This window comes from Nicotiana sylvestris, chromosome 12 (assembly GCF_000393655.2).
Source record: "Nicotiana sylvestris chromosome 12, ASM39365v2, whole genome shotgun sequence".
NCBI classification, from domain to species: Eukaryota; Viridiplantae; Streptophyta; class Magnoliopsida; order Solanales; family Solanaceae; genus Nicotiana; species Nicotiana sylvestris.
In genome coordinates, this window is record NC_091068.1 from 155,396,909 (window position 1) to 155,468,997 (window position 72,089).

The 72,089-nt window shown below is 37.0% G+C and overlaps 3 protein-coding genes across 5 annotated transcripts; 2 read left to right on the forward strand and 1 right to left on the reverse strand.

The window, feature by feature from the left end:
• The first annotated feature begins 42,846 nt into the window (after positions 1–42,846).
• Positions 42,847–49,124, forward strand: LOC104248966 (uncharacterized). 3 transcript variants are annotated; one of them, XM_009805324.2, is made up of 7 exons: positions 42,847–42,972; positions 43,694–43,846; positions 45,364–45,566; positions 45,722–45,962; positions 48,087–48,223; positions 48,318–48,546; positions 48,993–49,124. In XM_009805324.2, the coding sequence occupies exons 2-6, from the start codon at positions 43,723–43,725 to the stop codon at positions 48,543–48,545; spliced, it is 933 nt and encodes a 310-aa protein (XP_009803626.1). In that variant the 5' UTR covers positions 42,847–42,972; positions 43,694–43,722; the 3' UTR covers position 48,546; positions 48,993–49,124. The 3 variants fall into 3 exon arrangements, with proteins under 3 accessions (XP_009803626.1, XP_070021181.1, XP_070021183.1); XM_070165080.1 differs by lacking the exon at positions 48,993–49,124 and having other exon boundaries at positions 48,318–48,773; XM_070165082.1 differs by lacking the exon at positions 48,993–49,124 and having other exon boundaries at positions 42,873–42,972; positions 43,711–43,846; positions 48,318–48,773.
• Positions 49,125–51,607: 2,483 nt separating this feature from the next.
• Positions 51,608–54,996, reverse strand: LOC104248967 (aquaporin PIP2-7-like). Its single transcript, XM_009805325.2, has 4 exons — positions 54,521–54,996; positions 53,027–53,322; positions 52,455–52,595; positions 51,608–51,938 (listed from the first exon to the last, which is right to left on the reverse strand). The coding sequence occupies exons 1-4, from the start codon at positions 54,813–54,815 to the stop codon at positions 51,819–51,821; spliced, it is 852 nt and encodes a 283-aa protein (XP_009803627.1). The 5' UTR covers positions 54,816–54,996; the 3' UTR covers positions 51,608–51,818.
• Positions 54,997–62,267: 7,271 nt separating this feature from the next.
• Positions 62,268–63,571, forward strand: LOC138883987 (uncharacterized). The gene is made up of 2 exons (XM_070164718.1): positions 62,268–62,273; positions 62,375–63,571. Exons 1-2 carry the CDS (start codon positions 62,268–62,270, stop codon positions 63,569–63,571), a joined length of 1,203 nt encoding a protein of 400 aa, XP_070020819.1.
• Positions 63,572–72,089: the final 8,518 nt, after the last annotated feature.

Consider the following 72,089-nt stretch of genomic DNA (forward strand, 5'->3'; position numbering starts at 1 on the left):
GCCCAAAGTATAATAATATCAAACAATTAGCTACCAAATATACAGAAAAATAGTCATTCGGGATGGATTAAGTCACAATCCCTAACGGTGCACGACCCCACGCTCGTCATCTAGCGTGTGTGTCACCTCAACACAGCCGAACGTTGTATAATCCGGGGTTTCATACCCTCAGAACAGTATTTAAAATCATTACTCACCTCGAACTAGCCCGCAAAGCTACTCTGCAACACGCTTGCCTCTCGAACCAACTTCCGAGTGCTCCAAATCTACCAAGTTCAGATTTTTATCATTAAATTATGCTAAACGAATGAATTCAAATTGAAAATATTGATTTTTAACCACAAAATCTGAAATCAGTCAAAACCCGACCCCCGGGCCTGCATCCTGGAACTGGAAAAACTTTATACCAAAATGTTCTTCATCATCTCACGAGTCCGTACATACAAAGAACTCAAAAATCGGAGTTTGTTTGACCCCTCAAATCATCCCTAGAAGGTCTCATAATCTCAAGCCCTAACTCCACCTTTTTCTACTGATTTTCATGAATTAAACACTGATATTTTGTTCCTTAATCACAAATAATCGATTTTTAGGATCCAAAATCCTTACCTCAATGAAGAACAATGATTTCCTCTCTTCAAAATCGCCTCAAAGCTCTTTTCCCGTTCAAAAATGGTGTAAAAGGGTTTAATGGTTGCGGAGAGTTTATTTAAATACTGCTCACGTGTTTTACTGTTCACCCGAGTACTATTCACCTGAGTTACTATTCAACCGAGTTACTATTCATGCTGCTGTGAAAAATTGCAGCAGCTTTTCTTCTAGTCTAAATTGATCTGTTAATCTTTCAAGATCCACCCGAGGCCCTCAGAAATCTCAACAAATATACCAATACGTCCCATAGTATCATTCGAACTTAGTCGAGCCTTCGAAATACCAAAAACAACATCAAAACACCAAAATCACATCAAATTCAAGCCTATAAATTTGAAATTCCTAAATTTTACCAACGACGCCGAAACTATCCAAAACAACTCCGATTGACCTGAAATTTTGCAGACATATCCAAAATGACATTATGAACATGTTCCAACTATCAGAATTCCATTCCGACCCCGATAGCCTATTTTCCACTGCCGACCGGAAACCGCCAAAAATTAACTTTCGCCAATTCAAGCCTAATTCTATACCGGACATCACAAAATTATTCCGAACACACTCCTAAGTCCCAAATCACCTAACAAAGCTATTCGAGCCATAAAATCCGCATTCCGAGGTCGTTTACCAATAAGTCAACTCTCGGTTGATTTTTCTAACTCTAAAGCTACTTTTAGAGACTGAGTGTCTCAAACCTTACCAAAACCATTCCGGATTTGATCCGACCAACCCGACCATATAACACAGATAAACAAAGCCTAAAGAAGCAGAAATAGGTAAAACAGAGCGGTAACTCAAGAGACGACTGGCCGGATCGTCACATCCTCCCCAACTTAAACAAACGTTCGTCCTTGAACGAGTCAAGAAACATACCTGAAGCCTCAAACAGGTGAGGATATCTGCTCTGCATCTCCCACTCGGTCTCCCAGGTAGCCTCCTCCACGTTCCGACCTCTCCACTGTACTTTCAGTGAAGCTATATCCTTTGACCTCAACTTTCGAACCTGACGCTCCAAAATAGCTGTTGGCTCCACATCATAAGTCAAGTCACCATCAAGCTGAACCATGCTGAAATCTAGAACATGAGACGGATCCCCAATATACTTCCAGAGCATAGAAACATGAAATACCGGATGCACACTCGACAAGCTAGGTGGCAAAGCAAGCTCATAAGCCACCTCCCCAATCCTCCTAAGCACCTCGAAAGGCCCAATGAACCGAGGACTCAATTTACCCTTCTTCCCAAATCTCATAACACCCTTCATGGGTGAAACCTTCAACAGTACCTTCTCACCAACCATGTAGGACACATCCCGAACCTTCCTATGAGCATAACTCTTTTGTCTCGACTACGTTGTACGAAGCCTCTCCTGAATCACCTTCACCTTGTCTAAAGCATCCTGCACCAAGTCTGTCCCCATTAGCCTAGCCTCACCGGGCTCGAACAAACCAACTGGAGATCTACACCGTCTCCCATACAAAGCCTCATATGGAGCCATCTGAATACTCGACTGGTAGTTGTTGTTGTAAGCAAAATCTACAAGCGGTAGAAACTGATCCCATGACCCTCCGAAATTAATTACACAAGCACGCAACATGTCCTCTAATATCTGAATAGTGCGCTCAGACTGCCCGTCCGTCTGAGGGTGAAAAGCTGTGCTCAACTCACACGAGTGCCCAACTCTCGCTGCACAGACCTCCAAAACTACGAAGTGAACTGAGTGCCCCTATCTAAAATGATGGAAACTGGGACACCATGCAACCGAACAATCTATTGAATATAGATCTCTGCCAACCACTCTGAAAAATAGGTAGTACACACAGGAATGAAGTGCGCGGACTTGGTCAGCCGATCCACAATCATCCAAATAGCATCGAACTTCCTCAAAGTCTGTGGAAATCTAACTACAAAGACCATAGTGATCCTCTCCCACTTCCACTCTGGAATATCCATCCGTTGAAGCAAGTCATCTGGTCTCTGATGCTCATATTTCACCTGCTGACAATTGAGACACAGAGCTATAAATTCCACAATGTCTTTCTTCATTCTTCTCCACCAATAGTGCGGCCTCAAATCCTAATACATCTTCGCATCACCCGGATGAATGGAATATCGCGAGCTATGGGCCTCCTCCAGAATCAACTCTCGAAGCCCATCTACATTGGGCACACAAATCCGGCCATGCATCCTCAACACCCCATCATCGCCAATAGTCACACCTTTGGCATCATCGTACTGACCTCTGTCCTTAAGGACAAGCAAATGAGGATAATCATACTGGCGCTCCCTGATCCGATCATATAAGGAAGAACACGAAACCACACAAGCCAACACCCGACTGGGCTCCAAAATATCCAACCTCACGAACCAATTGGACAAGGCCTGAACATCAACTGCAAGAGGTCTCTCCCCAACTGGAATATATGCCAGACTCCCCATACTCACTGCTTTTCGGCTCAGAGCATCAGCCACCATATTGGCCTTCCTTGGATGGTTTAATATAGGGATATCATAATCCTTAAGCAACTCCAACCAGCTCCACTGCCTCAAATTGAGATTCTTCTGTTTGAAAAAGTGCTGGAGGCTGCGATGATCAGTAAATACCTCACAAGACACACCATACAAGTAATTCCTCCAAATTTTTAATGCGTGAACTATGGCAGCCAACTCCAAATCATGAACGGGGTAGTTCTTCTTATGGGGCTTCAACTGACGAGAATCATAAGCAATAACTCTACCCTCCTGCATCAATACACAACCAATGCCAACCCTCGAAGCATCACAATACACGGTATATAAACCTGAAGCTGATGGCAAAACTAATACTAGAGCTGTGGTTAAAGCTGTCTTGAGCTTCTGAAAGATCTCCTCACACTCGTCCGACCATACAAATGAAGCACCCTTCTGAGTCAACTTGGTCAAGGGTGACACGATATATGAGAATCCCTGAACAAACTGGCGATAATAACCCACCAAACCAAGAAAGCTGCGAATCTCTATGGCTGAGGACGGCCTGGGCCAACTCTGAACCGCCTCTATCTTCTTTGGATCAACCTGAATACCCTCACAAGACACCACGTGTCCCAAGAATTTCACTTAACCGAACCAAAACTCACACTTGGAGAACTTTGCATAAAGCTTCTCCTCCCTTAATCTCTGCAACACAACCCTCAAATGCTCCGCATGCTCCTCCTGACTACGCAAATATACCAGTATATCCTCAATGAAGACTATGACAAACGAGTCATGATAAGGCCGGAACACGCTGTTCATCAAATGCATGAACGTTGTTGGGGCATTAGTCAACCCAAAAGACATCACCAAGAACTCATAATGACCATATCTGGTCCTGAAAGTTGTCTTGAGAATATCCGAGTCCCTGATCTTCAACTGGTAATAGCCTGAATGGAGATCAATCTTGGAGAATAATCTCGCTCCCTGAAGTTGGTCGAATAAATCATCAATGTGAGGCAAAGGGTACTTGTTCTTAACTGTACCTTGTTCAATTGCCTATAATCAATGCACATTCTCATAGTGACATCATTCTTCTTCACAAATAGAACCGGCGCGACTCAAGGCAACACATTAGGCCGAATGAACCCCTTATCACGGAGTTCCTGAAGCTTCTCCTTTAACTCCTTCAGCTCTGCTGGTGCCATACAGTACAACAGAATAGAAATGGGTCGAGTGCCCGGCATCAGGTCAATACCAAAATCAATGTCCATGTCTGGTGGCATGCCCGGCAGATCTGCAGGGAACACAGGGGGTAATCCCTCACAACTGGAACAAAATCAATACTGGGAGTGTCAGCTTCGACATCCCTCACAAAGGCTAGATACGAAAGACATCCCTTCTCAACCATACGTTGGGCCTTCAAGAAGGAGATTACCCTACTGAGAACATAATCAGTCAAGCCTCACCACTCGATTCGTGGCACACCCGGTATAGCCAATGCAATTGTCTTGGCATGACAGTCTAGAATAGCACGACATAGAGATAACCAATCCATGCCCAAAATGACATCGAAATCCACCATACACAATAATAACAAATATACACGGGTCTCCAGACCTCAATAGTCACCACACACAACCGGTACATACGGTCTACAACAACAGTATCACCCACTGGGGTAGATACATGAACATGAGAAACCAGAGACTCACGGGGCGTGCCCAAATAACGAGCAAAGTATGATAAAACATAAGAAAAGATGGAACCGGGATCAAATAATACAGAGGCATCTCTGTGGCAGACTGAAACAATACTTGTAATGACATCATCGGAAGCAATAGCATTGGGTCTAGCTGGAAGTGCATAGAAACGGGTCTGACCGTCACCTGATCGGCCTCCCCTTCTAGGGCGACCCCTAGCTGACTGACCTCCACATCTAACTGGCTGGGCGGGTGGTGATGAAGCAACTGACGCTGAAGCCGATGACTGACCCCTCTGCTGAGATGAATTCGCGAGACGACGAGGGCACTTCCTCCACATATGACCCATCTCTCTGCACTCATAACAACTTCCAGGTGCTGGAGAAGGGGCTAAAGGGAACCCCTCGCACTGGAGTGACTAGCAGATGCACCTGGCATATAGAAGCGCAGAACTGATGGAGCACGGGACGAACTCTGAGCTGGAAGGGCACTAAGTGATGACTGGCCCTGCTGAGAACTGTGATAACCATGACCCAACGATGCCCCACGATAACCTGGGTGAGCTGGTTGAGCCTGCCTGAATGGACGACCTCTGCCGTGCTGAAACTGACCTCTCGATGGAGCACCACTATAACTACTAGATCCCCGGGGCCTCTTGGCCTCCCTCTCCTCTCGCTCCTAGCGATGAACAAACTCAATCTCACGGGCAATATCCATAACCTCCTCGAACATAGCACCAATCACCCTCTCCCTGTTCATAAGAATGCAAAGCTAATAAATAAGGCCATCAACAAACCTCATAATCCTCTCTCTATCTGTCGGGACCAACCAAATCGCATGACGAGCTAACTCAAAAAACCTCATCTCGTACTGCGTCACAGTCATCTCTCCCTGACGCAACCACTCAAACTCCCTATGCAGTTGCTCCCTACGAGACTGCAGCACATACTTCTCCAGAAAGAGAACGGAGAACTGGTGCCAGGTAAGAGGTGCTGCACCAACAGGCCTACGCCTCTCAAATGCCTCCCACCAAGTGAAGGTAGTTCCAGAAAACTGATAAGTAGTAAAAGTGACCATTCTGGTCTCCAAAATAACTGTTGTATGAAGCATCCTCTAACACTTATCTAAGAAACCTTGGGCATCCTCGCCCTCTGCACCACTAAAGGTCGGAGGCTGATGTCTACCAAACCTCTCCAACCTGCGTTGCTCGTCCTCTAGCATAGAAGGAACTACATAATCCTGAGTAGCTGCAACCGGCTAGGCTGGATGTGCCTCCGGTGTCTGCATTCCCTGAACCACCGGATCAGGTGTGCGGGCAGCGAGAGTATGAGAGCCTCCCCCTGCCTGAGAAGTGGCTGCAGCAGTAGAAATCGCGACCACCTGAGCAAGACTCGTACATACAGTCAATATCTGGGCCAAAGTCTCCTGAAGACCCGGAATCACAATGGGCACAGCTGGTGCCTGGGCGGGTGCTGCTGGAGCGTCCACAGCCAGGACCTAATCCTAAACTGGGGCGGCTGGTGGATCTGCAGGTGCTTCCCTAGCTGCTGCGTGGGCTGCACCTCTGCCCCTACCATGGCCTCGACCGCGTCCTTGGCCTCTAGTGGCTCCAGCTGGTAGTATCGGTGGTCGTCCATCCTGATCGGTAGCACGTGTCCTCACCATCTGTGAGAGAATAGAATAACAGAAGTTTAGTTCTTGGATCAATAAATTTTCACGACAAAAATTTCAAGAATATGGAATTTTTCCTAAAGGTTCTGCAACCTCTCGAGGATAAATACAGACGTCTCCGTACCGATCCGCGAGACTCTACTAAACCTGCTCATGACTCGTGAGACCTTTGTAACCTAGGCTCTAATACTAACTTGTCATGACCCTAAACCCAACCCGGTCGTGATGGCACCTCTCGTGAAGACAAGGCTAGCCGACTCACTTCCAATTCACTTTAAGCAATTAAAATAATAACTACTAAGTCTTTAATCAGAAATAAAATCCCAAAATAAGAATTTAACAGTATAATTTGCGGAAATAAAATCCAACATAACCCGACATCGAAGTGTCACCACTCATGAGCATCTAAAACAATACTACCAATCTGAAAGTGTACTCCACTACTAAATAAATGATTAAAAAAGAAATAAGATAGAGGGAGGTTGCACTAGGCTGCGAATTGCCAAGCAGCTACCTAGTAAACCTCCGAAGATCTGCTGGAACTATCAACCCTTAGTAGCAGGACCTGTAGCGCCCGAATCTGCACACAGAGGTGCAGGGAGTAAAGTGAGTACTTCCAATTCAGTGAGTAATAAGAATAAATGAAGACTGAATGATATAAAATCACGTAAAACACAATATTTAGCTATCAGAGGCATAACAAAATCATTAACACAATTTAACAATAAAATCTCATAAAACATCTTTTTAAGCAGTCAACAATAGATGAGAAAAATAGCTAGGAATGGTAAACACATAAGAACTGCTCCCCAGGCACAATAACATCAAATCAGCCCTCGGGCAATATCAAAGAACAATACCAGCCCCCGGGCCGTATCTCATGTCACAATGGGTACCCGCGCTCACTGGGGGTGTGCAGACTCTTGGAGGGGCCCCTTACGTCCCAAGCGCAATATCAAGCCATCTTGTGGCATCATAAACAGGCTCTCGGCCTCATATCAATATCAAGCCACCTCGTGGGGGTACAATCTCAGGCCATCGACCTCATTATCATAATTAGTGTATCACTGCGGCACCGTGCAGCCCGACCCTAAATTATCCTCACAATACAAGCCCTCAGGTTTACTCAGTCAGAATCTCATAAGCCCTTCGGGCAATAGTAAAAATATGCAGCCCAACTCAAAATATCTTTAAAACATCATTTAAGGTTTCTAAAGCAGATTAACATAGCTGAGTTTTGAAAACATTGAAAGATCTGGCATGACTAAGCACAAGTATGAAATCAAACAATGAGGAAAATATCATTAACGATCCCCTAAGGATTCAAACAGTTGGCACGAAGCCCAAATATGCCATTTAGCCCAAAGTATAATAATATCAAACAATAAGCTACCAAATATACATAAAAATAGTCATTCGGGATGGACTAAGTCACAATCCCCAACGGTGCACAACCCCACACTCGTCATCTAGCGTGTGCGTCACCTCAACATAGCTGAACTTTGTATAATCCAGGGTTTCATACCCTCAGAACAGCATTTAAAATCATTACTCACCTCGAACTAGCCCGAAAAGCTACTCTACAACATGCCTCTTGAACCAACTTCCGAGTGCTCCAAATTTACCAAGTTCAGATTTTTATCATCCAATTATGCTAAACGAATGAATTCCAATTGAAAATATCGATTTTTAAGCACAAAACCCGAAATCAGTCAAAACCCGACCCCAGGCCCGCATCCCGGAACTGGAAAAACTTTATACCAAAATGTTCTTCATCATCTCACGAGTCCGTACATATAAAGAACTCGAAAACCGGAGTTTGTTTGACCCCTCAAATCATCCCTAGAAGGTCTCATAATCTCAAGCCCTAACTCCACCTTTTTTTTACTGATTTTCATGAATTAAACACTCATATTTTGTTCCTTAATCACAAATAATCGAGTTTTAGGATCCAAAATCCTTACCTCAATGAAAAACAATGATTTCCTCTCTTCAAAATCGCCTCAAAGCTCTTTTCTCGTTCAAAAATGGTGTAAAAGAGTATAATGGTGGCATAAAGTTTATTTAAATACTGTTCACACGTTTTACTATTCACCTGAGTTACTGTTCATGTTGCTATGAAAAATTGCAACAACTTTTCTTCTAGTCTAAATTGATCCGTTAACCTTTCAAGATCCACCCGAGGCCCTCGAAAATCTCAACAAATATACCAACGCATCCCATAACATCATTCGAACTTAATCGAGCCTTTAAAACACCAAAAACAATATCAAAAAACCAAAATCATATCAAATTCAAGCCTATGAATTTGAAATTCCTAAATTCCACCAATGACGCCGAAACTATCCAAAACAACTCCGATTGATCTGAAATTTTACAGACATATCCAAAATGACATTACAAACTGTGCCAACTGTCGGAATTCCATTCTGAACCCGATAGACTATTTTCCACTATCGACCGGAAACCGCCAAAAACTAAATTTCGCCAATTCAAGCAGTATTCTACACCGAACATCACAAAAATATTCCGAACACACTCCTAAGTTCCAAATCATCTAACGAAGCTATCCGAGCCATAAAATCCACATTCTAAGGTCGTTTACCAATAAGTCAACTCTCGGTTGACTTTTCTAACTCTAAAGCTACTTTTAGAGACTAAGTGTCTCAAACCTTACCAAAATTATTCCGGATTCGATTCGACCAACCCGATACCACATAACATGGATAAACAAAGCATAAAGAAGCAGAAATTGGGGAAAATAGAGCGGTAACTCATGATACGACTCGTCGGGTCGTCACACAATCAAGGGACATTATCTGTTTCTATGTATTTCTCCAAACTCAAGGATATGTAGGAAGAGTTTGAAGCATTAGTGCCTTCTCCAGGCTGTGACTGTCCTAAGTCTAGAGATTTTGTTGTGTATTTGCAGAAACTGAAATTATATCAATTTTTGATGAGGTTAAATGAGTCATATTCTCAGGATAGGGGTCAGATTCTTATGAGAAGTCCTCTTCCAACAGCTAATCAAGCTTATGCTATAATTGTTAGTGATGAAAGCCAAAAATCAATGGGTGCAAATGCTGGGATTCTTGGTTCAAATTCGAGCACAAATGCAGGAATGTATGATACTGCATTATATACAAGAACTACTGGGAAATTCAAGAAAATTAATTTGTTCTGTGATTACTGCAAGCTTAAAGGCCATAACAAGGAAAACTACTACAAACTGGTAGGATATCCTCCTGATTTTAAGGCAAAGGGGAGAAAAAGATCTGGAAATAATGCTGCTTATAATGTGATTACTAATCAACTAGGATACAATGAAACAAATGAGAACAATTTTGTGAATGGGAATGAAAGAAAATCTGCAGATCAAATGGTTTCTAATAGTGCTAGTTTGAATCAGTTAGGGAACATTGGTACATGTACTCTTAGTAAAGAGCAATATGATCAAATTCTGTAACTACTTAATAAAATGCCTTCTGTCAATTCAGAAGATAATTCTTCAACAAATGTAGCAGGTATATGTAATGCCTTAATAGCTACTAGTTCTGCAAGGTGGATAATAGACAAGGTGCTACTAATCATATGGTAGCAGATATAGATTTGATAGATAGTTCTATTGTCAAGCAAACTCAGTATCCTAAGAAAGTATATATGCCAAATGGTGATTTGGCTTATGTTACACAAACTGGTACTAGCATTATCAAACAGTATATCAGTGTCAAATGTGTTTCTATACCTCGGTTTAAATACAATTTACTTTCTCTTGCTAAACTAACAAAGGAATTACAGTACTCAGCCACTTTCTTTCCTGATTTATGTATTTTTCAGGAACTCTTCAGTGGGAAAATGAAGGGGATTGGTAGAGAAGATTGTGGATTATACATCTTTGAATGTTCACACAACATAAGGAAAGAATATGTTATGTTAGCTGCCAGAAGTAGATACTCAATCAAGTTTAAATATAATAGATACAGATTTGTGGCACAAGAGATTTGGCCATATCTCTACTAAAGTTCTGAATAAAATCATTCATGTAAAAATAAAAGTCATATCTAGCAAGTTAGATAAGTGCACACTCTGTCCATGTGCAAAATAGACAAGAATTCTATTTCCTACAAGTAGTATAAAAACAACTGAATGCTTTGCTTTAGTTCATATGGATGTATGGGGTGTTTATAGGATTGCCACTCATAATGAAAATAAGTACTTCTTAAAAATTATGGATGATTTCTCCAGAATGACTTGGGTGTTTTTACTTAAGTTGAAATCAGATGTGTGTATTGTTCTACAACATTTCTTTACCTATACAAAAACTCAGTATGATAAGAATGTAAGAGTTATAAGAACTAACAATGGAGCTGAGTTTCTAAACTCTGCCTCTAGTAGTCTATTTCAAACTCTAGGAATTGTTCATCAAAGAACTTGTGCTTATACTCCCCAACAAAATAGGGTAGCAGAAAGAAAGCACAGGCACATCCTAGAGGTCACAAGAGCCATCAGGTTTCAAGCTGGCATACCAATTAAATTTTGGGGAAAATGTGTTCTAGCATCTGTATATCTTATAAATAGAGTTTCAAGTTCTGTGATTAACAATCAAACTCCTTATGAAAGGCTATATCACATGCAACCTACATATCAACATTTAAAGGTCTGTGGATGTATGTGCTATGCTAAGGTTATAAATTAAGATGATAAACTGATTACTAGAATAAAATTAGCAGTTCACATGGGCTATTCAGAAGTTCAGAAAGGGTATGTCTTATATGATCTAACAAATAAATTTTTTTTTGTTAACAGGGATGTGATCTTTAAATAAGATGTATTTCCATTCAAATATCATAAGACAAGCAGTCAACCTATATTTGTAAATCAAATGCCAGTTGAACTACAACATAGCTGGTATTTAGATTCTTAAGGCAAACATCAAACTATTCAGAACATCAAGATCAACTTAAAGTCAATGAAAGTAACATAGAAAGCTCATATTCTCCTACTAATACAAATATGGAAATGTGAGTTGCTCTAATGGTTTATATACATCAGGTAGATGATGATTCTTCACTAGAACTACAACAATAGATTACTGATAGCTTACTACCAAATGCAGTTCAACAGATAAATGATCAGTCAGAAGGTCTTCCTATTATTAATGTAGAACAACCAGAATACAGAAGATCTAGTAAAGACAAACATCCTCCAATTTGGATGAAATATTTTGTGTCTCTAAATGTTCATCAGGATATTCCATATGCTATTTCAAGGTACATTTCCTATGATCAACTTTCATCTACATATCAAGCATATATAGCAGCAACTTATGTAGAGACAGAACCCTTATCTTGTACAGAAGCTATCAGAGATCCTAGATAGATAGAGGCAATGAAGACTGAAATTGATGCTTTTCAAACAAATCATACTTGGGACATTGTATTATTACCTGAAGGGAAAGTACCTATTGGATGCAAATAGATATACAAGATCAAATACAAATCAACATGAGAAATTGAAAGGTTTAAGGCAAGGCTAGTTGCAAAGGGATATAGCCAAAAGGAAGGTATTGACTATCAAGAAACTTTCTCTCATGTAGTTAAGATGAAAACAGTTAGAACAATCCTAGCTAATGCTGCTGCAAAAAACTAGAACATACACCAAATGGATGTCTACAATGTTTTTCTTCAATGTGACTTACATGATGAAATCTACATGGAACTACCATAGGTATTTAAGAGTCAAGGGGAGAATAAACATGTATGCAGACTCATTAAATCCCTATATGGGCTGAAACAAACCCCTAGACAGTGGAATGCAAAGTTAATTGAAGCACTCTTGAAGAATCAGTTTCAACAAAGTCAATTTGATCATTCTTTGTTCATCAAAAGAACCTAAGAAGGGATTATTATTATTTTAGTCTATGTAGATGATATGTTAATAACATGGAATAGCCTAAAACTGATAGTTGAAACAAAAATGGTACTACAACAAATATTCAAAATGAAAGATCTGAAGGACTTGAAGTACTTTCTAGGCATAGAGTTTTCTAGATCCAAACAAGGTATACTAATGCATCAAAGAAAATATGCATTAGAACTTATATCAGAAGTTGGATTGTCAGCTGCTAAACCTGTTATTACTCCACTAGACACAAACATCAAACTTACAACAAAGGAGTTTGATGATCACTGTAACAAAACAAAGCATTCTGGAAGTGAACAACTAGCAGATCAGAAGGCTAGTGGGAAAACTTCTCTACTTAACTATGACTCGACCAGATATATCATTCAGTGTTCAAACACTAAGTCTATTTCTTCAACAACCAAAAAGATCTCATATGGAGGCAGCATTAAGGGTTGTCAAATATATCAAAAATCATCCAAGTCAAGGCATTCTATTAAGAAACAACAATAACAACAACATAGTGGCTTATTGTGATGCTGACTGGGTTGCATGCCCATATACTAGAAGATCTGTAATTGGCTATCTGATTAAACTTGACAATTCACTGGTCTCTTGGAAGTCTAAGAAGCAAACAACTGTATCTAGAAGCTCTGCTAAAGCTGAATACAGAAGTATTGCAGCTGTTGTTGCTTAAATAGTCTGGCTACAAGGACTACTTAAAGAAATTGGAATAGAATTCAATCTTCCATTGCCATCTACAGTGATAGCAAGGCTGCCATGCAGATTGCAGCTAATCCAGTGTATCATGAACGTACTAAGCACATTGAGATAGATTGTCATTTTATAAGGGAAAAAATCACACAAGGTTTGATAACTACTAAGTACATCAGCACCAAAGATCAACCAGCAGATTTGCTTACTAAGGGCTATGTAAAGTTCAACACAACTACCTAAGTTCCAAGCTAGGAGTTTACAACATATTGACACTACCTAGCTTGAGGGGGAGTGTTGAGAAATAAAACTGTTAGAATGCAGGTGCAGTTTAATCATTACACATTGAGTTAGTTAAAGTTAGTTAAGGATGTTAATAGTTTGTTAAGATCACTTAGTTAGTTAAGCTCACTTATTTAGATTATATAAATACCTCATTGTAATTCATTTAATTCAATTCATTGAGATGAATAATACTTAATTCATTCTAGTTGCTCTACTTCTCTCTCTTCTTTCTCGGTCATCTTCTTCCTCATTTCTGTTCATTCTCTTCTTTGTCATCTTCTTCTTGTTTTATACAAATTATCACTGAGTCAACAAAGATTTCACGATAACCCCTCAATTCATCATGTGCGTCCGCTTCTACATTGCTATGCTAGCACGCCCTGAATTAAAGCTATATTGCAGTTTTGATCCTTGTGTAATTTGACTGAGCATATTTAACCTTCAATTAATGTGAATGTGTAATTTTGATCCCACTAACTAATGGAAGTTAAAAATTTAATGGAATCAATATTTATAAATTAATTAACATAAACTGACTTGTTAATAGCCTTCCGTTAGTTTGAATGTTTAAACTAATTATTTTTTTGTGGCATGTTTTTTTAATTTAATGAACATAAACTGGCTGTTAATTGCATACAAGAAACATGAACGAAAGAAATACAGAACATTCAATTTAAAATTTCAAATATTAATATCCGTGCACTTTTTGTGGATGGAATTTTCTTAGTTTTTTCAATTAGGATATATATCATATTGTGTCTTATCAGCGTAGGGAAGGGGTCACCATGCAATAAGATGTAGTGTAGTGAAATTAATTAATGGGGCCTTCCTTCACTGGCTGCAACTAGTATTGAAAATGATTAATTATCATAACTAAATAAAAAACAAATAAAACGATCTGTCATTTCAGTTAGGCTTTTCTCTTCTCATCTCAACTACGAGAAGAAGAGGAGGAGATCAATCAAACCATGGCTGTTAAATATAAACCATAATATAAAAAAAACAAATATATAAAAGAGCGCACACACATATACATACCAAAAACGAGATAATAGAAATATGCTGCCAATGCTATAACAACAATATATCCCGTGTGATCCCACAAGCAAGAGCCGCAGAGCCAGCATGTCGCATACGGGTTCGGTCGAACTCAATAGTTTTGGTTCAAATTCTATATTATCTTTAAAAAATCATTGAATATATGAAAGTTATTAGTTTAGAATCCAATAACTTAAAAGGATTAGAACATCGAACCCATAAGGTTTAATCCTGGCTCCGCCTTTGTCCGCAAATGTAGTTTGGGAAGAAGGGGGTGGTTGCATACAAGCGTTACTCCTACCTTATATACGGTAGAGAGACTATTTCCGATAGACCATCGGCTCTTGAAAAATAAGTGAGTAAAAACGTAAGGATAAAAATGCTGAAGAAAAGAAAAATATGAACAGTAAAATAGTAGAAATAACCAACGGAAAAGAAACAGTAGTTGTAATGCTGTAGTACTACATAAAACAATTATAAAACATAGTTCTTGTCTGAGGACAAATTGTGTTACATAAGTTTTGACCAAGAACTTAGAAAAGCCGGACCATTTCTCGTCAAAGATTTCAAAATAATGAAATATGTTGAAGGTTAAAGATTACAACTCCCTAATATATACAGTTTGAGCCACTTTCACATTGAAGCTCTCTATTCCCCCAGAATATCATGGCTGATGATGCATGCCATGACGCACACGCTGTAGATCTAAAGAATAGGTTCATTTTTTTGTGTGTGTGTGTATTATATAATGCAATGTATTTTTTATTTTATTTTCTTGATGTTCACACAAATAGCTTGACCAAAACAAATGGAGACTGAATGTGAGTAGTATAAGGTTCGGTTAGAGTGATCACGATTCACTGCATATTTATAATGAATTAACCCTAATATTGATGGTTTGTATATATGTTACCACGTTGTACTCATCAGTCATGTCCTAAAGGCTTGGTATGAAAGAAAGAAATGAATTAGGCAGTGAAAATCAACAACTGCGACTCTTTCTTCTTTACTATAACTCCAAAAAATGTGGATCATATAATAAATACTCATTAAGTGGTTGCTACAGCGCTTTAACAAGATATACTTATTTATGGGGGGCCTGCCCTTCACTGGCAACTAGCTAGCTAGCATTAGAAGAGATCAATCAAACCAATGGCCGTACGTGGGATAAAAACGATGTTTTAAACTAATAAATATATGTAAATGAACACACATACACACACCATATAACCATAATTGATGCAGGATAAGTCATATATACATATATATATATATATATATATATTAGCTCAGTACACAAGGTATCCTGCGTTCACGCTGGGTCGGAGAAAGAGCAGCACCCCAAAGGGTGTCATGTAGACAACTTACTCTAATGCAAGTATTAGTGGTTGCTTTCAGGTTCAAACTCATGACCTACGGGTCACACAGCTCGAAGCCATTACACACATGTAAAACTAGCATATATTGCCACAAAATAATACTACCGCGTAAAGTGTATTATATGCCTTAAAATCCCAAAACTACCTCCGGGGATAATGTTCTTTCTTGTCCAGGACTTCTACTGAATCTGACCATGAGAAGTCATGTCTGCAATTAAAACCAGTTCATCTCGTAGCTGCCTTAGTTTTTGGCTCCTGAATTTTTGTTTCTAATATAAAATAAATAAACACCTTATTATGTTTATTTTCTTTAAAATTAGTTATAATCGAATAGTAGCAAAGCTATAAAACTTTGCTAAGGGTGTTCAGAATTTAATAAACATGTATAAAAGTAATTCTTGATTTATATACGCACTATAATAATTTTATATACACACATTATTTTTTTGTGATGAAGAGTATTCAACTGACAACCCTTCATTGTATGTGGCCACGTTAGTATAATCGAGAAATATTTTTTTTCTAACTATATATATATTATAGTAGTATAATATATATTACTTGAAAATGTAATTTACTTGTAAGGAGAAAGAAGAATCCAGTTCATACCTCCCTCAGCAAGCGTTCAGAACTCCCTCCAGTTAGGTCAATATGCCATTATTAATATAATATACTGCATAAAAACATAGTTCTATTTGGGGGAGAATTCTTAGTGTTACATCAGTTTTGACCAATAATTAGGAACAAAAGGGCCATTGTTTTGTCAAACCTCATCATCCGTTAAGGATTATGAGTCGCTGATAGATACATGAGTTTTAGCCATTTTCACATTGGATATCATAGCTAATGATGCATGAGATGATGCACTTTGTAGACTCGTAATTTAATTGAAGGGCGTCAGGTGCACAAAGTGTCTCGTTAATTACTTAGGGTTCGAAGAAGGATTGGACCAAGGCGTTATGATATAGGCAACCTACCTTGCTGCAAGTATCAATGGCTGATTTTAAGACTCGAACCACCACACGAAGACAACTTGACAATTACTCCAAGATTCACCTTGTAATTTATTATCCTAGTAAAACTACTAGTTCAATAAATGCAAGTAAATAAAAGGCGAATTAAAATTTAAATACTAGAGATGCATATTATTGTGTACTCGCTTTCTTTACACACAGGTATATTCTCTCTTCTTTTTTTTTAAGTTTTATAATAGTGTCCAAATTCAAAGGAGTGAGAGCACTTGCTGTTATATGCTGGATACGTCCCTAAATTATTTCGGATACATTCCCAAAAAGTCAATTTTAGCAACAAGAATATAGTGGAGTAATATCTTTCTTGTCTTTCTTTTTTGGTTTTAAAAAACAAAAAACCGCTTCCGTTACGTTGACCTTGGGGTTGATTTTGAAAGCAAATAAAAGCTAGTTGTCTGTGTTACTACTCATTACGGTCCATAATAAATGATATTTTAGCTTTTAATACACACCTTAAGAAAATATTAACTCCTGAAAAAACAAATGGACATTTTGACTAAATTATCCTTGATTTGTTAACTTGACACATTGAGATCTGATAAAAGGACACTTACATAAGGGCAAATTTGAAAAATAAAAGTAATTCCTTCTCAATTACGTAAAAGAATACTTATTTAGAATCAAAATAAAAAGACAAAAAGGTAATTATTATTATGGAGCGAAGCAAGTAATATTTATGACGTGAGTCGGTTTCTATGTAATATGCAAGGGTTGTTGTTGTAAAGACATTTTAGGTACTACTGAAAAACTTATTAGTAGAACACACATATATATATGATACAAAGAGAGTTTTTCCTTCACTTTATATCAAACAAAGATCCACAATCAGAATAATGAACTAAAGTTTTAGTTAAGGTAAGTAAGGTATTAGTAGACATGCAAAATTTATTGAATTTAAATTCAATAAAATATTTGGAATATATAAAAATATATTAGTCCAAGTAAATATTATGGGTTAATATAATTGGATTAATTACTTAAGTCTAATAAATATTGATTGGGCTAGCCTATTTAGTTGGACTACAAATGATGAGCCCACTTTATTAAGCCCAATATATCATCTTCCTAGAGGTCCTGTTTGGTGCCATATGACATGGCATGCCAAGTCACACAGAAGAGCCAATATTATCATGCCACGTGTTAAAATGACAAGGCATGCCAAGTCACATTAAAAGGTCAATGAAATCGCGTCATGTGTGCAAGTGACATGTTCTGGTCAATCAAATGCGGCCTTGTCACGCTTCAATTTGATTGGCCGGAAAGAGTTTGTTCTATCATAACTCTTCCCTCCCACAACTATTAATACGGGTCTTCATAACCCAGAAAACACACCATAAGTTATAACAAGAAGCAAGAGAGAGCTCGTGGATCAAACGCCGCATATTTCTCTACAAGTTTCAGGCTTCAAGCAACCAAGTTCAAGTTCAAGAAATCAAGTTCAAGTTCAAGAACGAAGAACAAATCAAGTATTCAAGCTCAAGAACGAAGAACAATTCAAGTATTCAAGATCAAGAACGAAGTCAAATCAAATACAAGGCGTTCAAGATCAAGGCTACTTGTTCGTTGATAAAATTCGTGGCAACAATCAAAGTGTTCGCGACGGATAAATCAAATTCAAATTCAAGATCAAGCTCGAAGGCCCTTGAATTTATACTAGGAAAGTAGAATCAGATGAATCATAGAGATTGTACACTCATATTATTTGAAATCAAATACTACGATTGTTGCGATATTTTTGGTCCTGATTTTATTTTCTCGACGCAAATTTATTGTCTACAAATTCTGGCATGCCCAGTGGGACAATCTCTACCTCTCATCTCAACTTTTCAATCACCAAAGTTCAATAACATTGAAATGGCTTCAAAGAAAATCAACTTTTGTTCAACTTCCACCAAGGCTGCTAACTCCAGGTTCTATGCTGATGTGGAAAGTATCCTCGATGTCACCTTTGGAAGCTTCAGACCAGTTACGAGGAGCAAAGAAAGCTCTTTAGGACAACAAGCACCCCAAGTGTTGTCCGCATCAACCCCTGTTTTCGGATCTTCATCCTCAAAAGGAGCAAGATCTTCCACAAACGCATCTGAAGGAGGAAGCGATGTTGCTGAAAAGATCAAGAAAACTCTTGCTCTGCTTAACCTTCTTGGATCCAAGCAATCTGCTGTGAAGGAAGATGATGATGCTTCAAGTGATGAATCCTCCCCACTTACACCACAGAGCGTGAGTCAATCAAGGATCAATCTGTGTGAAAATCCATGCTACTCTTCCTCGTCCATGACAATCATGCAAGACATGGTGACAAACACTTCATCTATGGATGAGCAGTTGGCAAACTTGACGAAAGCAATCGCTGGCTTGACCAAATGCATGCAAAATCAAGAGGCTAGAATTGACAAGCTAACAGACAGGGTGGGAATCTTGATGGAAGAAGAATTCACCCATGCACCTGACAAGCTCCCAAAAGTTCTAGAGAGTGACTCTCCCCCAAGACAAGTAGCATCCACTAAGGTTATCCCTGTCTCATCTGAAAGGATAATTCCAATCGATCAACTGAAGGAGTTCATTGAAGAAACCATTAAGAACAACTATGAAGTTGCTGCCAAATCCTCCCTTACATATGCAAAGCTATACACTGCAAGGGTCGATATGTTGAAGATGTCTGCTGGCTATCAACCTCCAAAGTTTCAACAGTTTGATAGTAAAGGTAACCCAAAGCAGCATGTGGCGCACTTCGTGAAGACGTGCAACAATGCTGGGACTTATGGAGATTACCTCATCAAGCAGTTTGTCTGCTCACTAAAAGGAAATGCTTTTGACTGGTACACGGACCTCGAGGCTGGATCTATCGATAACTGGGATCAACTAGAGCAAGAGTTCCTCAATCGCTTTTATAGTACGAGACGTACTGTGATTATGATAGAACTTACAAATACTCGTCAACGAAAGGGGGAACCAATTATTGACTTTATCAATCATTGGAGGAATGCAAGCCTCAACTACAAAGACGTGCTCAATGAAGCTTCAGGCATAGAGATGTGCATCCAAGGCATGCATTGGGGATTGCACTACATCTTGCAAGGTATCAAGCCTAGCACATTTGAAGAACTTGCAACTCGTGCCATGACATGGAATTGAGCATGGCCTCCGCTGGAAATGAAAGGCTGCCCATCTATGAACATCGCAAAGGGAATGACAAGCAAGAAGTCAGGAAGTGGGGCATCTGAAAGCAAAGAAGCTATGAATGTCAACATGTCACCTATGAAGTTCACGATGAAGGTGAGCAAGAAGCAGAGTATGAAATCCACTTCTTTTCAAGATAAGCCAAGTGGAAAGTTGACTCTAAAAGAAATGCAAGAGAAAGAGTACCCATTCCTGGATTTTGATGTGCCAACTATTTTTGAAGAACTCCTCGAGTTAAATCTCATTGAGCTTCCGGAGATGAAGCGACCAAATGAAGCTGGGAAACAAATGACCCAAATTACTGCAAATACCATCGACTTGTTAGCCACCCTCTGGAGAAGTGCTTTGTCTTCAAGGACAAAGTCATGGACTTGGATTGCGAAAAGAAGATCGTGTTTGAAGATGAGAAAGCAATCGCAAACCAAGTCTCTATCACCTTTGGCTCGTTTAGTCCGGATGAATTATATGGTATTAAAAAAAGTAAAGATGAAGAATTACTGGAGAATGACAAAGATGAAGTCAATCAACCTGAGGATGATGAAGGTTGGACATTGGTGACTCGTCATAGGCGCCATAAAAGGAGCCCACGAAAAGGATCAATAGAACAACCAACAAGGAAAATAATGGTGAAAAGACCGAGGAGATGGAATCCAGCTAAGCACGTAAAGAAAGCAAAAGTGGAGGTACACCACCCTCAAAAGCCACGACATCCAGTGACCTTGAAGGATTTCTTGCCGTGTTGGCTCCACATGAAGATTTCCCGTGATGGTATTGAAGCCTCTTGTTAAAATGCTGATAAAGGGGAAGAAAAGAGTGACGACCTACCGTTTGTACCATCTTCAGAAAAGCTCATCGAGTCTATTCCTCAAGAAGCTAATGCGTGCGAGGAAAAGGTTACATTCACAAACGACGATCTTCTACTAGGTGACGCTCTTCATAATCGCCCATTATACATGGTTGGCTATATGCGCGATGAAAGAATAAATCGAATTTTGGTTGATGGAGGATCCTCAATGAACATTTTTCCAATTCGCACTGTGAAATAACTTGCTATTCTCATGAGTGAACTCTCAGAAAGTCGTGTGATGATCCAAGGATTCAACCAAGAGGGACAAAAAGCCATAGGCGCGATCAGGCTGGAAATCACCATTGAAGATATGCAATCAAGTGCATGGCTATATGTGATCTATGCAAAGACTTCATACAACGTCTTGTTTGGAAGGCCTTGGATACATGAGAACAAAGTAGTTCCATCTACCTACCATCAATGTTTGAAATACTACGGGGGTAAAGTTGAGAAGAAGATAGTTGCTGATGATGAGACATTCACTAAGGCTGAGTCACGCTTCGCCGATGCAAAGTTCTACTTAAAGAACCACATTGTGAAGGAGATAAAAGTAGATGATGTCATAAAAAGCAAAAATGACGAGCCCACAACTAAATGAGCCGAAGCGACTACTGGTAGAGTCAAAGATGTTACCGAGGAGGTATACCAATGCGAATAAATCTTATAGATGGGGTATTGCGTCTTATGGCAAGAAAGTGAGTCCTGCGCTCCAATATGTCCCAAAAAGGAAGAAAGACAAGGGCGAATCATCTAATTTCCAAACTAACACGCTAAAGGAGTTAACTCTTCCAATAAAACGAATTGAGGCAGTAAAGTTGTCCTCGAAGCCGCTTGTAGGGTTTGTAGCCCAAAATCGTTTGCAAAATGTGGCACTCCCTACAAAGCGAACAGATAAAGGTTTTGACCCTAACGCTTACAAGCTATTTGCAAAAGCTGGATACAATCCCAATGAGTCATCAAAGTTGGGGAATCTCCCATCAGAAGCTGCAGTGAGGCAACCACATGAAGGTTTGGGATACAAGCAACCGTCACCAGTGCGCATCTCAATAAGAAGGGCGAGCAGCAATTATATCACTATAGAAGATGAATCAGTCGCTTGTAACAAGCCTTCTATCTTTGATCAACTTGGAAAATCATATATGAGGACCTCCGTGTTTGAAAGATTGGGTCTATTAAATAAGGGGAACAAGTTCCGGAGAAATTTTCAAAGCATAAAAACACACGCTTCAGCCAAAATCCAGGAGATCTCTAAGGATTTCCAAAGTTTGGTTCCTTCTATAATGAGGCGACAAACAAAACTTATGGTTTCATATAAAGAAGTACTGAAGGTAAAGCCATATACTGTGGTCTACACTAAGAAACGTGACGAAGATGAAGAAAGTGTGGGTTCTTCATATCATATTACTCTACAAGTCGAGAATGTCGTTCCATCTTCAATGGATGATAATGCGGAATTGGAGGATGTTTCACTATGTTATCACATATCCTTCAAGATGGGGACCCTCAAGAAGATGAAGATGTGAATGATGCTCCACCTGAACTTGAAGAAGGAGTGAAGACGGTAATTGATGCCTTAAAAGAAGTTAACCTTGGCACCGATGAGGAACCAAGACTCATATACCTAAATGCTTTACTAGAAGCTGATAAAGAGAGCACTTATATTGAGTTACTTAAGAAGTTCAGGGATATCTTCGCTTGGAGTTACAAAGAGATGCCCAGCTTGGACCCGAAAGTAGCAGTCCATCACCTTGCAGTCAAAAATGGTGCTCGCCCTATTAAACAAGCTCAAAGGCGTTTTAGGCCAGACTTGGTTCCCTTGATTGAAATCAAAGTTAACAAACTCATCGAAACTGGCTTTATTCATGAAGTTAAATACCTAACATGGGTTTCAAGTATTGTCCCTATAAGGAAGAAAAATGGCCAGATTCGAGTGTGCGTTGACTTTAGGGATCTTAACAATGCATGTCCGAAAGATGAGTTCCCGCTTCCCATTCTGGAACTGGTGATCGATGCTACTACTGGGTACGAGGCAATGCCATTTATGGACGGTTTATCAGGCAATAACCAAATTCGCATGGCGCCAAAAGATGAAGAGCTTACTTCATTCCGTACCCTCAAGGGTATTTATTGCTACAAGGTAATGCTTTTTGGCTTGAAAAATGCTTGTGCTACTTACCAAAGGGCTATGCAGAAAATTTTTGACGATCTTCTCCACAAGAATGTCGAATGCTATGTTGACGATTTGGTGGTAAAATCAAGAGAGAAGGGAGGCCACTTGAAAGACTTGAGAATGGTGTTTGAGTTGCTCCAAAGGTACCAACTTAGGATGAACCCATTGAAATGCACCTTTGCAGTTACTTCCGGAGAGTTTTGTGGTTTCATTGTTCGACATCGAGGGATTGAAATTGATCAATCCAAAGTAGATGCAATCTTGAAAATGCCTGAATCTCGGGACATTCACGAATTGAAAAGTATGTAGGGAAAGTTAGCGTACCTTGGGAGATTCATCTCAAACCTAGCTGGGAGGTGTCAACCATTCAGTCACCTTATGAAGAAAGGTGTCCCTTTCAAATGGGACCAAGCGTGTAGCAATGCCTTTGAAAGCATTAAATCCTACTTGATGAAGCCTCCAGTTTTGGCAGCCCCTATACTTGGAAAGCTGCTGATACTATACGTTTTAGCATAAGAAAGGTCTGTTGGAGCGCTGTTGGCCTAAGAAAATGGTGAAGGGAAAGAAAACTCTCTTTACTACTTGAGCAGGATGATGACACCAAATGAGCTGAATTATTCGTTAATTGAAAAGTTATGTTTGGCGCTAGTCTTCTCAATCCAAAAGTTGAAGCACTACTTTCAAGCTCATATCATTCGTTTGGTTTCTAGAGCAAATCCTATCAAGTTCGTGATGTCAAAACATGTCCTTAGTGATCGACTAGCAAGGTGGTAACCTCCAATTTCAACAATTTGAAATCGTGTACATACCTCAAAGGCTATAAAAGGACAAGCATTAGCAGACTTCTTGGTAGATCACCCTATACCTGATGATTGGGAGCTAACTAACGAACTACCTGATGAGGACGCCATGGTCATCAAAGTTCAGCCTCTATGGAAGATGTACTTTGATGGTGTTGCATATCGCGGAGGAGTTGGTGCTAGTGTAGTATTTGTCACTTCTCAAGGTGAAGTTCTGCCCTACTCTTTTACTTTGACGCAACTCTGCTCTAATGATGTTGCTGAGTATCAAGCACTAATACTTGGGCTCGAAATGGCTGTCGAAATGAAGCTGTTGCAATTGCAAGTCTTTGGTGACTCTCAGTTAATGGTCAATCAGCTTTTAGGTAGTGACGAGGTCAAGAAGTCTGAACTACGCCCATATCATGATTACGCTAAAAAGTTAATGGGGTGGCTCGGTGATGTGATTATTCAGCATGTGCCAAGGAAAGAAAATAAGAAGGCGGATGCTTTAGCTACCCTAGCTTCATCTTTAACCCTGCCTGACGCAAGTTACTGTCTGCCAAAAATGGGTAGTACCGCTGCCAAATGAGGCTGAAGGTGAAGAAAATGAACTCAAGTATCTTGTCGCTATTTCTGAAGTCGAGAAAGAAGAATGGAGACAACCCATTATCGACTACTTGTGCTATGAATACTTACAGAAAATCCGCGGAGAAGAACTGAAATCCGTCGTCGTGCACCTCACTTCCTTTATTACAAAGATACCCTATACAGACGATCATTCGAGGGAGTACTCTTGCGATGTTCTAGGGAAAATGAAGCACTCCAAGCTTTGCAAGAAGTGCATTCTGGGGTATGTGGGTCATACCAGTCTGGACCAAAGCTCCACTTCCATATAAAAAGGATGAGATATTATTGGCCAACGATGATAAAAGATTGCTTGGACTATGCTCGAAGATGCAAGGCTTGTCAATTCCATGCAAATTTTATTCATCAACCTCCTGAAGTGTTGCACCCGACTGTTGCATCTTGGCCGTTTGACGCTTGGGGATTGGATGTTGTTGGACCATTGCGTAATTCCTCTGGTGGGCACCTATACATCTTGGCTGCAACTGACTACTTCTCAAAATGGGCTGAAGTTGTTGCTCTTAAGGAAGTAAAGAAGGAAAATGTTGGAAGTTTCATCAGAGTAAACATTATTTATCGCTTTGGCATTCCTCGTTACATAATAACGGATAATGGAAAGCCATTTGATAATAGACTGATGAACAAGATTTGTGATCTTTTTGGCTTCAAGAAACGTAACTCTTTGATGTACAATGCTGCCACCAATGGTCTAGCTGAGGCATTCAACAAGACTCTATGCAACATGTTAAAGAAAGTCGTCTCCAAATCCAAACGAGATTGGAATGACCGTATGGAAGAAGCTCTATGGGAATATAGGACGACACACCACACGCCAACACAGGCGACTCCTTATTCACTCATTTATGGAGTCGAAGTCGTCTTGCCACTTAAGCGTCAAATACCTTCGTTATGACTGGGTATTCAAGAAGGGATCACTGATGAAGAAAATGCTCGACTTCGATTAGTAGAGTTGGAGGCTCTTGACGAGAAGAGGTTGGAAGCTCAACAGAGTCTTGAATGTTATCAAGCTCGATTGTTTCGCGCCTTCAATAAAAGAGTTCGCCCGAGATCCTTTCAAGCAGGAGATCAAGTCCTTGTCGTACGAAGACCCATAATTACTTCTCATAAACCTATAGGGAAGTTCACTTCAAAATAGGATGGGCTATATGTCGTACAAGAAGCTTACGCAAGTGGGGCTTACAAGTTGGTTGATGCAGATGACATGAGAATCGGCCCTATCAATGGCAAGTTTTTGAAGAAATATTATCCTTGAAGTTGCAACGCTCCTCAACGTACGAGCCTAAACTGCAAGTCATGAAGCTCCTCCATGTACGATCCTAAACTGCAAGTCATGATGCTCTTCGACGTACGAGCCTAAACTGCAAGTCATGACGCTCCTTGACACATGAGCCTAAACTGCATGTTGCTACACTCCTAGCCCGCATGAGTCTAAACTATGTACGGACCCCCATAAAAAAAGTGCGCTAAGTTGAAAACTTCGAAAGAGGCGGCCTAGGCAAAAGTTAGGACATAAAAAAAATCACCCAGTCTGAACTGCGGTATGACTCGATCCTCTTCATCGAGGTACGTAGGCAGCTTAGAGTTTCATTCTAAGTTCAGTCGCATAAGTTTAAAAGATACATATTGCCCCAATTGTTGTTCGAATGAAGTATGAAGGAATGTAAGATCAAGCTGAAATGCCAGCCTCCTGTTGAACTTTGATCCATTTGATTTAAAGGGGGCAACCCTCCATGGTAAATTAATATCTTCAATGGGCCGATTTTAGGAGGATGTCAAGTATTTGCATTGAAGTCCATGGATTCTCTATGTCTTTAGGTCTGCCAAACCTTCAAGCTTGTTGGTCTCCAAGTCTGCCCTCTGCTTAAAAAAAAGGGGAAGAGAAGAGAGGCATCAAAAGGAAACAAAAGCATAAGGAAAAAATTGCTTGGCACAACGTTTCAAATTCAGTGAGACTTGAACTTAAGATATTTGTGAGAATATTGCTCTTAAATTTCGATTGATGGCAAGTAAAACATCTTCCGATCTCGAGGCTTCCATACCAAGATATGAATTTTTTTGGTGAGACTGTGCAAATCTGGAATTGATAGCGTAGATCAATATAAAGTTGATTTCAAAATATTATCTGGGACGATTCTGAAGTTGCTTGATTGAGAATTTTGGATATATTCTAGATCTTGAAGTCTAATTTTCAATAAATCAAACGGTTCATAATTTTAACGTTCCTACACCAAGATATGAATTTTTTTGGTGAGACTGCGCAAATCTGGAATTGATAGCATGGTGCAATATAAAGTTGATTTCAAAATATTATTTGGGGTGATTCTAAAGTTGCTTGATTGAGAATTTTCGATATGTTCTAGATCTTGAAGTCTAGTTTTCTTCAAATTAAACGGTTTGCAATTTCGATATTTCTATACCGAGATATGAATTTTTTGGTGAAACTGCACAAATATGAAATTGATAGTGTGGTGTAATATAAAATTGATTTCAAAATATTATCTGGGGCGATTCTGAAGGTGTTTGATTCTAAATTTTTTGATATATTTTAGATATTGAAGTCTAATTTTTTGAAAAATCAAATGGTTTATTATTTGGACTATCCCACGACAAAATATGAATCTTTTGTTTCAAGCACTTAAAGCTGAAAATTATGTGACTAAGATAAAAGTCGGACAATGTAAAGCAAAAGAGAAGCTGAAACATTTAAGCCCTCGAAGTCTCCAAGTTGAAATCTTCAAGTTCGTCGGTCTTCAAGTTGAAGTCTTCATGTTCGCCACCCTTCAACTTGAGATATCTAAGCCCTCCAGGTCTCCAAGTTGAAGTCTTCAAGTTGAGGTCCTCAAACTCGCCGGTCTTCAAGTTGAAGTATTTGAGCCCTCAAATTTTTCAGATTGAAATATCAAAGTCCGCCGAATCTTCAAAGTTTTCCAAGTGTTCAAGTCGACGTCATCAAGTCCATGAAGTCTTCGAGTTGAAGCTTTATAACTTTCCAATCTTAAGGTGGACATATGAGTCCCTTTGCACCTTAAGTTGGCCTCTTCATTGGTTTGTCCTTAAAAGGAACTATGACTTTCCAATCTTAAGGTGGACATATAAGTCCCTTTGCACCTTAAGTTGGCCTCTTCATGGGTTTGTCCTTAAAAGGAACTATAACTTTCCAATCTTAAGGCGGACATATGAGTCCCTTTTCACCTTAAGTTGGCCTCTCCGGTAGTCGGGTCATTTTGAGAGTAATATCTCCGATTGTCGGGCCACATTGAGAGTAATCTCTCCTGTAGTCGGGCCATTTTGAGAGTAATCTCTCCGGTAGTTGGGCCATTTTGAGAGTAATCTCTCTGGTAGTCGGGTGACATTGAGAGTAATCTCTCTAGTAGTCGGGTCATTTTGAGAGTAATCTCTCCGGTAGTCGGGTCACATTGAGAGTAATCTCTCTAGTAATCAGGCCATGAGAGTATTCTCTCCGATATTCGGGCCAAAATAAGTACTCATCCCTTCACGCCTTAAAACACTCTTCTTCGTGCATGGATTATCTCGTTAAATAAGAACACATCCTTCTTGTTTGACCTACAAAAAGCCAAAAACGATAATGAAGCAAGAAAAGTATAAGGAAAAAAAATATTACCTTCGCGTTGATGCTTCCGAGTCCACAAAACTAGACTCAATGGAGCTTGCAAATACCACAAATTGATGTTTAGAGGGGAAGAACATACGTCTATATATAATACACATATGGGAAGGCATCGGACAATAAATTTGACGATGTGGGATATTGCAATTGTATTTCATGTCGGATTCGGCTACTGCTTGTGTCTTCGAAGAAGGATTGATCTAAGAGGCGGCAGCAAGTGTTCCGTTTCCTATAAGAATATGAATTCTATTCATGTTATGATTTTGTTTAGGTAAAAAGGGATGTTCAAATTGTTATGACAAAAGATATCCTTGCCCGTATATACTTCAACGTGGGAACACAGTTTTATGGGTTTAAAAGGTGTATCAATTTTTAATTTGTACTCATAATTGGGCAAAGGAACATTTTATAGTCATGAAAATATGTCTTTTTTTTAAATATTCTCCTAAAGGTTTCGTAACTCATTCCACAAGAACAATCAGATGTGCTTTGGAATTGGCCCACATATTTTAAAAGCATTCTTCAGCAAAGGAAAATATGTTATGCCAATTTGATTTGGAACAATGAATTTGAAATAATATCAAGCAGAAGTGCACGTTTTCTTTGGAAAATGTTCAAAAATTCCCAAACATATTTTAGATCCATATAAAGGATTTATATGTGTTCTATATGTATGCTATTGTCTCGAGATACTTCAAACCTAGTCTCGGACATTTGATGACCTCATACCGAGTCTTGAAGTAGGGGTATTTGTAGACATGCAAAATTTATTGAATTTAAATTCAATAAAATATCTGGACTATATATAAATATATTAGTCCAAGTAAATATTATGGGTTAATATAATTGGATTAATTACTTAAGTCTAATAAATATTGATTGGGCTAGCCCATTTAGTTGGACTACAAATGGTGAGCCCACTTAATTAAGCCCAAGATATCATCTTCCTAGAGGCCCTGTTTGGTGTCATATGACGTGGCATGCCAAGTCACACAGAAGAGCCAATAGGATCATGCCACGTGTTAAAATGACAAGGCATGCCAAGTCACATTAAAAGGCCAATGAAATCGCGTCATGTGTGCAAGTGACATGTTCTGGCCAATCAAATGCGGCCTTGTCACACTTCAATTTGATTGGCTGGAAAGAGTTTGTTCTTATCATAACTCTTTCCTTTCACAACTATAAATAGGGGTCTTCATAACCCAGAAAACACACGAAGTTATAACAAGAAGCAAGAGAGAGCTCGTGGATCAAACGCCGCAAATTTCTCTCCAAGTTTCAGGCTTCAAGCAACCAAGTTCAAGTTCAAGAAATCAAGTTCAAGTTCAAGAACGAAGAACAAATCAAGTATTCAAGCTCAAAAACGAAGAACAATTCAAGTATTCAGGATCAAGAACGATGTCAAATCAAATACGAGGCGTTCAAGATCAAGGCTACTTGTTCGTGATAAAATTCGTGGCAATAATCAAAGTGTTCGCGACAGATAAATCAAATTCAAATTCAAGATCAATCTAGAAGGCCCTTGAATTTATACTAGAAAAGTAGAATCAGATGAATCATAGAGATTGTACACTCATATTATTTGAAATCAAATACTATGATTGTTGCGATATTTTTGGTCCTGATTTTATTTTCTCGACGCAAATTTATTGTCTGCAGTGTCACTTGTCAGTGGACAGGATCGCATAAATACCATATACTTAAATTTTGCATTATTGTTTCAGGAGCTGTTTTAATAATGGTCTTTCATATATGTCACTCTGAACAAGTTTATCTCTTACTTTCCACGTAAAATATTTAACTTTCTGAATTCTAATCCACGTAGGAGTAAACTAATTCATATGGTAGGAGTAAAGTTTGTGTACGCTCTACCCTCCCCAAATTTCATTTGTAGAATTTCAATGGGTGTGTTGTTGTTGCATGTCGAGGACTGTGGGTCCTATGTATTTAAGTGTATCATTAGTTAGTAGGTAGTTAGCTATAACTACTTAGTGGAGTAAGGATGTAGTTAGTGGTTAATCTCTATAAGTAGTAGTATGTGTACTGTAAATAGCGAGTTGTACATTTCCAATATTCAGAAAATGGAGTAATGGTTCTTCTTCTCCATTTCAATCTTCTCCCTATCTTTTATGTTATTTCGCCATAATCAGAGCTCTTCAACATGGTATTTGAGCTTGGTTAATCGAGTAATGATTGCTCAACTATGATGGAATACTAACTCTCTGTCTCAATATTTTGAATTGTGCAACTGGTTGAACCAAATTTTCATCTAAATTTTACCTACTCAAAGCTAGGGTTTGAAATCTGTGTGTGATCTGCTCGATTGGATCGATATAGGTGGCGAGCAGTCTGTGCATGTGCCTATAGCTACATTTCTGTTCTTCGATTCAAAATTCTCGAAGTTTTTCTCAATTCTCAACAACGTCAGTTCATGAAGATGATACCAATACTCAGTTCACAACTATGAATGCAGCTCAATCTGTTGATCAGGTTGATCATCATCATCCTCTATACATACATCCATCTGATACGAAAGGTTCGGTTCTTATCTCTATTGAATTACAAGGATCTAAGAATTACTCGATATGGAGTAGATCATTGAAAATTGTATTGCATGGCAAAAATAAATTAGGATTTGTTCTAGGCACCTGCAAAAAGAGCAACTATGATGTCAGCCTTCATGAACTATAGGATAGATGTAATGCTATAGTGCTTGCGTGGATTATGAATATGGTGTCTCCAAATCTGCTTAGTACTGTAATATATGCATCAGACACCTACACTGTTTGGGAAGATCTTAGGGAGAGATTTGACAAAGTAAATGCCTCTAGGGAAGCTTACCTGCATAAGGAAATAGCCACACTAACACAAGGAGTATCCTCTGTATCTGTATAATTTTCTCGACTATGAGAACTTTGAGATGAATATGAAACATTTACTCTTCCTCCTACCTGTGGCGGCCCTGAGTCAAAGAAGCATGTTGAGCACTATCAACTTCAAAAACTCTATCAGTTTCTCACTAGGCTTAATGACTCATATTAAAATGCTAAGAATCAGGTGTTAATGACTAGATCTCTACCTAATCTGAATCAAGATTATGCTATATTATTAATGTTGAAAGTCAGAGGATCAATGGAAAGGGTGTGTATGGTTCTAATGATGTCAGTGAAGCTGCTGCTACGATGAGTAGTAGGCACTATAACAATAGTGGAGGTTTCAACAACAATGGAGGCCCTACAAATACTAGATATACTGAGGGCTATAAGACTAAAAGCTCCTTCAATAAGTCACCAGTTTATTGTGAGTACTACAGGTGCAAAGGACATACCAAGAAAAATTGCTTCAAACTACATGGATATCCAAGTGATTTCAAAAACAAGAAGATAAGAGGAAACTTCAATGCTCAGTCCAACAGTATAAGAAACTATGACAGTCAATCTTCAGAAGCACAAAGCAACTCCTTGGGAAGATCTACTCTCAGTTCCCCAGCTCAGTTTTTCACTTTAGAACAATACCATCAAATACTGCAGATGTTGAACAAAGGCAAGGATGCTGAATTTATAGCTAATTCAGCAACTACAGGAATATCAAGTAACATACATGTTTTTATGTCTACCTTGGTGAATCATAAATGGATAATAGATACATGAGCTTCTAATCACATGGTGCATAGTCTAAACCTATTAGACTCTTATAAAGAATTATCAGAAACAAATAAAAATAAAGTATATCTTCCTACTGGTGAGGGATACTATTACACATACTGGGAGTTCAGAACTTTATTACATACTCCAGAGTTCAAGTATAATCTACTCTCAATCTCTAAGATTACAAAAGAACTATGGTGTATGATGGCATTCTTTCCTGATTTCTATGTCTTTCAGGATCTCTTCAGTGGGAAGGTCCTGAGGATTGGTAAAGAAGAACATGGCCTCTACATTCTCTAGGCTGAAGACAGGAAATTTTCTGAGCAACATTTACCACCAATTATAAATACCATTGTTTGTAGTACAAATAAGTGTGCTAGTGAGAGTAACACACAATCATGCAATAAATTTGATCTGTGGCATAAAAGGTTAGGACATGCTCCTCTAAAGGTGATACAAAAACTACATAGCTTACATGATTTGCACCTAACTGGTGATCATTGTACTGTGTGTCCCATTGCAAAACAATCAAGACTTCCTTTTCATTTTAGCTCTTCATGTTCTGCTTTCACTTTTGTTCTTGTGCATGCAGATATTTGGGGTCCTTATAGGATTCCTACTCATGATAAAAAATGATACTTCTTGACCTTAGTTGATGATTACTCAAAGTATATTTGAATCTTTCTTCTAACCACTAAAGCTAATACTATTGTAGCATAAAAAACTTCCTATCAATGTTACAAATCAGTTCAGAACTTCAGTTAAATGTCTTAGAACAAATAATGGCACTGAATTCATGAATGACCAAGTGACTTCTTATTGTAAAGTCTTGGAATTCTTCATCAAAGTTCATGTGCGTACACACCTCAATATAATGGAGTTGTTGAGAGAAGATACAGATCAATTCTAGATATGGCTACAACACTAAGATTTCAAGCTTATATACCTTTGAGTTTCTGGGGTGAGTATGTGTCCACTATAGTTTATCTACTGAACAGATTACCTACTGTCTTTTTCAGGAAAAGACTCCCTTTAAAGCACTATTTTAGAAAGTTCCATCCATTCAACATCTCAGAGTATTTGGTAGCTTATGTTATGCCACAAAAGTGCAGAAGGTAGACAAGTTCAGTCCTAGAGCAGTCCCAGCTGTCCACATTGGGTACTCCTATTCTCAAAAAGGCTATGTTCTATATGATCTCCACACCAAAAGTTTCTTTGTGAGCAAAGATGTTGTGTTCAAGGAAGATATCTTTCCTCTTAAGAACATGAGGTCTGGTGTTTCCTATCTATTCCCTATTCTCGAATTCATAGATTCATCACCCACCTACAAGAGTGATCAACAGCCACCCTCTGACAACATTTCTGCTACTACTCAACCAACTTCTCCTACATCTATCAGTGATGATCACTCAGCATTTGTGCCTGCAGAGATTTCCACTGAACACTGAACATATCCTGCAGCACTTAAGAGGTCTTCCAGACCCTCTAAACCTCATGTGTGCCTCACTAATTATGTGGTACAACCTAAGAAGTGTACTTGTCCATGTCCAGTCTCACAATATGTGTCATATGGCCAACTCTCTCCTTCTTATCAAGCTTTTCTAGTTGCTTACTCTGCCATTGTTAAACCTTATTCCTTCAATGAAGCTAGTGCTGATCCTAAGTGGGTAGAAGCTATGCAAGCTGAGATCTCAGCTTTAGAAGAAAACAACACATGGTCTATAGCAGACCTGCCTCCAGGAAAAGTTCCTATTTGGTGTAAATGAATTTTCAAACTCAAGTATAGATCCAATGGTGAGGTGGAGAGATATAAGGCCAGATTGGTAGCCAAAGACTACAGCCAACAAGAAGGCCTAGACTACACAGAAACATTCTCACCAGTAGCCAAAATGGTTATTGTGAGAGTTGTAGTTGCTATAGCAACTGCTTCCAATTGGTATGTTTTCTAGATGGATGTGCATAATGCATTCTTGTAAGGTGACTTCGTAGAGGAGGTTTACATGCACCTTCCAGATGTCTTTTCAAGCCATGGGTATCAGAAGAAACTGTGCAAATTACACAAGTTTTTGTATGGGTTGAAGCAAGCACCCGGACAGTGAAATCTCAAACTGACAGAAGCACTCTTAGCTATGGAGTTTGTACAAAGCCATTATGATTACTCCCTCTTTACTAAGAAGATAGGGACATAACTGGTGATAGTGCTAGTATATGTGGATGACTTGTTGATCACATACATCAGTCTACACCTTATCAGACAAGTCAGAAAGGAACTACATGAAAGATTCAAGATAAAGGATTTGGGAGAATTACAGTACTTTCTTGGGATTGAATTCTTAAGATCTCATAGGGGTATCTTGATGTGTCAAAGAAAGTATGCCTTAGAACTGGTTTCTGAACTTGGCCTAGCAGGTGGAAAACCAATATGTACACCTCTTGAGTTCAATCATAAGCTCACCTCTGTTGAGTTTGATCAGGAGGTAAATAATAATGCTTCTAAAGATATAATACTTGAAGATAAAGGTAGTTATCAAAGATTGATAGGTAGATTATTGTACTTAACCATAACAAGGCTAGACATAGTTTGTAGTACAGATGCTCAGTCAATATATGCATGCACCTAAAGCTTCTCACATGGATGCTGCAAGAAAAGTAGTAAGGTACATTAAGTCCACACCAAGACTTGGACTCTTTATGCCTAATGGCAGTTGCAAACACCTTGTAGCTTACTGTGATTCTGATTGGGGAGTACGTGTGGAGTCTAGAAGATCAGTTACTGGATATGTGGTAAAATTTGGTGGTGCACTAATCTTCTGGAAAAAAAATAAGGAACAATGTCCAGGAGCTCAGCTGAGGCAGAGTTTCGAAGTATAGCAAGCCACAATTGCAAAAATTATATGGCTAGTTGGACTATTCAAAGAACTAGGAGTGGATATCAAACTACCTGTGCCATTGCACTGTGACGGCAAAGCAGCTATTCAAATTGCTGCACATCTAATCTTCCACGAGAGAACTAAACATATAGATATTGACTGTCATTTTGTAAGGGAGAAATGTGTGCAAGGACTAATTCAAACACAGCATGTTGGGACGCCAAAGCAAGTCACAGACTTATTAACAAATGCATTATGCAAACCGCAGCATGACTACTTACTGAGCAAGCTGGGAATGAAGAATGTATTTCATCCCTCAGCTTGAAGGAGAGTGTTGAGGACTGTGGGTCCCATGAATTTAAGTGTATAGTTAGTTACAACTACTTAGTGGAGTAAGGACGTAGTTAGTGGTTAATCTCTATAAGTAGTAGTACGTGTACCGTAAATAGTGAACTGTACATTTCCAATATTCAGAAAATGGAGTAATGGTTCTTCTTCTCCATTTCATTCTTCTCCCGATCTTTTCTGTTATTTCGACATAGCCAGAGCTCTTCAACATTGCATGAATAAACTAATCAAGATTTAAAGGATAACAATATTCAGCATTACTAATGCCTACAGTTTGAGTAATTAGTATAGCCACTCAACCTTCTTAAAGGTTACTACTTGAAGAAAGGGTGGGCCAGCCGGGGGGGGGGGGATCAGTCATAATGTGAGGATGAAAAGTTGCTATATGCCAGTGATCATTAATTCTTCCTTGTTTATTACTCTACTTAATCATTTCCTTTTTCCAAAAGATGAACCAAACACTATAAATATTTTGAAGTGTTGCTGTGATTCCTACGAAGGGGAGCTTGGAATCCGAGCAATAGTAAAACTGTCTTTATGTGACCTATAGGTTATATGGGTTCGAATTATAGAAGCAATCACTAATACTTGTGTTAGGTAGGCTGTTTACTTCACACTTCTAGTGATCACGGCTCTTCCCTGACCCATGTGTAAATACATAATGTTTAATGCACCGAATTGTCCTTTTTTTGTTGCTATGATTCATGCGCACAAACGTTGACATTAATTCTTGTTTCTTCCACACACAAAAAAGATAAAAAAATAAATAAATAACACGCGACTTTGTAAGATCACGTTGACAAAGTCACATACTCAACATAATCAAATCTTAGCACATAACCAAATTAATCATACGATGAACGATGATTTGATAATACTAATCAACTTATACACTTTTTTCCAAGTTAACTAATTCAAATGTTGTCCAAATGTTAAATAAATCTTTCAAATAGAAGAAAAGATTCATCAAGATAGTTAACAAAACGGATAGATACATGCATTTGGCGCAGAATGAACGAGTATCCAAAAAACATTTGTGTTTAATAAGTCTTGGACAAAGACACAAGAATCAAATGAAATTGTCATTAAACTAACAAAACATCTAGATTTCTCTCTTCTGTATAAACCGCATAAAACGATTACTGATAGTTTATTGTAGTTAATTACTGATTAGACAGGTGATTACGACTCTATTGATTTGGTGTAACTCATGGAAGTAATCTACTATTATCTATTCTCATTTGAGCCTACACTAATTAATTAAACATTGAATTGCGAATTAAAAAATTGAAAACGGTAGGGACGGCACACAAATAAACATTAATCATGCCAGACGCACCCAGTTGTAACCTGCATTATATTGGTTTTATCTGATAAGTGAGTGGAAAACTAATAGCTAATTAACTTATCTGTTTTAAAAGGAACAATATGTCGGAGTACTACGGATAATGAGACAATGTAATACTCTCAATTTGAAATATAAAATTTACATATTTATAAATTTATAAACTATATAAAAGTACAATGACAAGTAACAATCTTTTATAAGTACATCTTTTTATAAGTAAATTTCTTATAAAACGCATGACAAATCACAATTTTATAAAAAATATTTGACTTTCCAAATAATGATTGAAATATGTAAAATGAAACTAATGGAGTGCAGTATATTATATAACCATATAAGAAAGCAATAACCTATCACTGTTTATCTTCTGCTTATGAAATACAAATGTTATGGAAAAATGATATTGTATAGTCGCTGTAAAAATACTAGTCGAAAACATATATAAAAATTATATAAATTTTATATATTTTTTGGCTATCAAATTTAAATAGTTTCTGGCATGTGCTAAAAATGATAATACCTTATCCACTCAGACACTATCATCTAGGCCCATCTACTTCATAAATATTGGGCTGCTTTTATCTTTGGGGTTGTTACACACATAGCCGACTTGTATATATATAGATTATATACAATTATATACAATTATATATATATATATATATATATATATATATATATGTAAATAATACATATATTATATATTCGCTTGCTATTTTTAGTTTAAAATATTATGTACGTTGCTATTGGGGTTAATTCTTCTTTATCATTCTGTAAAAATTGGGTGGGCAAGCAACCTTTTGAATCGACATTTAAAGTTCCATTACTTGAAATATAGTTAAAAATAGTCATTTTTTAATTCAAAAATTCGAATAAAAATACCCCCAGTCAAATTACTGAAAACCACTAGGACAACGTGTTAGAGTTTGAAACTTTTACAAGTAAAACTCCAGCACATTGTGTTGGAGTTTGAAAATTCTCTTTTAGGTGAAACACCAATATAGCATGATAATGTTTTGAAATTTTACATGTGATAGAGTTCTCAGATGTAGAAGCATGAACTTATGACTCTGATCTTGAGTTGGCAGTTATAAAACCATAAACTTTATAATTTTGTCCTTAAGTTCTCAGTTAAAGAACCCGAACTACGAATTCTGAAGCTATCCTTGAGCGATCAATTATAGAACCGCAAACTTCAGGACCCCATTCAACATAATTTGTTGTGTGGTTCATTATTTTAGAGATGTAGATACTCCCATGTAGCAATTTATTTTTGCAATTTGATCCATCTTTAATTTGCAGCAAATGGTACTCAAAGGAACCATATTAACATTCTTGGAGAACAAGCTCGTTACCATAACCCCAATAGTAGCAAGTGAATCAACCTACGAGGATTTGATTGGAACGATGAGATAAGAGTTCCAGGGACATTCATCATCAAGAATTTGCAACTTAACATGTTTTTTTCTAATGTTACTCTCTCTTGAAGATGTTCTCAATCGTGGCAATGTTCTTTTTTTGGTAATCTATTGGTTTATTCTGTTAAACGATACAACTTTGGCCACATTTTTTTTTTTTGCTAATAAGGTAAAATTAAAACATTTCTTATGTACATGTAAAAAGTGTTTACAAAGAAGAGTTTTAGATTTGTCCTGTTTTATGATGCTAACAAAGTTCTTCAAACTTCAAATTTTTTTCATGGAGTTTGAAATTCATAAATGTTCTCACTTTTGAAACTCCAGAAATTTTTCGAACTTCGTTGAAGTTTCACATCTAAAAGGCTTTGAAGAAACTTTTATGTATTTTAGCTAGGGGTATATTTTAATCCAAAATTTAGTTTTGCATTAAAGAATGAAAAATTTGATCATTTAAGATGGTGGCTAAATGTTAATTAGCAGGATAAAAGTGGCTATTTGCCCCTTTCGTCGTGAGAAATTATGAAAAAGAAAGAAGAATTAATTTAAATAGCCGCTCATCCAATCGCTAAATTAAAAATAATAGATGAATATATATATATATATATATATATATATATATATATATAATTAGTGTATAATCTATATATACCGGCTAGAAATATAGATGGTGAATTCGACTGGCTATCGTTGTAAATAGAGAAATTTTCACAAACCACTATTGTTTAGTGGTTATTAGCTAGTTGTAGCTGTCATTTACTATACTTCCTATAGCTATGTTTTTGAGTTTTTTAGAGTGTATTCGATGTATTTAAGCTACTGTATTCATGAATACAATAGCATTTCTCGACGTGAAACAGGGGATTACAGCTAGACAGATTATTGTATTCGACTATATTCACGGCGTGAAACAAGGGATTACATCTAGACAGATTATTGTATTCGACTGTATTCACGATATGTATTTATGAATACAATAACGTAAATAGCGCAATTCATGGTCTATTCAGTTGTTTTTAAACAGAAAGTGAATCAATTAACATAATAAACTCCTAATATAACTCAACAATCTCAATTATAAATCTGAGTACATAAATACATCTGAATACATAAATTATATTAATTAAAAAAAACATATGAATACATTCAAGAAATATAGCGAGACAGTGAATACAATGACATACATGGAATACAGCGAGATACACTGAAAAATAATTTTTTAAAAAAAAGACAATGAATACAATGAAATACATAGAATACAACGAGATACATTGAAATACAATGAATTGGGATTTCTAAAAGCGACCGATGCCATTGGAGAAGATGGAGAGGGGAAGGTTTTGATGGAAGCTCCGAAAATGTCAATTGCTTTGGAGTTTTGAAGGGTTTAGTTTTTTTTTTGCCGTGTGTGTTTCTCCTGCTGTCCAACAGGGGTTTACTTGGGCGGCGTTAAAACAACGATGTTCTCCTCATCTTGGGCTCGGTTTCAAAGCGGCTGATCATAAGTTATGGGGTTAAATAGCGATAAACTTTTTGGTGCTTCTTCGACTTCTTCCATGGCGGATTCTGTTTCAATCTTGTGTTGTGTCACAAGTTATATATAAGAAAGGCTGGCGTTGAGAGAGAGAAAAGGTGGGGAAAAATCTCAAAGAATGAGAGAAAAATAATATACAGCGTATTTTATGGCTTAAGAGTAGGAGATGATCATAAATAGATATTTGGCTATAAAAATCAAAAGATAGCTGTGGAATATAATTTTTAAAAGGGTAAATATTTAAAATACATAAGGTATCAACCTTTGAGACAAGAGAGGTTGCTCTGATGGTAAGCAACCCCCACTTCCAACCGAGAGGTTGTGAGTTTGAGTCTCCCCAAGAGCAAGGTGGGAAGTTCTTGGAGGGAAGGATGTCGGGGGTCTATTTGGAAACAGTCTCTCTACCCTAGGGTAGGGGTAAGGTCTGCGTACACACTACCCTGCCCAGACCCCACTAAGTGGGATTATACTAGGTTGTTGTTGTTGTTGTTCTAAGGTATCAACCTTTGCTGCAAGAGGTAAAAATTGTTAAAATAGCACGGTCTAGCCAGTTTTCGGACTGGTCATTCAAAAATAGTCAGCATTTGCCAAGTCATTGAAAAATAGCCACTATTTTGCTACAACAAAGACCGGTCCAGCATAATATACTGGAGTTCGGTGTATCTGTGTATGAACTTCCAGCATATTATGTTGGACCGATATACTTTGCTGGCTTCAGTATAATATACTGGAGACTGTGAGCACCTAATTTTTTATAATATTTAATTTTTTATCACTTCTTCTATGTAAATATTTTAGGGGTTTTAACCTACAATTTTTAGCTTTGTTACACTTTTTATTATAGGGTAAAAATACAAAATTTAAAAGGTGAATAATTACTATTAATATTATTTTATTTTTATTTTTATTTTAAAATAATAAAAAAAAATCGAAAAAATATTAATTTTTTTAAATTTTCGGGAGTGATTTAAAAAATAAGAAAAAGGGAAGTATTAAATAAAAAAATAAAAAAAAAATAAAAGTAGGTGGAATTCTCTTTTTAAAAGTAAAAGAAAGTAGAAAATTAAAAAAAAATAAAAGTAAAGTTTTGTGAAAATTTTTAAAAAATAAAAAGTAAAAGAAAGTTGGAATTAAAAAACAAATATAAAGGTATCTAAAAATTAAAAAAAATTAAAGTAAAAGAAATTAGCATTTTTAAAAGAAAAGCAAAAGAAAGTGGATTGTTTTTTTAAGAAAAATTAAATAAGTGGAATTCTCTTTTAAAAAGTAAAAAAAGTGGGATTTTAAATAAGATAAAAATAATTAAAGTTGGAATTTAAAAAATAAAAGTAAAGAAAGGTGGGATTTCTTTTTATAAAAAAAATAAAAGCAATTTGTAAGTGAGATTTCTTTTAATTAAAAAATAATAAAATATATTTTTTTTAAAAATCTGAAAAATCTCGAAAATTTTGCTATAAATAGAAGAGAAAATTTGAGAAGAAAGAGAAAAAAAAAAGAGAGGGGGAGGAGAGAAATTTAGGTTGAAAATTTTCATTAAATTTTTCTTTCAATATTTTGGGCCTTGAATCTTGGGTTTGAAGAATAGTTGATAGAGATTTTGTTGTTGTTGTTGTATTGACTCTATAACTTTCAGATTTTATTCATTTGAATTCACTCTCTTGTAGGTATGTAATTCAAGCTCTTGAGTTAAAAAAATGTCGGAGCATCTTTATTGAAGCATAAGCAAATTGATTTGGTTCTTTTGATAAAATTTCTTTCGTATTTAATCTGTTCGCATGAATGATGTTTATTTGATTAAGTGAATTGATATTTGCAAATGTTAACGTTATTTTAGTATGTTCATGACTCTATCTTGTTTTTTTTTGTTTTTTTTTTTACTTTTTATTTTTATTTTTCTTGACTCATGACTTGTAACCGGCAGGTATTGTTTTGTTTACATTTAGATTTCAAGTTCATGTAACACCATGTTCATATTTTGAAATTTAAAGAAGTATGTGAAGTTGAACAATTTGTCAACATTAAGACGTAAAAAAAAAGATTGTGTTAGTGGAAGGATCTTATCTTCAGTTTATGTTATTGGCTGCATATTTTCTTAAATTAACTATGTGAAGATTCAGCTTCCTCTGCTTCAAAATGGTAATGTAGAAGTTATAGTGGTGATACTACAACTTTCTCTTTAGCATAGTGTTAAATAAATTAATTACTTTAAGTGTTCTTTGTTATAATCAAGTTTAAAATGCATTTTTGTATGTCCATGCTTGTTTTGTTCCTTCTGGTTCATCCGAATAGTTCTCAGCATGGTTTTTTTTTTTTTGTGCTCATATAGTCATTTAAGATTCATTATTTTGTTATAAAATTTTGTTATTTCTTTCTAGAATTTGAAAACGAAAGTCGATCTTTTGAAGATGATATGGAGATGAACCCAAAGTTGACACCTGTCTTTTGTTATTTTCACATAAATGCCAACTCCACCTTTCTGAATTGTAGTATGCTATAACAAAAGGCTCCAGTGATATACATGTAGCTAACCCATTTCTTTAGGCATTTTGTACTTATCAATTTATACCACTCCATCCACAACAAAACATCAAAACTCATGACCCTCATTTAATTAATTTTAAATCCTTAGAATTCGAGGCATGCCATTTAGCGAATTTTCTATGGCCCTCGCAAAGTTGAAAAAATGCGTAGTTGCTTTAGGCGAGTAATTTGAAATTACCTTCCTAAACTCGGGTGTGCATTTCATGTGACCCAAATCCGAATTCCAACAACATTAAATAAAATGTGTCGTGGACCGCGGGTGCATTTATATGACGTGGTTTAAGACATATTTTAAATGACGTTGCAATCTTCCTAAAAATGAATAAGAGCGGTTAATAAGTTAAAATTGAACCATAGGCTAAAACATGTATTAAAATCAGACAATAGGCCAATTATAACAGTTGAGCGACCGTGTTAGAACCACGGAACCCGGGAATGCCTAACACCTTATCCTGGGTTAAAAGAATTCCTTACCCGGATTTCTGTGTTCGCGGATTGTAAAACAGAGTCAATCTTTTTCTTGATTCGGGATTTGAACCAGTGACTTGGAACACCATAAATTATCCCAAGTGGCGACTCTGAATTTTTAATAATAAATGAATCTCGTTTCGATTGTCACTTTAAGTTAAAAAAACTCCCTTATACCCTTTCCGGGATGTAGGAAAAAAGGAGGTGTGACAGAGACTGGAGCACCGGTGCTCCAAACTCCACTATATTATGCTGGGCCGATATATTATACTAGAACTTCAATATATTAGACTGGAGTTCCAGTATAATATAGTGGAACTCCAGTATATTATGCTGGAGTATTTTTCCGGATTTTGAACAGTATTTTTGTTCAGATTTATCTTTACATGAAAAGTGGCTAAATTTCGATTACTTTTGAAACTGTGGTTATTTTTGAATGACCACTTGTAAATCTGGTTGTTTTTGAATTTCTCCCAAAAATTCCTTTGTAAATATCCCAAAACAGAAAGGGCCCGTCCAGATGCAATATTTGGGCCGAATCCCTTTCCAGCCCATTAATTGGAACACGCGAAATTGCGAATCAAATCCAAATAAGGGTTATATCGTTCCCCAAATCCAGGTTCATCTCAAATTTTTTTTCGGTCAAGTTCACACCCACTTCCTCAATCTCAAGCTGCGAATTTGCTCCTCCGCCATCTCTTTCTCCACCGAATTCGAGTTGCAAGGTACATATGAATTATGTTATGCTGCAGTTCTTTTTATCTATCTCCCGTTGCATAAAAAGAAGGTTTCGGTTTCCGATTTGTCATAGTTATTTGTGATTTATATATGTAATCTGCACTTTAATTTGTTTTCCATGTGATAATAGCTACAAATATATGATATTGCGAATCTGCCTTTGGATATCACTAGTCAATTTTCTGACTATATCTGTTATTAAATGAGACCGTAAAGTTGATTTTTCTCTTAATATAATCATTGATTGGTACGGTAAAATTATAAAGTATATCTTATCCAGTTATCCTTCACACCTTTAACAGAGTTCCTATAGAAGTATTGGTGGGTAGAGTTACTCGGCACTTGTGCTGATGGGAGGTAGCACGTACCGGTGGAATAGTTTTGCGCAAGCTAGCCAGGACACCACCCTTATAAAAAAAAATATTCTAATTCACTTTCTAATTTAAACCATCTGAATTCAAGCATTGGACATCAATTGATTAAAAAAAGAAAAGAAAAAGAAAAGCTGTAGTTTATTGGTGTAGTAACTAGGAGAAGTTTAATGTTACATGTAACTGGGAAAATATTTTAAGTTTTAGCTCTTTAAAACTTGAGATGGATTGAAGTTACGTCTAGACTTTACTTTGTGAATTGTGATATTTTCCAAGTTCGCCCAGTTCGAAAGTTTATTTTGGTTAGAACTGTATCTGTATTGTATTGACGATGCAGGAAATTGGTGTGATAAGGGAAACTAGGAAATGACTGAAGAAGGAAGAGTTCACCCAGATTGTCGAAATGCATCCAACCCTTATCATGAATGCAGCGATTATTGCTTCAATATAATAGCTGCAGCAAAGAAGCAAATGAGCAAAGCTGAAACAGGTTAGACTTTAGAGCTGGTTTTAGCTTACAACCCTGGATTTCTTTGGCTTTTTGGCGCTTATGAGTCAACTCACAAAAAGTTAAAACCATTTAGTTATGGCTGTCTGCACTTACCAAAGAGCCAAAAAAAAATTTAAAAAAAATTAAGAAGAATATGTTTTCTGCGTTGTTTTTTGTCTTTATTCCGTTGCTTGTTCTTTACTGCTTGCACAAGTTTCGATACCCTGTTGCTGAAGCTACTGATGGTTGTTTTTTCACCTGGAATTCTGTGTTCATGGTTTTACGGGACTAGAGATTAGGTTCACAAAAGGCTCCTTGGTATTGGTAGGTTTTTTCCCTTGTAGATAGCTGTGGTATATTGATTTAATTCAAGCATTTCTTCAGAAAGTTGTAACGAGGAAGGAGTTGTAGTAGAGCACCAATCAAAGAAAAAGTAATACTGGATAGAGAGTGACCAAGCAATCTTTGCTAGTAGAAGATAGCAAAGTGAGAGCGCAGTGTGTTAGATAGTTGAGAGACATATATAGCTGTGTTGTCTCCTGCATTACTGAGGTCAAAAGAGTTGGTAATTGGTGTTTAAGGTAGTGAGATGCTGGAAAATATGGGTTGTCATGGTTGTGGTGCTGGAAAATTGACATCCCTAGATGGAAGGGTGAAGCTTGAAGTGTTGTTTCCAAGTTTGAGTCTTGTTGAGCAAACGCTTTACATGGTTGCAGTGCAATAGCTATAGATCTTGCCTATCTGACAAGTCCTGCGGTACTGGGAAAAGTAAATACTAGTGTCAGTAGTAGTTCATGGAACGGGGAAGAGTAAATTTTTGTGAATGCTGCGTCGGAACTCCGTGTAAATTTGTGATCAGTTCTGTCGTATTAACATCATTGAGTTGAGAAATGGGGATCTATATATGCTGAAGTGAACTTTATCATGTCAACAAGAGGCGAGATACTTTGCTGATTAAGCCACAGACTTCATTTTAGGTTGTACTTATATGTGGTCAATGCTTAGCTGACATGTGAATTCTAATGGTGTGAGGTTGCTGAGGACACCAACCTAAACTAATGGGAAGATTTCTTTGTTTTCTTTGAGCTTTTAGGGATTGACATGGATTGACAATCAGGGCTCTGAGTTTTTGCGTTATAGAAAGTTAGCAAAGAGTTATGGAAGTCCTTTTCCCCCCTAATATGATAAGCTCTACCCTCCCTAAACCTCTCCTCCGCCCACAAGGAGCCCAATATGGGCTCCTTCTAAAAGTCTATACCTCTATTATCATCTTTTAAAAGTCTTTCTTTATTGGTTGCATGTAGAAAACTATACTTAAACCAAAGACAGTATTTCAAGCGTGAACTGTTGGAGATTCTAATGTGTAAACCAGTTGAGCTCACATAAGTCTTTCCTCAAGCATCTCAGTTTGCTAGCACTTTTATTTCTAATGAGAGCTAAAGCCTAATATTTGCTCCTTGGAATGGCAATTTATTACATGCATCTATCCTTGTCTGACCTTTTTAATGTGCTATCAGGTGTATTGCAAGCTAATACTGTTAATGTTCAGCCCCACTCAGTTGTGAGTTCTGACGGGGGCGAAGCTGCACCTGATGAAAGGGATGATGTCGAGAGGCACAATGATGCAGATGATCAAGATGATGGGCAGGGTAATATGGGAGAAGACTCTGCAAATCTCACCGGGAGGAAGAAAAAGTTATTCGAATTAAGATTAAAAATGGTAATTGCAAATATGCTTCCTTTCTGTTTCTTTAGAAAGCAATGCCATCATTCAGTTAGCTTGTCTATTTAGTGTTTTGTTTTCTTGTTTTCTTTTGTTTTTTTATTGTATCCTGATCAGATTATTTATATTCTAGCTTGTGGAATTTTATGCAGAATGAGGCAAGAAAAGCTAATCAAAGTGCAATGGTAGCAGAGAAGAAAAAAACGGAAGCTCCACCAGAGTCTAGGGGAATGTCCAAGCAAAAATGGATCGAGGAAAGGAAGAAGAAAATTGGGAAGTTGTTAGATGCCAATGGACTAGATATGAGTAAGGCATATATGCTAGATACACAAGAGTCGGCGGAGTCAAAGTATAAGAAGTGGGAAAAGGAGCCAGCGCCAGCTGGTTGGGATGGTATGAATGATTTTTCATCGCTGCTCTATTCTTAGCCCCCCCCCCCCCCCCCCAAAAAAAAAAAAAAGAAGAAGAAGAAATTTAAAAAAATAAATGAAGAATAAAAGAAAGAAAAACTTTACATGGTCATTGAAGCTCATACCTATGGAAGCATAAAATGTGTGTCTGAGATAAACTCACTTTATTTTGCCCAAAAGAATCATTGTCTACTTAGTTATCAAGCTTTAAAGGGTTCAATACCCTAAGCCTTAGTGGCTCAGTGAGATTCATACGTGATTCTTCTCTTTAAAATGGTTGAGGAGGAAGTAAATTCTTGGTCATTCATTGGTATCAACTCTTCAAACAAATGGCAGTATATAGGGCTTTTAGCATGCACAATTTAAGCTGTACGCCTGTGTGTTTGGTATGAGATAAGATCTAGTAACTTCCTGTTCTCAGTATGCTTCATCTACTTTATAGTTTGTATAGACTTAATAGTATGACATAGAGAAGGCAATATTGACATGAGAGAGCTAATTGATGTGTTCACTGTGTAACATAAGTATTATCCAGCTCTCCGATGAATTTCTTACGAATGGTAACAATTGGAATGTGATTTCAAAAGAGCTGAGAGTGTTTTAGAATATATTTTCACATAAGAGACAAATCATCTACAATTTGGTGAGATCATCTTTGTTTTCATGTTTCAGCACTATCTTTGGATGAAATGTGTCCTGCTTTACACTTTACTTTAGGAGGATGACAAAAATTACAGTGCATTTATTTGTAAAATTTTTTGCTTAATAAACCGGCGTGCATTTAGATCTTACACCAACAATAACAACCTACCCCTCTGTCCCAAGAGTTAGGATTGGCAGTATGATTCTTCAATATCATAAACGCTCTGTTTGGGTCCATAATCGATATGTTGTGCTTGAGAATCATCCAACACTAGGGGTTCTCTAATATACTCTAGTGGTTATATCTCTAATATACTGAGGGTGTTCTAGTAAGCACGAGGCTTCTAGTTGGTATCACCTGTATGGATTTTTAACTTCTATTGGTTTCTATCTTTTGATATATCTGCTTGAATTTCGAGATATTTTAAATCTTTTGAGATAACTTCTTTCCATGCGATTTTATGTCTACCTCTTCCTCTTTTCACACCTTCAATCATCATGTTCTCACATACCGAAACCGGTGCATATGGAAGCCTAGGTAATACCTGGCCAAACCATCTCAAGCGACATTCTCTCAATTATCCTCTATATGTGCCTTCTGACGGATGTGATCATTTCTTATCTTATCTATCTTGTTTAACTCTACATCCATCTTAACATTCGCATCTCTGCGACACTCATCTGGTGGATATATTGGGCTTTATAGGCCCAACATTTACTCCCGTACAACGTTGCTTGCCTAAAAGTCAGTCTACTAAACTTGCCTACTTGCCTTTCACTTTTGTAGGTATCTTCCTATCACATAACACTCATGTGCCACTGCTCCATTTCAACCATCCTACTTTAATGCAATGCATAACATCTTCATTTATCATTCCATTCTCCTGAAACATCATTTCCATCTAATCTCACCTCAAGTTCACTCCTATCTCGCTGTCTAAGATTTGATGTGTCTAATTGGAGAAGGTTTACATTTTTACGGTTGTGGTGTTGTGACTGGGGAAAAACTAGGAATTAGTTGGATTCCTTCAGTTGATAAAATTCTAATATTCTATCATTTTTAATTTTTCTCTATGTTGATATATCTAATTGGAACTAGAGTTATTTTAGGAGAAATTAATCATTATGTGTGACTATGATTGTCTATTCTGGCAAAATTTTTGCATGTATTTGCTAGCCTTGGATTATGTAGCTTGAATTTAGGTAGAAGATGGATTCCTGTCTATGATGCTGTAGAGCTACAAAGCTTGAGCACTGGTAAATATGTGATATATCTTCGGGCCTGTAATGAGGCACGGTAAAAATATATTTTCTTAAAGCTCAATCCCTTCTCTTGGAATATCGCTGACCTTCATTTTACCTTATATTTTTCGGACACTTTGGAATTTATGGATTGTGATGCAGTTATATATGGTGAAGCTGAGCTAATTTCCTTACCTCTCTCTGTGTTATTTTCATTTTTCAGTTTTTAATCAGAAAACACTATACAATGCATACAAGAAGCGGACAAAGAATGTTGCTGTTGATCTAGATGAGTACAGTAAAATGAAGGAAGCTGATCCCGAATTTTATCGAGAAGCTTCAAGTCTCCAGTATGGGAAGGTAGGTGCTTCAGCCATGATCTCTAGCTTTGTTTTTCATTTATTTCAGACTTCAGCAAAGGGGTTCCCTACACTATTATCTTCCAACTGTACAGGCACCAAAATTGTCAGAGGACAAGATAGAGAGGATGGTGAAGGAGCTCAAGGATAGGGATGAGAAGCGCCAGTCATTTAGTCGGAGGAGAAAGTTCCACGAAGAGAAAGACATCGACTCTATTAATGATCGTAACGAGCACTTCAATAAGAAGATTGAGCGTGCTTTTGGAAAATACACCTTGGAGATCAAGAATAACCTTGAGAGAGGAACTGCTTTGCCTGATTGAGGTATTAACATGTCATGTCAACGTGTACTTCTCTGTATTCAAGAGGCAGTCTTGTGGGATGCGTGTTGATGCTGTTGCTTTCCTGTATCATGATTTCAGTTAATGTCAATTTCTATCTCTCAACCTGATGCAAATGCTTTGTGGTGGTTGATTATGGTTCATATTGTAAATCCAGTTATTTGCAAGGAACTTTTTTAATATAAACCAGATAACTGTTAATATCTAAAATCCATCTCCTCTCCTAAATGAAAGGGTAGAATAGGGATATGATCTATTAAAGGTATGAGCTTTTTGCACCGACTGGTATAGGATTATTATTAATCCTTTAACAAATATTCAAGAAGTATTTTATCGTTGCATAGGGACACTTGTAATGAAGAATTTGCATTTCTTAGCAATTTATGCATCCAAATGAAAAGGTAGAGGAACTTATTATTGTATATGCAGTGCACTGGTCAAGTCCATTTGGGTGCAGCATCAGGGGCTTAGATTTGCTTGGAGAAAGGAGTGGCCGAGTGGCGCAGAGTGATTAATATAGTTTGGCTACAATTTACAGCAAGTTTTCTCCCGCAATTGGTGAGTTCCATACAAAGGGTTTCCGGATGTCACTTCTTGTTAGCTAGAATAGATCATTCGTGGGCAGAACAATTATTTGGTTACGTTATTTTGATTTTGCTTTAGCTGAAGCTATTGCCTTGTAGGATGCTGGTATCACCAGTTTTCCAAGGCATTTAGCGAAATCCTTTATTGATAGCGAATAAGTCTCACCTATGATGTGATGATTTAAGTAGTGAGATGCATAACTAAGGCGTCCATATAGTTGTTGTAGGCGTAGACTTGAGTAATGGGCAGTTGGAGCAAAGATTTTTGAATCACCAAAAGCCATTACTGTTAACAGCTGGAATTCGCCTGAAACTAACCATGATCTGCTGTCATTGTGCCACACCACTAGGCATATAACAGTTCTATTTCCCTTTTTTGGCATAGCGTTACAAGCCAGAAACTGCAATTAGCGACACTGGTAAAGTGTTGCTGCTATTGCTTGAATCTATAAAGGACAAGTTAACCATGGCTTTGCCTTGCGATAAATTTACTTTATCCAAGTTTGGATTTCCAGTAATTCTTCACTTATTATCAGTATTACTCGAGGTGGACCTTATTATTGGAAGTCTAAACCAACTTCTCGTGTTTCCGTCAATTCTACTTGAAAAGTCAAAATAATGCAAACAATTACTTTGAGATCTTTCGTTACGTGAAAATAATTAAATTAAACCCATTTTGAATATAATGCAATTTCTGCGTATTATGTAAATTGAACTGGATGCCATAACAAGAAAAAGAAAATCACGTCACGTAGTAAATTTGCGTCTATATGTTCGCTGCAACTTCCATGGAGCTTTTGTTCCGTGGAGTTTGATAGAAATGGGGCCTCTTTTTTTTTTAGTTGAGCTTTTTGTTTGGGTTGGGTTAGTATTTGAAGCGGGTTAGTACGAAAAATCGGTAAATACCAGTGGGTTTTTGTAATGGATTAACTGCTTTAATTTTGGCCAATAACTAATAGCCAAGTGGAATTTAAATAATAATTATTTTTAATTCAGCATTAAATTAACGTCAAAGGGCATAAGTAAATTAAAAGGTGAATAAAAAAATATTTTTAAATCTTTTCCAATAATTTAAGAAGCATTTTAAACCCTTTTATGTTAGAATACGTCTGGGATAGGTAAGAGGACCTAGAGTTGTTTTGCTTTTGCACCTTCCATGTGAGGCTACAGGAAAGCAATTCTCGGGCCTAGCTCCCTTCAAGTGTATTCCAGTATGGCTTTTTTGTCTGTGTTATCTCGAAATTCCCATCTCTCTTATCTTTAATTAAAGTAGTACGAGTATTTCGTTACCGTTGCTTGTTTTTCCTTCACCTAGTCCTATTGTTTGTATTCAAGTCAAAAAGAGGCCAGGCACTTGTCATTCCAGCCTGCACTCTTTTGTCAGACCTTTCCAGACTCAGAAAAGAGAGCGACTAGAGAGAGAGAAAAGGGGAGCCCACAGCATAGAAGAGCATCTTTGTTTCTTTGAAGAGACACGTGGCATCGTGGCTGTGGAAAATGGTTTCAAAGATCAATAAAGGACGAGAGAGAATTTAAAAGCGCAACTTTAAATGATGAAATGATTCTATTAAGTGGTTAGATGCTTGATACATAGAGATGCCCAAATTGAATTTCCACAAAAGCTTAGCTTAAATGCAATTTTGAGCGAAAGATTCTCCATTACTACACTAGAAATGACAAGAGAATTACTCCACAAAAATTAGTGATATAAATCATACTTTATCAAAGGAATCTGATCCTAAATGATATGCTTAACAATTATGCTTCTTTAAACTTCGATTAGTATAGTACAAAGTTCTCCCTTTCATTTTCCATATCCCACCAATCTTTCTTTGATTAGACTTCCTCCATCTACTGGGAGAAAAACTTACTCGATAAATCAAAATATACGTTAAATAAATCCTTCTTTTTAGTTGTATGAGCGTATCTAAAAGAATACATCATATATTCAATAGTGTGGTGTGTGTTAGGGAGATCAGAGGAGTTTGATCATAAAGAAAAGGCTAACCTCCGTTACGGATCATTTCACTTGATTGACTGGTTCGCTTTCCAGGTTACTTTCGCTCTTTCGGGATCGATTACGGGAAGTAAATAGAGAAGATAAGTGATCGTTTTCCTTGTTCAAGCCGGTATTGTTTAAGTAGTAAGTCAGTGAGAAGCGGTGAATTGGCTAGGAGGAATAAAGTTTATTTCCCCTTTCACGCAATAATTCAGATTAATGAAGCTGACGTGGATAGCTAACAGTTAACGAGATCATGGTTTTGAGTGCTGAAAAACGTGAATCCTTAGGGCTTGTTTAAATTAGAATATCCTTTGGGCTTATTCCGGAATTAGCTAATATCTATAACCAAACATATTATAAAAATACAATTTTAAATTATTATCTTTATCTCTTGTACCAACAACACCTTAAAAATGACACAAGTTATCAGAGAAAGAGAAAGTTGGGAAGAGAGGAAATGAAAAGAGGAAAACACCACCAACACTGCTCATACCAAATAAATACACATCCAATGCTAACATTAAAGATTAAACTGTACCAAACGAACAAAAAGAGAATGGTTCATACATTCCTCATACACAAAATCAAACAATTAGACTTGAAAAATTTGAACTCGTGAACTCAATTTTCTTCTTCTCTGGTTTGTGAGGGTGGTGGAATAACTTTTGCTTAGTTGGTTGGGTTGCTGCGGAAAGATCCCAAAGCTTTAACAGCTCCAGCTCTCAATACAAACTGATGGTAAATTGCTGCTATCAAAGCTCCCACAAATGGTCCAACCCAGAAAATCCACTGCAACATATCCCAAAAGTAATATATAAGGATTAAAAAACTTAACACTAATTGCTGGATATCAAAAGTATATCCTAAATAAGGAGTCTAAGTAGGCGTTCGGACATAAAAATTATGATTTTTGAAGGGAAAAAAAATAGTATTTGAAGTTATAGGTTGAAAAAATATTGCAATTTTGTGAGGGAAAATGGATTTTTTTTTAAACTTGATACTCGTCTTAAAAAATATTTTCAAAAATTAATTAAAATTTATAACTCATACAATATTTTGAAAATGGGTTTCAAAAAAAAAAAAAAATTATGACCAAACGGGTCCCAAGTTATGTGTTGATGGTACAAAAAATATTTACATAACCAGACCTCTTAAAAGGTAGTAATTGCAAATAACTCTATCTAATTGAGTTAATTGATAACATGAAATAAATGGTTATTATTACTATATGTTAAATTACACTGATAGTATGGAAAAAAAATCACTGTCATAACTTAAATACTTCCTAAATTAGTGAAAACTTACTTGGTCATCCCAGATTTTTTCCTTGTTGTAAATGACAGCAGCTCCAAAGCTCCTAGCAGGGTTAATACCAGTTCCAGTAATTGGAATAGTTGCCAAATGAACCATGAATACAGCAAATCCAATTGGCAGAGGAGCCAAAACCTTCATTTCCAAATAACAAAATACTCCATATTAGTACTAAAAACTCAAATCTATTTCCAACCTACTAGAACCAAAATCAGAACTCATTTACAACATCAACAACAACAAACTCGATGTAATTCCATAAGTGTAGTCTGAGGAAGGTTACCCAACCTTACCCTATCTTATGAGAATAGAAAGACTATTTACTTTCAATCTGAGAGAAAATTTTGAAAAATAATTATTTGGAATTTTTTAAATTTTTGAAAAATTTCGAAATTCGTCTTAAGTAAAAATTAGAAAATTCATGGTCAAACACCGATTTCGAAAAAAAGTGAAAGTTTTTTGAATTTTTTTATGGCCAAACGGGCACTAAATACACACAAACAAAGTATTTTCAAGATTTTGTACTTAAAATTCAAGATTTGTCTAGTAGTGAGAGGTGTACTTACAGGGACGTGAGAGTCACGTGCGCTTCTCTTAGGGTCAGTAGCAGAGAAAACAGTGTAAACAAGAACAAAAGTTCCAATAATCTCAGCACCTAAAGCTGTACCCTTGTTGTAACCAGGTTGTACAAAGTTAGCACCTCCACCTTCTAAGTTGTAGTAATGCTTCATAAAAGCCTTGACGAAACCAACACCACAAATAGCACCAAGTGATTGTGCAATTATGTATGCAACAGCTCTTATTAATGACACTTTCCTTGCCAAGAACAACCCTAATGTCACCGCTGGGTTAATATGACCACCTACAACAGAAAAGCAAAAACACATCCATTAGTTGTTTCTCTCCTCTTTACTAAATGCATAAGCCGAGCTAGGATTTCAATATTATGTGTTCTAATTTTAGACAGCAATTTTAAGAGCCACTAACCAGATTATAAATTTAACAATTATACATATTTAATGAATTTTTTAATGTAAATATATAATTTGTATATAAATTACTGGGTTCGGTGCGTATAAGCTTCTAGCTCCCCCCTTGCTTAAATGGGTGTATGTTGCCTTCAAGCTTCAAGATTTTTTTTGGCACTTAATGCATTTTTTTTAGAATTATCGTTAATTTCGTGCCTAAATACTGAATTCAGATGAATCGTTAAGATCAGGGGCGAAGCTGCATGTCTTAAAGGGGGTCAATTGACCAACCTTCGTCGAAAAATTATACTACGTTAAAAAAATTTTTTTAGAAGTATATAATATATATTGAATACCTTTTATTGGTATATTTTTTCAAGTTTGAACACCCGAAAATTATTAGCTTTGTCACTGATTAAGATATGTAACATCTCCCTTTGAATAGGAGGATCTAGTCATTTCTAGCACGTTCAAAGTTGGCCCGCACCAGAGGTAGATGTAGAGTTGTAATACCGGATTCAATTGAACTCAGTATTTCCAAATGTGAAACATAATTTTATGTGTAAAAATTTACTAAAATTGTAATAAATAATAGGTTTGAACCCATAATTTTAAAATTATAATGGGTTCATGGCAAAAATTCTTTAGGAATCAACCGATAGAGCTTAAATCCTGCATCCACCGCCCATACCATGTATGCATATACAGTAAAAATCTTTAACCATTTAAAGTCCATTCTGTTCACAATAAGGGTCCAATTTGCTTTTTTATTTTGGTTCAAAATAAATGTCCAGTTATGTAATCAAGAAAGAATTCAATTTGTTTTTACAAAATATAACCTATGTACATATCCCCTAAAAGCTTTTATTACTCCTCACATTAAATGTTTAATTAGGAGTAGTTTAGTCATAGTAGGTATTTTTGTATAGAATTTAATATTTTCTTAATGGGCGTACTAAAAGCAAATTGGACACTTATTGTGAACCGAAGAAAGTACATAATAAATCGCACCTGCTAAATATCAGTGACTCTAAATCCTGTATTCGCCTATGAACAACAATTCATAGGAAAAAGTTAGGTTATTGTGCTTACCAGAAATACCAGCAGTGCAGTAAACAAGAACGAAAATCATGCCACCAAAAGCCCATGCAATACCAAGAATACCGACACCATCACAATGGTCTGCAGCGTTCAACTTCTTGTGGCCAATGACAGTGGCAACAGTGACGTAAAGGAAGAGAAGAGTAGCAATAAACTCAGCAATAACAGCTCTATAAAAGGACCATTTGGTAAGTTCAGCCATGTCAAGAAGAGGAGCTGGTGGAGGGTCAACATAGTCTTTTCCATGTTGATGAGTTTGTCCTTCTTCAATTACGTCCTTTGACATGTTTTCTTTGATGAAAGTAAAAGTACTATTGTTTAGAAGTTTGCAGTGAAAGAGAGAAGAGTTTTGAGTTTTTGGTTTGCTGCTTTTTTTTGTGCTTTTGTCTGAGAAGAAGGTGATGGGTTTGTGTTAGGTTTTATGGATAAGGGAAGGGCATTTTAGGAAATACAAGTGAAGGAACAACGAAATATTCCTGTCAAGAAGATATCATTAATGTATATCATGCATGGTGATATTAGTTTAAATTATGGTGGTTTCTAATTATTGTTGTGTAGTTGAGTTTAGTGACGGACGCAGAATTTTCAAATCGTGGATGCTCAACTATTTTTAATCTGGAAATTGCTATTGAGACTAAGTGTTCACTTAATGTATTTATCTGGATACATTAACTTGATATAAAGGAAACTCAACCAGTGGCGGATCTACTCTATAGTGAGTGCTTGTGCATCCATTACTTTTAAAGCCAAATACTATTACTTGTATTGTATAAAAAAAACTACTCCATCCGTTTCATATTATATGATGTAGTTTGACTCGGCACGGAGTTTAAGAAAAAAGAATAAGACTTTTGAAACTTGTAGTCTTAAAAACCTAAGGGATAAAAAGTTTGTGGGGCCATGACATTTGTGTGGCTATAAAAGCTTTTCATTAAGGGTAAATGAGTAAAATGAAAGAGTTTAAAGTTGAATTATTTCCAAATTTAAAAATGTGTTATTTATTTTGGAACAGATTAAAAAGGAAAATACCTCATTTAATATAAAACGGAGAGAGTAGTAATTAGTCTAGGTGCGCTAGTTTGTGTTTACCTTAACTATTTCACATAATAGTTGTTATGCTTCCATTAGTGCAAATATCCAGTAAATCTACCACCAATCTTAGCCAGATGGAATAATATCACCTTGTATTATTTTACTTTGGATTTATATCTTAGTCTTTCGTAATTTTTACCTACTTTATTGACTATCCAATCTATCCTTAAGGGTCTAGTTATTTATTGTTATTGTTGTTCAATTCATTCTCAAGACTTTTGAATTTTACTGAGTATGTTATGTTCAATTGATTATTTTTTACTTGTTATCTTTACGTCGATTAAATACTCATAAGATCAATTTTAGATTATTCTAAAAAATTGCAATAGTTATATGGGTAGGAGATAGCCGATATCCAATAAAATTAGTCGGAAGTGTACACATGCTGTTTCGGACATCACCGGAGTGGAAATTGGGGTTTGGTGTGGTGGGTGGGGTGGGGTGGGGGAGATTGGGTGGGACAAGAGAGACAGCGAGGCCATGTGAGGGCTAATTATCTGTTGGTCTGTATTTAGTTGTTTTTGTGGGGACTTTTGTTTTCTTGCCCATTTCAGCCTGGCAGCCGAAAAGCCAGCCCTATGGCTAACACATCCTCTTTCTAACGGTAACATATTTTTTTCCAATTAAAACAGAAAAAAGAAAGAATAAATTTTTTTGTTGAAACTTGGAACTTTTTTTATTGGAAATTGTGTTGAAAAATAATTTTAAAAGTTAAAATTGTGTTTGGACTTGCATTTTACTTGGAAAAAAAGTTAAAATTTTGGAAGAAAAAAAATTCATTTAAAAACTGATTTGTCTTAGGAACTTGAAACCTTTTCTTCATAATTATTTTTTAAAAACTGATTAAATTCCATAAACAAATAGTTTTTTAATTTTTTTTTTGAAAAAACTAAAAAAATTATGTCCAAACTTGAGCTAAAATAGAAAATTCAAATACTACATGATAGTGTGTGATCTTTTTTCATCCTTATGATCAACTTTTTCTTTTTTCTTTTTCAAAGTAATTTAAATTTTGCGCATCCCTTTACTTATTTTGTCTTTTTTTTCTTTTTCAGTTGAGAAACGTTATTTTGTTTATCGGTCGAGTACTTTTTATTTTTATTAGTTGTACAAACCATTGTATGGACATAGCAAATTTTCTGTCCTTATCTAGAATTCAATGCTGTAGCATATGGAATATTATTTGACTGTAGTAACCCAAAAAGGAAAATATTTATTAATTTATTCCTTTGTATTGGCTATCTTTTGATCAATCATCATTATTATAATTGAAAAAACTCACCATATTGGAAGAGCTGTATATGTAGTTTTTATATTTATATATAATATATAATAATATTAATTTGTTGAATGCACAATTAACTAAGCAATGACAAATTCAGTCAGTCAACTTTTGGTAAAAAAAAAAGAAACTTTATCGTAAATTGAAAACAAATAATTTCTTGTGTGGCTCGATAACTGTATTTTGTTTATAATTTTGGGTTCAGTTTGGTTATATGTTCTGTTAGTTAGGGTTAAGCCAAGTACCGTTAGACATTCTTTGGATGCTGCAAATTCTGAACTTTTCTTTTTCTTTTTCTTTTTGTCCTTTCCTTATAAAAAATAAGTTAGGTATTGGTCCTTCTTTTTTAAAGGTAATTAAAAAAGGTCCATCATCAATAGACTTATAAAAAAGAAGCATGTGAAACACAGCTGGCTTTTAGTTTTCGCCAACCCCACAAATCTCTATTTCCTTATCTTTTGTCACACCAAACTTTTTTTTATGGAAGATTATATTGTATAGCTGTTCTCAAAATATATATATATGTATATTATGTATGTTATATATGAAAATTATATAAATTTTTATATATTTTTTTGGTTATCGAATATAAATAGTTTTTGATACGGGTTAAATGCGATAATAACCCAACTTTTTTGCCAAACGTTGCAGGCGGGGAAGGCGCATTATGACAACATTTTGTGTCTCTTAAATTTGATTTTCAAAGATAATTTGTTGCTTATTAATGATTTTTTGGAAGCTTAATATACTTAATGCTAAAATTAATTAACAATAATTTGGAGCCACAGATTCATGATAGAATGCGTAGATGAAGTATCACACCTATGATTTGAATCTATGACCTAAAAATCCCTCTACTAATACACTATAATCTTTTCTCATGTTGAGGTGATTCAACCAAAAAAAAATTATTTTGTTGCTATTTACAGTATGCAATATTCCAATGTTAGAGTAGTCAGTTGAACTCCCTTGAAAAATAGATTGATTAACTACATATATTGGGTTCGAGTCGTGATAAATCTTGTTACGAAGCCTTTTTTTGTTACTAAATCTTAAGCGGCACGAATCCGAATTAGCTAAATATCAGCCACCAAATAAAAATAAAAACAAAAAAACCAAGATTTTGCTTATGTTTTGCCCTTATCATAAAATTGAATGTTGTGGAGCCATACAAAATGCTGCTAGACGTATCCAGGGAGTTGGTTTAAAGACTGTACAAAACCAGTGAGAGACAGACACGTGTACAATGACGTTGAAGAAAGCTGCTGCTACTACTATACTTGCTAAACGCTACGAGAGGGTTCTTTCTTTTAAACTGTTGGAGAAGAAAACAGAGTGGAAATTTGGGAAGTTTTTTTTTTTTTTGTTTTCTGGAATTAGATATTCAATGCAAGCAGTTTGTGGCCGTGAGGGAATTGACGACTGACACTGCCCCAAGCTAGCCTTAAATGTTCTCCTGTTGTAAACCACCATTTGCCATAAAAAGAAAACGACACGACGTTATTTGGTTCATTTGATGTTCCTATCAGCTTGTTTTCGTATCTTGATTATTAATATTAGCAGGACATTTTGACGTGTAAAGTACTTTGCGTTTATGTAGGGTTCACAGAAAGATCGCATCCCAAGCAGTGTAATATAGATAATCTTTTTTAATACAAATATAAGTGATTTCTTTCATGACTCGAACAATGACATATATAGGTTACGCAAAGATAATTTTACCATTGCTCCAACCCATGATTATTAGGACTTGTTTGGACATAAATTCTTCCAAAATATATTTGAATTTTTCTTGGCAAATATATGTTTGACCATAAATTTTTCTATATTTTGGCAAATCCCCAAAACTTTGGGCCCAAAATATCACTATTATATTTTTTAAAAATTACCCCAAACTTTTGTATTTTATAAAAGAGCCCACCATTTATTATTTGTAACAATGCTGCTTCATCTTCTCGGTCATCTGATAGTGTAAAAATAATAATTTTGTACCAAATTTATTTATGTTCAGGACGATGATTTGCAATAATATAATGAATGTTATTGATAAAGGTACTGTTGTGTATTTGTGAAAGTTTTTTTTGCAATTAAAATAATATTATTAATCACCGGTAATTTGTACAAACAAAGGCAACCTACCAGGTTACACTTCTCATGACTATCCTATGACACCAACAACCTTATCTACTAAAAACATCAAAATTCCTACAAAAAAATAAATAAACTCAAACAACTTCCTGTTACCCCTAACTCTAATGCATATAGAGGTTTTCAGATCATGCATCATTGTTTCCATGTTTGTAGCTCTATTTTGAAAAACTCGAGTATTCGTTTCGTTCCAAATGTCATACACTACAACAGCAAAGCAGGCTTTAAGTAAAGTTCCTTGAGAGGTCCTCCTTCTTGCTTTCCGTTGAACCCATCGCCACTCTGATTCCAATGGCATAATGTTTCTTTGCCATTTCAGCCATCTCAATATATTTTGCCAGAAAGTTCTTTAAAAACTGCACTCACAGAATAAGTGTAGAAAAGTTTCAGGATAGGACTTGCACATAACACAATCACCATCAAGCCTCATGCCCCAATTAAGTAGGACCCTTAGTTCTCAATTTTCCCTATAAAGCCAACCATAATATAAAGACTTGTTTAAGACATGCAGCATTGTGACAAACAAGATTCTTCCAAGGGACATTATCAACCTCTCCTCTGAGTGCACTATAAGCAACTTTAATGTGAAATTTCCTTTTCTGATAAGTTGAGGACATGCTTTTAGTGTTTTTCAGGTTTTTCTCATGTTCAATATTTTTCACCATTCAAGAAGCTTGTTTTGGTACCTCCATAGTAAATAGGTTCTGCTTCTTTATATAATATGTATGTATCCAGGTAATCCATAACATGTCTTTGTTCTGACTCAGAGCTTATAGAAGTTTACACACAACAGTTTGATTTCATATTTCCTAATTAAGAACATTAAGCCCCCTACTCCTCTTGGTAAACAGACCTTCTCCCATGCGACTAGGGTCTTCTTGGATATGGTAGCCTGACTTGTCCAAAAATAGTTTCTACAAGTTGCTTCAATTAATTTGATAACCTTTTGTGAAAGCAGAAATAACAATATGCTTGGATGCCAAATAATACAGCTCTAATCAACTGCAATCTCCCATCATATGACAACCCTTTGTCCATCCATTAAGTAATTTTGGCTGTTATCTTATCTACCAAGGGTTTACACTGGCGATTGTCAGTCTCTTTGTTGACAAAGGGACTCCAAGATGCTTAAAGGCAGCTCCCCAAGTTCATATCCCAACAAATTCAGTATGCTTTCTTTGGTACATATTACCCTCCCCAGACCCCACTTGTGGGATTATACTGGGTCATTGTTGTTTTTGTTGTTTTCTTTGGTACCCACATCTACTCCACCAAAGTAAACCTGGCTCTTGCTTAGATTAGCTTTCAGTCCCCAAGCCTCCGAAAATAAGGCAAACCTATCTTTTAGAAGCTGCACAAATTTAGTATCGTCTCGAGCAAACATTAGCAAATCATCTGTGAAGCAAAGATGTAATCCCTAGTTTTTGGCATCTAGGGTGAAAATTAAACTCAGGTTCATCTTTTAAAGTTCCCAAACACCTATTCAAATATTCTGATGGGTTTATAGTACCTTAACTTTATGTTTTGATTATCTAACAAACTTGCTGTCAAAGAACCAGATAAGGAACCTGATACACTTGGTACACAACTCAATCAATGGACTCAAGGTAATGTGAGTTGCTATGACTTCAGGAGATAAAGAATCAACACAGGGACATGATCCCCTTGGGTTCCCCTGATAGCAGTACGAAGTCAACTATCTACAGCTGGAAAGTAACTGCCTGCACTGTACACTCAAACAGTGCAGCACAGTACATCAGTCATTTCTCATTGAGCAACCAAGTGATTACATCATTCAAATGATGTCATCCATGTTGTGTTAACAATAAACATTACAACAAAACGTCACTTGAACACTTAGAAAATTCACTCAAACATTCAAGCATCTGACAATCAAGTATTCAATTCTCAAGTGCATCAAGAACAATGTACAACACTACTACAGATCAGTTCCTATAGCAAGTCTCTTTTATGTCCTTAGTTGAGTTGTAACTTTGTAATTGCTCTTCATTGTAATTCCTACATTGCTTATCTATAAGCTTTATTTAGGAATCCCTTGTAAATCATAAATCTTCAGTGTTTGTGTCGTGACTAGAGTTAGTCATGAATTGAAGTCTTTGTAATAGGTGTATTGCAAAGTGGCTTGTAATATGTGTATTACAAGTTAGGGAGAGATTAAGAGTTTAATTCCTAGATTGCATAGGTTGTAATTTAAAGATTGCTCATAGCCAGTGTAGGTAGTGATTTTTTATCCCTTTAAGCAGGAATTTTTCTCTTCCTCAAAGTTCCCTATTTCATTTACTTACTATTGAATTAGTATTTGTGGAAACCTATATAGGACCTGGTCTCTATATAGTTTGGTGGACTCATATATTCTATCAATTGGTATCAAAGCGAGTTCTTTCTATCATGTTAACACCTAGAAAGGATCCCCATGGCTGCTCCACCAAACTTTGAAAAGGGTCAGTCTACTTATAGACCACCCAGATTCAATGGACAATACTATGGGTGGTGGAAGACAAGAATGCATTACTTTATCATGGCAGAAGATTCCGAGTTGTGGGATGTTATTTGTGATGGTCCTTATGTCCCAACAAAGAAGGTAGGAGACCCTCTTGTGACGATGCCAAAGATCAGAAAGAATACAACGATGCATATAGGAAAACTGTGGAGAAAAACTTTCGTGCCAAGAAAATTTTGGTATGTGGCATAAGACCTGATGAATACAACATGATCTTATCCTGTCAATCGCTAAGGAGATATGGGAAGCTTTAGAAACAGCACACGATGGAACCACTCAAGTAAAACAATCTAAGATTGACATGCTCACCACTGAGTATGAGGTCTTCAGAATGAAGGAAGATGAATCCATTCAAGACATGCACACACGATTCACTTCCATCATAAATGAGTTACACTCGCTTGGTGAAATCATTCCTAGGAGCATGCTCGTGAGGAAAATTCTCAGTGTTTTGCCAAGTTCATGGGAGAGTAAAGTGAATGCCATTACTGAAGCAAAGGATTTGCAGGCGCTAACCATAGATGAGCTAGTTGGAAATTTGAAAACCTACGAAATGAAGAAGAAGACGGATAGTGAAAGAAGAGAACCAAAGAAGAAAAATAATCTGGTACTTAAGGCTGAAAGTAATGACTCAAGTGAGAAGGACAGTGACATGGCTTAATTGACCAGAAGATTTCAAAAAATGGCTTGAAGAAATGAAGGTATACCAAAGAGAGGCAGTCCTAGCAGGCCAAAAAATTATGACCTCTGTCATAAGTGTGGAAAGCCAGGGCATTTAATCAAAGATTGCCCTCCCCTGAAGCAAGAACATTTCAAGCACAACTCTGATAAAGCAACCAAGAGGAACCCGGTTCCTGACAGACGCTTCAAAAGAAAGAACGTCGCTGACAATGTTGTGAAGCAAGCTCTTGCAGCATGGGGAGATTCCTCCAGTGAGTCTGAAGAAGAAAATGATGCAGGTGATAGTTCTATGATGGCAGTTGAAAGTGAAGCCAACAAATATGATTTAATATTTGCTTTGATGGCTCAGTCAGACAATGATGAAAATGATGACAATGATGAGGTAAATTTCAGGGATGTTCAGAGAAATCTGAAACCCTACTCTCCTATGAAACTCATGTCATTGGCAAATATGTTAATTGATGCCTATCATAGTCTTGCAGATGATAAGGATGCCTTAACCAAAGAGTTAGGAGATGCTGAACAAACTAGAGATGACTTGGTAGTTTGTGTGGTTGATTTGAAAGAAACCATAGGTAATCTGGAAAATGAAAAGGAGGTTCTAACTGAGAAAATTGTTAGTGTAGAACATGAAAGATACGATTTGATGGTAGTAGTTGTTGACTTAAAAGAAACCATCGAAAATTTCAGTAAAGAAAATAATGACTTAGTGGAGAAAGTTGATGCCTTAAAGCAAGAAAGAGATGACCTCTTAATTGTGATTATAGACTTGAAGGAAATAATAGAGGAACTCAAAGCAGAATGTAGGCCTGGAAAGTCTGAGAAAGGAAAAGAAGTTGCTAGTGAAGCACATATTAAGCTTGAAAATGAGTTAAATGCTGTAAAAACTAGTTTATGTGCTGAACTTGAGAAAAATAGACAACTTCAAGCAGAATTGGAAAGAGTAAAAAATGATCTTGAGAAGTCTCTTAAGTGGACCTGGTCCTCGGATGCTATTACTGCCATATACGTTAACAATGATGGAAACAAGCAGGGAATAGGGTTTCAAAGGGAGAGAACTCCTTATAACCCTCATAGCAAGTATGTTACTGTACCTGATAATTGGTTGAGTACCCACTGTGGGAACAATGAACATTTCAAAGAAAATTGCCAAGTCAGGGTTCAGTCTCTTAAGAAAAATAAAGTTTTTGCTGAAAGAGGACCATGTGCCACCCATAAAAAGCGCATGTTACCTGCATGGACTAGAAGAGCACTTAATCATCCTCTTGTTTATTACAAGGGACTTAAACTTGCTTGGGTTCCTAAATCTAACCCCTGATTTCCTTGTGCAGGGAACAATGAAAGGAAGCAGTCAACAGTGGTTCATGGATAGCGGATGCTCTAAGCACATGACTGGGAATACCATGGATTTTCTTTCACTAAAAGCCTTACAAGGAGGGAGTGTATCCTTTGGTAATGGAAAAAAGGGGTACATTCTTGGAGTTGGAAAGATTGGGAAATCACTCACTCACTCAATTGAGAATGTGTACTATGTCAATGGTCTTAAGTACAATCTTTTAAGTGTTTCTTAAATATGTGATAATGGAAACAAGATAGAGTTCTTGTCAAAGATATGCACAGTTACAAATCTAGTAACTGGTGAAGTGGTACTTGTGGCCAAAAGATATAAGAATATATGCGTTGCTGATTTTGAGTCCCTACAAAGTGGTGATCTGAGTTGCTTAAAAGCAGTTGATGATGATGCTGAATTATGGGCATGTAAGCTTCTCTCTACTGAATAAGCTGGTTCAAATGGACCTGGTTCGTGGTCTGCCCAAGTCAAAGTTCAAAGAGCACCAGGTTTGTGATGCCTGCGCTAGAGGGAAGCATGTGAAATCCTCATTCAAGCCAAAAAAAGTGCCAGCACCTCAAAACCACTTGATCTCCTTCATATGGATCTGTGTGGTCCTATGAGAGTGCAAAGCAGGGGAGAAAAAAGATATATTTTTATGATAGTGGATGACTATTCTAGATTCACTTGGACTCTGTTCCTTAGAACAAAAGATGAGATCTTTGAAGTTTCTGTAGCCTTTGTGAAGAAAATTCAAGTGAAGATGGAATCAAAAACTAGCTTGCATTAGATTAGATCATAGAACAGAATTTGACAGTGCTAAGTTTGATGAATTCTGCAATGAGAATGGCATTACCCATAACTTCTCAGCCTCTAGAACTCCAAAACAAAATGGAGTTGTGGAAAGGAAGAACAGAACCCTTGAAGAAATGGCAAGAACAATGCTGATTGATAGTGGGATTGTTAAGAACTTCTGGGCTAAAGCTGTCAACACTGTCTGCTACTTGGTGAACATGTGCATGATCAGGTCTCTCTTGAACAAAACTCCCTATGAGTTGCTGAATGGAAGGAAGACCAAGCTGACTCACTTAAGAACATTTAGGTACAAATGTTATGTTCTCAACAATGGAAATGATCAGCTTGGAAAATTTGATGCCAAGAGTGATGAAGGAATCCTCTTGGGATATTCTTCTCAAAGTAAAGCCTACAAGGTATACAATAAGCGGAATCAGTGTGTAGAGGAGAGTGTACATGTATATTTAATGAGTCCTACCTCTCCCGTGAGAAAAACAACAAGGATGATCAAGATGGAGAGCATCTACTGGTTTCAGGGAACTCATTGATATGGCAAATGGAAAATCAAGTGAAAGAGGCAAGTGAAGAAAATGCAGTCTCTTCCTCATCAGCCGGAGAGGAACCAGGTACTAAAATTACAACCACTGAAGCTAAAGATAGAGTGGTTGATGCAGTTCAAAGTACTCCACAGGTAGCTGAAAGAAGGATACAAGGGAACCAGTCAGGATTACCTAGCTTCTCTACAAATGAAGCTCAAGTGCCCAACTGGAAACACAAAGGCTCCCATCCTCTTGACAACATAATTACCCCTCTGGATTCAGGAGTCCAAACCAGATCAAAAGCCAAAAATTCACTTTCCTTCTCAGCCTTTCTTTCCCAAATAGAGCCCAAAAATATTAAGAAAGCCTTAAAAGATGCAGACTGGATCACAGTTATGCAAGATGAGCTTCATCAATCGAACGGAACAAAGTGTGGCACCTGATACCTAGACCCTTAGATTATATCGTCATATGAACCAGGTGGGTATTCAAAAACAAGCTTGATGAACATGGGAACACTACAAGAAACAACGCAAGGTTAGTTGTCCAAGGTTACAATCAGGAGGAAGGAATTGATTATAATGAGACTTTTGCTCCAGTTTCTCGTATGGAAGCTATCAGAAGCCTCATTGCCTTTTCATCACATATGGAATTCACTCTGTTCTAAATGGATGTCAAAAGCGCATTTCTGAATGGTTTACTCAAGTAAGAAGTCTATGTAAAGCAACCTCCAAGTTTTGAATGTCATGAACACCCCGAACATGTGTTCAAATTGGACAAGGCTCTGTATGGGTTGAAGCAGGCTCCTCGAGTTTGGTATAAAAAGTTGTCAAAATTTCTCCTAGAAAATGGTTTTACAAGAGAAAAAATTGACAACACTTTGTTTCTGAAGAAACGAGGGAGGAACCTGCTCATTGTTCAAGTATATGTTGATGATATCATTTTTGGGGCCACAGCTGACTCACTATGTGAAGAATTTGTAAAACTCATGAGAAGTGAGTATGAGATGAGCATGGTGGGTGAGTTAAATTTCTTCTTGGGTCTTCAAGTAAAGCAGTCCACAAAGAGAACATTCATTAGTAAGTAGAAATATATCAAGGAGCTTCTGAAGAGGTTTGATATGGAAGCATCAAAAGTGATTGATACTCCCATTGTCACTGCTACTCGACTGTACATGGATGAATCTGACTCTTCTGTAAATCAAACAATGTATAAAGGCATTATTGGGTTTCTTCTCTTTCTCACTGCCAATAGGACATATATTGTCTTTAGTGTAGGACTATGTGCAAGGTTTCAGCCAAATTCCAAGGAATCTCATCTGAAGGCTCCCAAAAGAATTCTGAGATATCTTAAGGGAACACAGGACCTGGTTCTATACTACCCTTCAGGTGACAATTTTAATCTTATTGGGTATGCTGACGATGACTATGCATGTTATCTTGTGGACATGAAAAGCACATCTGAAATGGCTCACTTCCTTGGATCATGTCTGATTTCATAGGGCACAAGAAAACAAAATTCAGTAGCTCTTTCAACAGCTGAAGCAGAATATGTTACTGCAGCTTCCTGCTATTCTCGACTCCTATGGATTAAACAACAACTAAAAGATTTTGGTGTGTACACTGACTGTTTGCCTCTTCTATGTGACAACACCAGTGCATTCAACATGGCCAGGAACCTGGTCCAGCATAAAAGAACCAAACACATTGACGTGAGACATCATTTTCTCAGAGACAATGGGGAAAAGGGGCTTATCTGCATGAAGTTCTGTAGCATAGAAGACCAAATTGCAGATATCTTCACCGAAGCACCGAACAAAGAACATTATGAGAGAAACAGGATGGCACTGGGGCTAATGAAGCCTAACTGAGAACCTGATTCCTTTCATATGGCTATGAAAGTTACATTCAAGTAAAACTAGCTAAGGTGTTTTCTGGCCAAGTCTAACTCACTTTTATACCGTTGCAGGTAGACACGCATGCTGATTATAGAAGCTGTAGAAGTAATGCATGAGCAGTATAAGAGGCTTGAGAATTTTTAAAAGACAGGTCAAGAACTTGGTTCTTGTATCACATGTTAGTAGTCTTGTGTTTTTCTCATGCATATCTTAAAAAGAACAAAAATTCAGTGCCACATCATCAACCTTTTCAAACCATGTATGTCACGTCTTTTCATTCAAATTCCTTCACTTCCATCTGAAACATTGCATCTTCCCACAAATCTACCACCGTCTCAAAACTCGTTTCTCTCTCCCTCACACTTGCCTTCTTCCTCATTAAAACCCTCTCATGTCCAAACCTCGAACGATCATCTCTCTTTTTCTTAGCCTTTCTAGAACTTTCAAACTACTCATCTTCCATGGCTGAAGAACAAACAATCCTTTCCTCCATTGAAGAGAAAGCCATCGACTAATCTGTTCCTAAAGAAACACCTCTCAACATTCCCATTTCCACCTCAGTTGAAATTGAAGCACCTAAACCTGATTCTCCCTCACACTCCATCTCTCTCACCACTCCCTCAGTCCACACTCTCCCTCTAAGTGGTGAGAACTCATAAATTCCTAAAATCGATAATATCCCTTCTCTGTCACTTGAGATTCTCAAAGAACAGAGCAACAACAACAACAACCCAGTAGAATCCCACTAGTGAGGTTTGGGGAGGGTAGGATGTACGCAGACCTTAACCCTACCCCGAAGGGATAAAGAGGCTATTTCTAGGAGACCCTCGGCTCAGAGACAATAAGAACCGTAACCGCAATAGAAACTAGAAAAATAGACAAAGAATATAGCAAAGATGAAGATAATAGTGAGATTCTACAGGCAGAAAAGGTCTCTGAGGACGGTGTTGATCAGTCTACAGGATCTCCTATCTTCGATATAGTTGCACCTATGGAATCTTAGGAAAGAGAGGCCATAGAAAACATGTTGGCCATCTCTGCTGAAGGAATATTGAATGAGGAAACCTCTACTATGCCTGAGTCTCGGTGGGAAGAGACTCAGTCGTTGGTGGGAGAAGGAACAATGGTGCTCTTTGAACAACCTGCATCAGAAGAGACTATTGGGACCCCTCTTGAAGGACCTGACCCCTCTCCTGAGGAAACAGTTCATGAATTTTCTTCCCAGGTCAGTTTCGACCCTGCTCCTTCTCCTCAGTTTGATGTTGAAACTTTGGAAGTAGTGGCTCCTGTTATGAGGTCCAGTGATGAAGAAGATCAGGATGATATTGCTCTGAGTGCTTTCATTGCCAAAAGGAGGCTAGTATCCACTCCTGAGCCCTCTCTTAAGCGACTTACTACAAGGTTGCAAACAAATGAGGCTCTTGAATCTTCCTTGCAAAATAGTAAAAGGAGTAGCAAGAAGAAGAAAAAGAGGCTGGTGAAGGATGAAGAGATTGTCTGTGACAAGAACATTCCCATAGTAGAAGTGGATGAGAAAGCTAAAGAGGAACCAGGTTCCTTGGTCAAGAGTACTCAGAAAAAGAAACAATCCAATGAAAGTGCTTCAGAGGAGGCAGTTGGAACGCCAAGTAAAAAGTCCGTGAAAAGTGGTGACAAGTTAAATCAAGTGGTGATTGAAGAGTCAATATCTGATGATGATATTCTAGTGAAATTGAGTGTAAAGGGTAAGTCTAGCGTGAAGTCTGGTAAAAGAAAATTGGAGAATGTGAAGGGACATGGTTCTGTAGAAACTGAAACGTGAAAATGTGTTTGGTAAAGAAAGGTTGAGGTACCAGAAAGTACCATGGGGTCACACATTTGACCCATAGATATCTGAGGTGACTGGTATGAGGCAAATACTTGAAATGATCAAAATTCAATAGTGGAGACATCTTTTCAAAGTAGATGTGCCCAAGGTTTATGAGGATGAAGTCCAAAGTTTCTATGTTGAACTCTTCACTGTTGAATCCGACCATATCTGTGCACTGGTAAATGGAGTCAACATTGTTATGGACTCTGTTATGCTAGGAGACATACTTAAGGTTCCTGCTGGCGGTATGTCTTCTGTTAGGGATGTATGTGGCTTAAACTTTAGGCATGCTATAGTTAAGGAGGGAGCAGTTCAGCGGGGGAAACATGTTCATAAGAAAGCTTTGCTTCATGTTTATCAGCTCTTGTTTGAGTTGGTGAACAAGGTCCTGCTACCTCACGTTGAGAGAAGGTCTATCACATCCAAGTCTTATCTGCATCTGATAGAAGCACTGGATGGGTTCAGATCTATTAATCTGCCAGCCATAATGGTTGAGCACATGCAAAAGGTGGCATCATTCAAAGATGGAAATCATGGTCTCCCCTATGGATTTTTTCTCACGCATGTCTTCAAATTCGTTAATGTTCCTTTTGGGACAGCCCAAGATGGGGACCAAGAAGCAGCCCTTCTCGCAAACTACTCTAGATGAGTGTGAATGTGTTGAAAAAGGTAGAGGGGTAGGAAGCACTTTGATGATCTCACAACTTATCAATTCTCAAAATAGTGCTACTGAGGAGATTAGGAAGTTGAAGGCAAGGAATGACATTCTAGAGACTCAGCTAAGTTAGGCTCAAGAGGCACCAAGGTCCTCTAGTTCATCAAGTGCAGAGGTTTCTCATCTGACCAAAGAAAATGCTGATCTCAGGCAACAGGTTGAGAACCTAAAGGAGAAACTGCTCGCAGAGCAAATGCTACAAATGCTCGGATTGATCTCGTTCTCAACACTTTTGCTGCCACTTCTAAGCCCTCTCCCTCTAGTGTCCCCTAGGCTAATCCTCCAGTGACCAGTTTCCAATTTACCTCTTTTGTTTTGATGGCTTTGTGGTAGTTATTTATGTTCTTTTTGTGGTATAGATGGATTTCACTTGTACTGCTCCCATTTTTAACAGTCCAAATCTGCCTTTGCTGTAATGGCAAAGGCTTATGTTTTATAAAATTAATAAATACTCTCCTTATTTGCTGTAAATGCTTATGTTTCTCTATTTCTCTTTTCTATCATGTTGTGTGCACATATATGGCATGAGTTAGCTAGGCTAGACTTCTTTATGCTGATCGCTTGCTTGTGTATTTTTAATGATACCAAAACGGGGATAAAGAATATGATAAATTGAAGTTCCTGGGGGAACTTGTGAAGTTCCTGGTACTGTATCTGGTTTTTTTGCTCTAAATATGATTGTCAATGTCTAAATTTGTCATCATCAAAAAGGGAGAAATTGATGGGTTTATAGTACCTTAGCTTTATGTTTTGATGATCTAACAAACTTACTATCAAAGAACCAGATAAGGAACCTGATACACTTTGTACACGACTCAATCAACGGACTCAAGCTAATATGAGTTGCTATGAATTCAGAAGATAAAGAATCAACACAGGGACCTGATCCCCTTGGGTTCCCCTAACAGCAGTACGAAGTCAACTGTCTACAACTGGAAAGTGACTGCCTGTACTGTACACACAAAAAATGCAGCACAATACAACAATCACTTCTCATTGACCAACCAAGTGATTACATCATTCAAGTGATGTCATCCATGTTGTATTAATAATAAACATTATAACAAAATATCACTTGAACACTTAAAGAATTCACTCAAGCATTCAAGCATCTGACAATCAAGTATTCAATACTCAAGTGCATCAAGAATAACGTACAACACTACTACGAACCAGTTCCTACAACAAGTCTCTTGTATGTCCTTAGTTGAGTTGTAACTTTGTAATTGTTCTTCATTGTAATTACTACTTTGGTTATCTAGAAGCTTTATTTAGGAACCCCTTGTAAATCATAAACCTTTAGTGTTTGTGTCGTGACTAGAGTTAGTCATGAGTTGAAGTCTTTGTAATATGTGTATTACAAGTTAGGGAGGGATTACGAGTTTAATTCCTAGATTGCATAGGTTGTAACCTAAAGATTGCTCATAGTGAATTTGAAATCCTACCAGTGTAGGTCATGGTTTTTTATCGCAGGATTCTTTCATGTAAAAGTTTCTTGTTCTATTTACTTACTATTGCATTAACGTTATATGTGAAAACCTATATGGGACCTGGTCTCTATATAGTTTGGTGGACTCATATATTCTATCATATTCTATAAGTAAAAGAAAAATATATGGAGACATCGGGTCACCTTATATGAGTCCTCTCTTGGCCTTTATTATATTAGACAGTCCTCCATTAATCAAGAATGTATAGCTGACTGTGTTTATACATGTCATGATCCATGTGATCATTTTCCTAGGAAAACCTAACTCTTGTAATATTTGTTCAATAAAACACTAGTCTACTGAATCATAGACCTTTTGTAAGTCCACCTTGATCATGCACATCGGAAAGATATGGCTTCTGGTATACCCCTTCCCTAGCTCGTGGCTTAGAACTATATTGTCTGAAATAATTCTTCCAGGAATGAATGCTGATTGGCTATGTTCCACAATTCAATCAATCACTCCTTTAAGTTTTCCTTAGATCACTTTAGATATTATCTTGTATAAGGTAGAGCAACAAGTTAAGACCAATCTCTTATTGTTTCAGGATGAGTAGACTTTGGAACCAGCGAAATCATAGTATTATTCACAACCCTAAGTAACTTGTTCTCAGTGAAGAATTCTTGCACAACTTTACTTACATCCTCCTTAACAATGTCCCAACTTATTTTAAAGAATAACGCATTGAAACCATCAATCCCTGGAGCCTTATTATCATCAATAGCAAATAGAGCACTTTTAATTTCCTCATGAGTAACCTCTGTGCACATACTCCTTTATTGATGCACTGAAAGGAAAAGATGTTGTCGCATTATACTTAGATCAATATATAGTATATCAGTATTAGAACCTAAAAGATCTCTATAGAATTGAAGGATTTCGTCATCAATATCAGCATGTTTATGCAACATCTACTAGTAGCATCCTGGAGTATAGAAATATTATTAGAACTTGCTATAGCTTTTATACATGCAAAAAAATATTTGTTGTTTCCATCTCAAGCATTAATCTAATAAGCCTTCGATTTTTGTTTCAAGATCATTTCTTGTATATCATACCATTTATGAAGATCAGCCAAAACTTCTTTTTCTCTTTCCATTAGACCAGTGTCAATATTCATGGTAAGTTGTGTCTGGACAGCTTGCACATTTTTCCTAGCTTCATTAACCCTTCTGTCCATACTTCCCACCTCAGCTTCCATTAAGTTTTTTAGATTATCTT

Excerpts from the sequence above, each read along its gene's own strand:
- LOC104248967 (XM_009805325.2), bottom strand. The coding sequence starts at position 54,815 with ATGTCAAAGGACGTAATTGAAGAAGGACAAACTCATCAACATGGAAAA. Across the intron at positions 52,596-53,026 it reads CACGTGACTCTCACGTCCCT|GTTTTGGCTCCTCTGCCAAT; the intron begins GTAAGTACACCT and ends TTGGAAATGAAG. Across the intron at positions 51,939-52,454 it reads AAAAAATCTGGGATGACCAA|TGGATTTTCTGGGTTGGACC; the intron begins GTAAGTTTTCAC and ends GATATGTTGCAG.
- LOC104248966 (XM_009805324.2), top strand. The coding sequence starts at position 43,723 with ATGACTGAAGAAGGAAGAGTTCACCCAGATTGTCGAAATGCATCCAAC. Across the intron at positions 45,567-45,721 it reads TCGAATTAAGATTAAAAATG|AATGAGGCAAGAAAAGCTAA; the intron begins GTAATTGCAAAT and ends AATTTTATGCAG. Across the intron at positions 45,963-48,086 it reads AGCGCCAGCTGGTTGGGATG|TTTTTAATCAGAAAACACTA; the intron begins GTATGAATGATT and ends TTCATTTTTCAG.